Source organism: Ciconia boyciana, chromosome 4 (genome assembly GCF_034638445.1).
Source record: "Ciconia boyciana chromosome 4, ASM3463844v1, whole genome shotgun sequence".
NCBI classification, from domain to species: domain Eukaryota; kingdom Metazoa; phylum Chordata; class Aves; order Ciconiiformes; family Ciconiidae; genus Ciconia; species Ciconia boyciana.
Genome location: NC_132937.1, coordinates 30326439 through 30398527, shown reverse-complemented (window position 1 = coordinate 30398527; position 72089 = coordinate 30326439). Strand labels below are relative to the sequence as shown.

Below are 72089 nucleotides of genomic sequence, written 5' to 3'. Positions count from 1 at the left end.
AATAGTTTCATAGAAATCATGTGGACTAAGCTTAGTCCTCTTAAAGTACAAAGACTGATATTCCTGGTGGTGAACATAAATTTCCTGCTAGTCTTGGCAACGATGGCATCACATAGTGAAAGGAGAGGAAATAGCTTCTGAAAAATACTATCATTCCAGTAGCTGTAAATTTGCTGATAACTTTTTAAAGTATACTTTTATCTGACTCTTTGCACAGCTTTGGTTTTAACTAAATGTAACTATCATCTTTTACTGAGTGTGTAGACTAACGGGTGCCTTCTCTTATCAGATACCAGGTCATCAGTACACCAACTGACATTTTCATGGTGATGGAATATGTTTCAGGAGGAGAACTGTTTGATTATATTTGTAAAAATGGAAGGGTAAGAAGTAGTCCAACTCTACAAATCAATGACTTGCATTCTGTTATTTCTTTTGCAACATTCCTGTGTCACCTGACACTGAGGGGACAGACAGATTCTTTTTGGGGATCCTTGGCAGAATTATATAATTAAAGCTTTATTTTCTTAACAGGATATGATTAGTGTAGCACAGAATTTATGATTAGAGTGGCACAGGATTTCTACAAGCAGAATCAATGTAGTACAATTTATAAGTAGCGTAATACAGAATTTATAATACAACCTTACTTATGATTTCTAATTACCTAGACCCTCTGCAGTTCGGGTCAAATCTTAATACGTGGTTTGCTGTATCAATATAACAATCACAATCTAGACTTGAAAATCATATGAAAGAATAAGAATCACTTGCTCAGTCTTCAGAGGAAGCAGAGGACAGTGGGGGGTCCCTGGCCACCGGCGGGTCACAGGTCTCACTGTACAGCAGTGGTTCTGATCCAGGTTCCCCACTTAGGACTTAACTACTTGATTTTATGGACACTGCTCTGGGTGCTGTTACACTTCCCTGTTCTGTGAGGGGGTCATCAACACCACCTGGTTGGCCGGGTTGCCTGGGATCTTCAAGGCCAGTAAGGAAGGGGGTAATCAGCCTGGCACCCAGGGACCTTGATGCCAGTAGGGAGGGGAAGGAGAAATCTGTTTGGTTTTTCTGCTTGGTTCACAGGACCTTCAGGGCCTGATAATGAGGGAAAGAGCACAAATATGTGACTCGATCACAGAATGGCTGCTTGCCTCATAAAATGGTGTTAGTTATGCTAACCACATTACCAGGGTTCAGGAGCAGGTTTGTTAAATACATTACAAACCTTAAATGAATGTTTGTTTTTATGTACTCAGCATTAATTTTGCTGTGAGCAATTAAAATATACTTTATGACTACATCTTGTTCTGAAAATAAAAATGGTTCTATGTTAACACACTTCAGATCTTTATGTATGACTTTGTCATAGCATTTTTCCTCTCTACTGATACTGATATGTTAATTTACAATTACTGGGTACAAACTGATGGATATGTATCTAGCTAGAATAGCTGAAAACTATTTCTTCAGTGTAACCCGTTATTGGAAAGCTATGATTATGCCCTTATTACCCTCTTCTACTAGTAGAACAGTTTCTGTGAAAGCTCTGAAGTCACTTTTCACACACCATCTAGACAAACCATCTAGATAGCCAGGATGCTTTTAGTTAATTGTTAGCACAAACTTTGACATGGATTAGGGCATGCTCATAGGAAATGCCCAGCTAAGTCTGCTGTTTGGGGCTAGCTGCTAATAGCATAAATTGCATCTAAAATGTATCATTTCTGTACTGAGTGTCAGCAGCTTTTGTCAACTTAAATCTTACACTGTGCTTAAATATCAAAGTTCATTGATATTCTAATTAGACAAAGTTAATGTTTGGGTGCTAATGTTTCTAGTTACTGAGAATGTAATGTCTGCCTAACCAATTTCAAAAGTGTGATTGAGAAATTTCAGTGACACTTGAGTTGGTGGGTATGTTTTGTTTTAGTCATTTTGGAGCTCTGGTACAAACAAAATTATGTAAGCTATGAAGCTTTCTGCTACAAGTTCTGATTATCTGCTGTATAAAGTATTGATCAAAACTATAAATGATAACTTTAGGTCATGGGAAAATTTCCTTTAATTCATATAAATGAAAAACAAGTTATCTTCACTCTCATAATTGTTTAAAACCTTTGTCTGTCTTAGCTTGATGAGAAGGAAAGTAGATGTCTGTTCCAGCAAATCCTTTCTGGTGTGGATTACTGTCACAGGCATATGGTAGTACATAGAGATCTGAAGCCTGAAAATGTGCTGCTTGATGCACACATGAATGCCAAGATAGCTGACTTCGGTAAGCATTGCTATTTTATATCTGATCATGTTTTTGGTTTTATCTAGATGCTGTTAATTACTATGGGAAATAATTAATAAAATGTGTATGCTTGAATATCCTGGTGGTGGGACACAATATAAGAACCTGAAGAGTACGAATATAAAGGGAAATTATGTTCTTGCACATGTGTAGAACTTGTTTTCCTCTCAGGCTTTCTTTTCAGGCATTTCCTGTGACTGCGTGAAATTATGACCTGATTTGTTTGGTTTTGCTTAACAATATTTTCTCTGAAATGCTAAATAGACTTAGTTCCTAATCTTTCCACTTCAAAATTCACTCCTATTGCCTGTTTCACCATATGTAATGGGTAGATCCTTAGCTCTCTTGGAAGTACAGTGCAAGGGCAGTTCCTCATGTCTAAGAACCACATTGCTATAGTAAAATATACTAGTCCTCCTATTGAACTACTCTAAATTCACTTCAAAAACTCTAAAGATGTTGTTGAAAAAACTTAATTAAAGCATAAAAGGTAAAATAAGAACGGTTAATTTTGCAAACTCCTGTGCTTTTTGCTATATAGCTGCCTAACTAATAAGGAAGCTTAATTGTTTATATTAGCTGTTTAACACAGCTGCTGAGAAGACTGGCAGCTAGTTCTTGGAACTACCTGAATCGGGAAACCTCACCATATAAGCATAGTAAGGTATCCATACTGCTTTATCATCATGATGTATCTCTTGCAGGCATAGTGGATAATACTTGCCCTTGTAGAGCACTTTGAGGTCTCTGAAAGGTGCTAGGTAATGCTGAGTATTCTAAGTATATTTTAAAAGTATGGTGTTCAAGTATGTGGGTGCTGGGAATCGTATTGATTTCTTGTGCATAGAAAATGCTTTGGATGAAATGGCTTATGTAGTTAAGAAATTAAGTACAGTAACTTATAACTATATCTTCCTGTAACTTAAGTATCAGCAAAGCTGTAGCACTCAGTTAACCGTGACTAGTGTGTTAAACAAGAGCTTAATAAAAGCTCTTGTGTATTAGAATATGAAAGCTAACCAAGCTGTATTCTTTCATCTCCACACCACTTTTCAACTCTGAGCAACTTTGTTCTCTATCGTGCCTGTGTCATCCAAATTAGACTGGTTTTTGTCTTGGAATGAATATGTTCTCAAATATTTTAGGTTGTGTGCAATAGTGGGTTGGTGTTACTCAAGTTTCTGGTAAACTAAATGGAGGATTATGTGGCATGTTCATATGAAAATTTCAGTAATTCCAAACAATGTTACTTCTTTACTGAGAGAATTTGTTAATTTTCTAATTTTAATTACTAGGTGATTTTTGCAGTGTGAAATAACTTTGCTCTCTGAATCTTTATTAGTTACTCTTATACACTTTCAGGTCTATCAAATATGATGTCAGATGGAGAATTTTTAAGAACAAGCTGTGGTTCCCCGAACTATGCTGCACCAGAAGTAATTTCAGGAAGGTAGTTTCTTTTATGTTGGATACATGTGTGCATGTACTTCAGTCATTTTGCTGCTTGAGTCTAAAGGCTACAAAACTAGTTCAATTGACAAGCTTGATGCTGAGAAACCGTGGCCTGAACTTTTATTTGTTTTGATAATTTTTCATAAGTATTTAAGGCTTTGAACTAGCTTTGAATAGTTCCTGTAAGGTGGAGGTGATGTCTAATACCCCAAATGCAGTGTGTACAGTGTGCCTGAATTGGTTTAAAAATCTCACTTACAGCTGAGATCTTGGAAGTAGAGGTACCGATAGAATTACAGCAAAGTCTGCTCTGAAGTTGAGTAGCAGTGAAATATCTGCTGCAGAGTAGATAGTCAGTCTGAAGGTAATGTCCCCTTTTTTGGTCTTGATTGTCAAATCTGCTGCTTTCAGCTACCCATGCTAGTATTGCCTGTTGCTGATTGGAGGCCAAATGCCTGTTTTGTTCAGGCAGTAGTACAGAGTATGTGACAAGTTCTGCTATATGGGCTTGTCTTAAACTTTTCAGCCTCCCAGATTTGGGGGATAGATGGCTTTGCACAGATTCTGCTGAAACAGGGCTAACAATGTATAACACGGGCTTTCTTAGTAGTAGGTACAACTTTCTTTCAGTTTGCCATTGTCTTAAATTGCATTTGTGGATTACTGTTATACAACAGAGGAAAACTACGTACTTGTGCTCCTGTTATATATTTGAAGGGGAAGGACTTTAAAGTTCAAGGGAGGCATGGCATAGAACTGAAATGTTATAGTACTTGCAGATTAGTTGTTCCAAGTTCACAAACTCTTAATTAATGTGATACAATGTAAGAAAGTAGGAAAAAAATCCATTTAAATGTATTAAGCACAAATTGCTAATAGTTAACTTTTTCCCAGATTATATGCAGGTCCAGAAGTAGATATTTGGAGCAGTGGGGTTATTCTCTATGCTTTGTTATGTGGAACACTTCCATTTGATGATGATCACGTGCCAACCCTTTTTAAGAAGATATGTGATGGTATCTTTTATACTCCTCAGTACCTGAATCCATCTGTAATTAGTCTTCTGAAACACATGCTGCAAGTAGATCCAATGAAGAGAGCAACAATCAGAAACATTAGGTAAAACACTAATGACGTCTGACCACAGGATGCTGGAATGATAATCTCAGTGCAAATACGCAGAACAAAGCAACCATTTATACAAGTTGTCCATGTTTTTATAGACTGAGATGAAAAATTCAACTTCTGGTGGTTTGGCTTTAGCTCTGATGGCTCTGTTCTCCAGTGGCCAATGAATTATCTATTGGAGGTCACAGTAAAACAAATTATATACATTACATATAGAAATACTGAGAAACTCTAGGTTTAAGACTGCTATAGCAAAGCTGTTTACCTGCAGAATGGTTTGCAAAAACTACACTGAATTGACTTTTCTGGGCAAAAAAAGTCTGATGTTAAAAACCACTGTTCTGTACTGTAAATGTCTGACATGAATGTTATGGCTCTTTAATCTGATAACTACTGCTTTTATTAATATTTCTTCAGATTCTGAAAAATCATCTGTTAAGACTGTGAATATTCCACATGCAAGATAGCACTCTATAGCTTCAAAACCCTGGCATGAATTTGTGTATGAGTCATAATTACTGCATCGAATACTGATAAGTTAAAACTTGTAGGTACAGAGAGCCATCATGGGGTCCAGATTCGAAGAGGAGATTCTGGAGAAGGTGACTGCTTTGACAAGTGTGCAGTGGGTTGAATTCAAAAAAAAGGTAGCTGATAGAGCTGTACTTCATGCAGCAGCTTAGTTAGGTTTTCCTGTTTCCTTTGTAAGAAGCTCTAAGGAGAGAGCTCTGATTTACGACCTTAGTGAAAAAGCTTCTTTTAGGGTTGGAAGTTAGGAAGTCAGCAACGTTCATGTTCTTTCAGTAGAAATAAACACATGGTGCTCTTATCCCTTGCTGCTTTATTACAATGAGAAGTACTTTCTTGCAGAAATTAAAGGACTGTGAGAACTAAGCATTGTAAAACTTGAGTGGGTAGGAGCTTAGCTTATCTCAGTCATGTTAAGTAAGTCTGGAAGAGGAGTGGTATGAAAAAGATATTGAAAAATGTTGGTTACAGAGCATGGTCAGATTTTGAACCCTAAACAGTTCTGTCCTATTAGCCATAAAACATGTCACCTCAGAGTTTAAAGGACAAACTGAGTTTAATTGAGTACCTTAGTTCTGTGCATGCAAGGGGAGAGGCCCACTGCAATGAATAGTAACAAAAGATTCCTCTGGGTTCAATCATCTAGCTAGGGCTGTGCTTTGTAGTGGTATAGGAACAGCTTCTGCTTCCAAATTAATGGGTTGCTTCTGATGAAAGTGTATTTTGCTCAACACATTTGTGCTGAGGCATGTTCTTAGTATCACACTGACTAGAGCTTGGTCCATTGTACTGGTTTTGGCTGGGACAGAGTTAAATTTCTTCATAGCAGCTTGTATAGGGCTGTGTCTTGGATTTGTACTGAAAACAGTGTTGATAACACAGGGATGTTTTTGTTACTGCTGAGCAGTGCTTACACACAGTCAAGGCCTTTTCTGCTCCTCACCCCACCCCACCAGTGAGGAGGTTGGGGGTGCACAAGAAGCTGGGAGGGGACACAACTGGGACTGCTGACCCCACCTGACCAAAGGGATATTCTATACCATATGACATCATGCTCAGCAATAAAACTGGTAGGGAGGTTGGTGGGGGTGGGCTGCTGCTTGGGTGCTGGCTGGGCATTGGTCAGTTGCTGATGAGCAATTGTTTTCATTTGGATCACTTATTTTTCTTGGGCTTTATTTTCCTCGCTCTTTGTTTTGTGGGTTTTTTCTTACAAATGTTTTAAAAATGTATTTCCAATTATTAAATGGTTTTTATCTCAACCCACATGTTTCTTTCTCACTTTTACTTTTCTGATTCTCCCCGGCATCCCACCAGGAGGGAGTGAGCAAGCGGCTGTGTGGTACTTAGTTTGCTGACTGGTGTTAGACCACAACATCCGTATAACTGCTCTTAAATCTGTAGCAAGTCTTTACACTATAGGCTAGAATACTTTCAAAATTAGTGTCATGCCATACCCTTTGGCTAGTTAAGCAGCTTACTAAACAGCACACAAAACAATTTATTTTTTCTGTGATCGGACAATGTAAGTATTTGGTTTCTTCTGTATCTTTCCTTTTCCCTCTTATGAATACTAGCCCATGGGTCCAGTAGTAAGGAGGTAGACTGACCCTTCCGTAGCTTCCCTCAACCCTTTTAAGTCTTGAAGAGACAGCTGGAGGTGTTCTGAATGAAAAAATGATGGGCAGCTTGTTTGGGGTGGGGAGCATGTGACTTCAATGTTCAAAAATCTGTGTCCAAACACCTACCAAAAAAATGATTCATCATAACAATACATAACAAAATTAAGAAATGTTTATGTGTGTACTTGGGGAGGGACAAAAGTGGGTAGTATAAGAATTTGTTGAAAATATCTCAACACTAACATAGTGGCAGTAAAAAATCTACCATTTATATAAAAAGCTGGTTGAGTTACACAAAGACATGTTTGGAGGTCAGGTAGTTGAAAAACTTACAGGAAGGAGGATTTTTCTTTTCAGTCTCCTGCAAAATGTCTAGCAAAATCTTGAAGGGTGGTGATATCTTTCCTTAATGTACTATTCTATTGTCTGTGCTGCACAGAAGGGGACTTGGACTGAGAACTGTGATTTGTTTTGTACAGACTAAAAATAATTTTATTTTTTAAAGAATTTAATATTAAAAAGGTTTGCTTTACATAAACTTTTTTATTTTTAAATCTAGGGAACATGAATGGTTTAAGCAGGACCTTCCAAAATACTTGTTTCCTGAAGACCCATCATATAGCTCTACCATGATTGATGATGAAGCCTTAAAAGAAGTGTGTGAGAAGTTTGAATGCACTGAAGAGGAAGTGCTAAGTTGTCTATACAGCCGAAATCATCAGGACCCTTTAGCTGTTGCTTATCACCTCATTATAGATAACAGAAGAATAATGAATGAGGCCAAAGACTTCTACTTGGCTACAAGCCCACCGGATTCTTTTCTTGATGATCACAATCTGTCTCGCCCTCATCCTGAAAGAGTGCCATTTTTAGTAGCTGAAGCACCACGTCCTCGACATACTCTTGATGAGCTGAATCCACAGAAGTCAAAACACCAAGGTGTAAGAAGAGCTAAGTGGCACTTGGGAATAAGGAGTCAGAGTCGACCTAATGATATCATGGCTGAAGTTTGTCGAGCAATTAAACAACTGGATTATGAATGGAAGGTAAAAGAAAAGATCTTTACAGCAGACAACAGTAAATTTTTGTTTGAGCTGTGTAGTTACGTAGTCTAGAAATCGGACAGTATCTTCTGTGCTGGAAAATAATCTCATGTGCCTGTGCTGACTGCTTGTGCTTGCTGTGCAGGAAGGGGTTTTGGGGGAGGCTATTCATGCTGACTGGGAAAAAAAAAGTCTTGCTAACATGTCCAACTTTTCTATTGGGCTGTAGGAATGTTTTTCTGTTGGTTTAAAAAAAAAAACAAACCAAACACAACTCCAACAGGTAAGTCTGAAGTCACTTGATAATACCAGTGAGTTGAAATGACAAAAACAATATATAGTGCTTTTCAAGCAGTTCTGGTAACTAACTCAAATCTCTTTTGTACTAGGTTGTGAATCCATACTATCTGCGTGTTCGAAAGAAGAATCCAGTGACAAGTGCATATTCTAAAATGAGTCTACAGTTGTATCAGGTAGACAGCAGAACATATTTACTGGACTTTCGTAGCATTGATGGTATGTGAAGACTTACATAAGTTGTATGGGAAATGATTCTAAATGCAAACATGTCTTAATGTACTTGTTTAGCAGTGAAGTGTTGGCCTTTATTTGTTTAAGCCAGTCTAGATCTGTATTGATGTTTCTTTATTCCTTCCTGGTCTAGTATTCCTGCGATCAGATGGTTAGCTGCTTCATCCCTTAAATAGTAGCTTTTTAGCTGTATCGACTCCTGAACTGCTCCATTTTGTGTCTGTACCAGCACTAATACCACTAGTGCAAAAGGTGATAGGGCTGTGAGAGGTGAGATTTGGATCAACCTAAACTGCCTTTGGAGCCCACTCTCAAATTTAAACATTAATTTAGATCTGAAGTAAGCATGTGAATAACGCTTCCTCATGAAGATAAAGCTTGGTGTCTAGGCATTTAAATTTGACTTGGACTGGACATTGCTGTGCTGGGTCTGCCTGAGATGGAGTTCATTTTCTTCATCGCAGCCTCTATGGTGCTGTGTTTTGGATCTGTGACTAAAACAGTGTTGATAATACACCAGTGTTCTGGCTGTTGCTGAGCAATACTTGCATAGTATCTAGTCTTTCTTTTTCCCCACTCTCTCGCACTCAATGAGTAGGCCAGGGATTGAGCAAGAAGCTGAGAGGGGATGCAACCTGGAGAGCTGAGCCAGATTGACCGAAGGGATATTCCATGCCATATCATGTTATGTTTAGCAAAGAAACTGAGGGGATGGGAGTTTGGGGAAGGTAGCCTTGAGACTGGCTGGCTGTCAGACTGCTTTGGAGAGGTGGTGAGTGGTTGCCTTTTGCATCACTTTTTTTTCCCCCTTTTTTCCTTTCTTCCTCTTACTAAACTATGTTTATTTCTACCCATGAGTTTTCTCACTTCTGCCCTTCCAATTTTCTTCCCCATTGCACTGAGGGATTAGCTGCCAGGCAGAGTCCACCCACCAATGCTAGTAGTACACAAAATTTGAGATGGGAGTTGTATGCTTGCAGTAGCTGAAGTCTTGAAAGCAGTTGGTCTAACCTGTAGAAAGATACATTTTATAGTGACAGTAACACAGCATACAAATCCCAGTTGGATACCTTCCTGAAAATGAATGGAAGAGCTAATAGAGACTGCCCATGATGCTTGTTTATGGGCATAGTAGACTAAAGCAGACTTGCCTACAGGCAATGGTGTAGATGACATGCCTAGGAAAACATGTGACATGGAAAAAGGATTTACTGGAGTGTGGCTGGATTACAGTATAGGGTAGTTAAATCTGTGTCTCGTGACAATTTAATCTGATGTGGTTTGGCAGTGCAGTTCTTGCCTCATTCCTTCCAACAATACAGGTGCTTGCTTAGATCCAGTGGTACTTGATACAGGGGACTTATATAGATCCTACTGCGGTATAGGACAAATGCCATTCCTGTTGGAGGGGAGGTGGCTGCTTAGAGCCATGCAGCTGGGGGAGGGCAGCCTGCTGCAGGCCTGGCTTCAGCTCTTGAGGAAGTACAACCCAAGGTCATGGATTTGCCATCTCTCTTCCAACAGTGAAGCTCATTTGACTTTCCTTTCTCTCTGCCACAGTTAACTGTTCTCTGTTCCTCTTACCAAACTGTAGTTTCAAATAGCTTTGATGTGAAAAGGCAGTCCCTCCTGTGTTCACTGATTTCTCCTGAAAATAACTTTTCTGGGCCAGGTGAGAGTCAAACTAATGTTCAGTATCTAAAGTAAGAATAGAGATACTTTCATCTTCGAAGTAATGTTCTGCTGAAGTTATTTTCTCCTCATACTGAAGGTAAACTTAAGCTGCTGCAGCCCAGATGTACAACATACTATGGGGAAAAACTTCCAAAAGTGAAGGATAAATTAATGTAGGTGCTAGCAAGTAATGTATCAATGAATTATAATAAAAATACAACTAATAACAAAGTGTAAATAACCAAATACAAAGAAAACAAAAATAGAATAAAAATAAAGTAGATGCTAGCAAAAAGCATCTACAAAATGTTTGCGCTGTTATTGGACTTAACCTTATGATGCTATCCTGTTTTTGTTTTAAGTAACCTAAATTGAACTATTAGCTGCTGAAATCAGTTCATGAAAAATATGGCGAGTGCTGGTCTAAACTAGATTTAAAGGGTTGTGGAGCACAGTTCAGAGTACAGGAATAATTTGCATAAGTACACTTGTTTCTGTGTTACTATATATAAGCTTTTATTTTGTATCAAATATATACAGTTTGCAAAAGCTGTTTATGTATTAATCAAGATTTTTAAAAAGTTTTAGAAGAGTGAGAAGGGGAAGATGATTGCTGTTCCTATAACTGATTTGATACTGATACCTAGTTTTCCTCCTCTCTCCCCTTGCCCTCCAGATGAAATTACTGAAGCAAAATCTGGGACTGCAACTCCACAGAGATCAGGTTCTGTGAGCAACTGTAGATCCTGTCAAAAAGATTCAGATGCTGATGCGCAAGGGAAATCTGCAGATACATCCCTTACCTCATCAGTGAGCTCTTCGCTTGACTCTTCTAAAGCTGACTTAACTCCAAGACCAGGGAGTCATACAATAGAATTCTTTGAGATGTGTGCACATCTTATTAAAATACTTGCGCAATAATTTTGAAGATGAGCTTATTTTTTTTACAGCAATAAGTATGCCTAAATCATAATCAGATGCTTCCAATTATAATCAAGTTAAATTAACTAAGGCGCTGAAAAAGCTAGCCACAGAATGCAGTTTGCACAGGGATTTAAATGATTATGGGCAGTTAATGCATATTATTTTGAAGCTGGAGTGAATTCTGATTGCTTGCTGTCCAATAGTATAATACAGGTACAGAAAATCACATGCCCTTGGGGCAGCGTTCATAACATTTTACATTGAGTGCGCATTAGGCTGCATATAACATTTAAGTTAGACGGACCTTCTTGGTTTTTTCACTGGTAATACATAGATCTGATGCACTGTAAGTAAATGTACACTTACTAGTTCAGTGACCTAAGTACGACTTGTTGGTCACCATCTACAGTTGTGCCTCAGTTGGTCAGAACTATCAACGTCTTCTAACAGTAATGTGTTAAAACTGCTGTGTTTCTTCTCCCTTATTTGACAGTAAATGATAAAGAACAGTTTAATGCATTATAATGTACTACTCTTAACAACTGATAAATTTTATTAAATGAATGCAACTCCAACCAGTTGGAAATGCATGTAAGTGCTCTGTAATGCACTAAGTGAAATTCTGTGGGCTGTGAGTAGAACAATTGAGTCCACAAGCAATGGTGAGAGACTTAATGCTGAGAACACTTGGCACCCCATGGGCTAAAATAAAATGTTGCTCTGTGAAGGAGAACTGTCAGCAGGTTCCTGATCTGTGCAGATTCGCTGGCTTGTACCTTAGTGTGGTAGCAGCACAGCAGCTCTCCACTGCTACTGCAGGCTGAGAATCCTTTTCCTTAGAAACATGTGCATGTAGTTAAGAGCACAGCCTAAGGGCTGTTGCATGCTATTGCAGAATCTGAAGTTGACTGTTTTTTAAAATATATGTTAATACTTTGATACAGCTGTTTATCAAATGTTAACTTAGTATATACTGTATAAAATTCACTTTGCAGTTGAAACTACATATATAGATGAGGTTTTCCCAGGCCACCTTTATAGCAAACTTTGCTATTTAAATTAATTGTGAAATTAAATAGTCCAACTTCGTTGAACATTCAAAACTGATCATGACAACTTGAGTGCTAATATTAAAAAAGTTTTCAACAGTAGATTGCAATTACCAATAACATAAATCCTTCTGCATTCATGGTTTTTGCAATGTTTGGGAAGAAAATTGAACCTTAAATGTTAAAATCACAGCTAGTACTTCCACAAAAACATTTAGTCTCTGTAAATTGGATATAATTAGCCACAGTTCCATTTTCATCTAGCACTAACAGACATAAACAGTAAACTACGTCATAAAATGTTTTTAGTTTTGCATTCAAGAATTAATGTTCTCTTCAAAATAAACTTCATGACCTACTCAGTTTCAAAGGTTGCTCTCCCTGGGAGAGGCTGGAAATCAAGGCATTACTATGAACAGTGAAACCTGGACTCTTAAAATGGATGGGGATTCTTGCCAATTCTTGCAGGTTTCATCTGTGGAAAACTGCTAGCTACAGATACAAGAACAGTTTAATCCAAGCCAACTGGCTTAAGCAGAAATTCATCTGTTAAGAACATGCACAGAACCTGAAGAAACAAAGCTGCTTTAAGCCCTGGAACTGCTGTAACTGTGTTCTGAACTGGGTAATTGTGTGGTCTGTCTAGTATGTAGGTACAAGTTACAACTTCAGTTCTTTATCCTCAAGTGTCACACATGGTTCCTGTAATGTGAAGCTGTCTTACTGTATCTCAGAGTAGAAGACTTTCCTTAGCTAAAGCTTTGGGTTTAAACTCCTGAGGTTGAGATGTCAACAGGAGGGACCAGCTGCAAATCCTACTTTTAAGTCCTGTTTTTAGCCTTGTAAGAATTGGTTCTGATGTACTGAATAAATCAGTGTACTCATTTTTGTTACCCTTTTATTTTGAAATTGGTAAATATTGCACTTGTACAAATATAACAAACGCACAGGTTTTTTAATTGTAGTAATTCCTCATCTGGAATTGGTTTGGGATCACTCTTGCATATGTTAAACTACATGTTTGTAAATGGTATCTGCTCCTTGTAATGCTGGCCACAAATGCAAGGTGTCAAGGTGCAAATAGCTTCTAATTTTTATATACTTTTTTGGCGCTCTTGTGCATTAAGACAACCATGGCTTTCCCTTTGTCTTGGTATCTGGAGGTTAAAGTTTCTGGCGGAAGTGTACTGTATATGTAGTTTTAAATAAAGTAAATTTTATTGGTATGATAAACCAGTTTTGATGGCCAAAAGTTTTCTGATTGAACTGAGATTTTTATAGGGGATGGGGGAGGGAGAAAGGGGGACTGACAGCCTAGTTGAACAGAGAACAGTTGTCTGTTGCGTGACTTTCCTATGCTTTGTAGATCTTGCTATTGAAACTGCTTTCTTCACATGTTCCTACTGATCTTGCAGACTTTTTTTAGCATCGCACTAGTATCTGCCAATAGGCTGTGAAACAAAACTTTGCTAAGAAAGCTGCCAAGGGTGTAAGGAGGCAGCTTATGCAAATACACAAGTTGGTCAAGTATGTTACTCTGTATTCCCAAGCTGACTCCTGTTGGAGTACATTGAATTATCTTGCCTTTGTATTGTAATTTTTTCAAAAACATGGATGAACCTGATTGTCCATGTGCAATGTAGCTCATTAGGTAATGGATAAAAATTCATCTTGGTGGTGCAATATTAAAAAAAACTTTCCTGTTTGTCTTGATATGAGTGTTTAATACAAACTTGGAAATAAATTTTATTTTACCAGTTGATTACCATTGTAAGACATGGAGTCCTGTTCTTTAACAAAGATGTGCCTACTTCCTATGTTAACTTCTTTTGACAAAGCTGAATGGCAAAAATGCTTCTTTGTAACTGTAACTTTTTAAACTTCAATAACTTAAAACTAAGTAAACATGAAATACTGAACCATTTTGTTTGAGACTGTGTGCATGCTGTCTTCTAGTGTTACGTATGTTAGACATTAACAGGCAAGGACTGTTACACTTGTTTTAAAAACAACAGCGATTACCATTTTGGAATAAGCAGCACCATGACAACAAGGTACTGCAGAATTCCCAGCTAGGCAGGCCGGGCCACCCCCTGTGCTAGCCTGGCCCCTGACTGACCGTTTTCCCCTAGATCCTGTCAGCTCTCTTGCTGCAAAAAGGAATTTGAGATGGAAGGAGCACTGAACACCCCGTGTAGGAGTCCCCTTTTGCCCTGCCCTGGCGTGACTCGCCTTATCTCGCCTCTTCCACGCTGCGCTTTGCATGCACCGTGCAGGGTTCTTTTGTCTTGCTATTTGCCCCTGTAACTAGGGAGCAGTTTTAAACACAGTAGCTTCTTATATTTTTCTTCCTTTTAGGGAAAAAAACCCCGCCTTTTCAGCCTTGGTCATTTTTCCTTTCCTTTTCCCCAGCATTTCCCGCGCGGGGCGGTGACGGCTCTAGGGAGGAGCAGCCGGTGCTGTCAGGTGGGCGACGGGCGAGTCAGTCGGTGTCGGGGGAGCCGTGGGCGGCGGGCAGGTGCCGTTCCCGCCTGTCCCGCTGTGGGACTTGAGCAGCACCGGCGGCTGGTAACCAGAGCTGTCACCCCTTCGCCCTCACGCCAGCAGCACTTCCGTACTTAATTAACTACGTGATGCCCTTCGTGATGCTCATTACTAAAATCCTCAAGGCCGCAACACCCGTCCTGCGCCTCCGGCCGCGCAGCGGGGAACAGGGCAGCCGGGCTCGCCCCCAGCGCGCTCCTTTGCCGAGCTGCCGCTCCCCTGCGGTGCCCGGGCGCCTCCCGCTCGGCTCATGAAAGCCGGATTTCACGGCACCTACACGCGGCCTCCCGGCCCTCCCCGAGCCGGGGCCTCCAGGGCGGGAGCCGGTTCCCGGGGGAACTACAGCTCCCGGCGTGCCCAGCGGCGCCCCGGGACTACAGCTCCCGGCATGCCCCGCGGGGCCGGCGGCCCTGCTTGTCCCTGGCGCCGCGAGGGGCGGCGGTCGCTGCCGGTTGCCCTTCCTTCCCTTCCCGCGGCTGCCGCCCCGCCCTTCCGCTTCCTGTCGGCTGAGGGTCAAGGGTCGCGCGGGTCTTCCAGCCGGAAGAGAAGAGCCCGGAGGGGGGCGGCAGGTAACGGTCTCCAGCCGCAGGCCCCTGCCCGGGGCTCGAACCGTGGGGGGATGTGGGGCGGTGCCGACGCAGGACGCGGTCTCCCTCAGCCCCGCCGGCTGCTCGGCTCCTGCCGCCTCCCCGTCCGTTTTGCTGGGCCTCGCTCCCGGCTGGGGTGAGCGGCGGGCCGCGCCCCGCCGGAGACGCCCGTCCCAGGGGTGCCTGGCTGGCTGAGGAGCGGCCGTGCCGGGCAGCTTCCCCGCAGGCGGCCGGGCCGAAGGCTTCTCGGGCTGTGCAGCGGGTGGTCTGCATGGCCGGTGCAGCTGGTAGCGGTCCGGGGCAGTGGCCGGGCTGTGATGCGTCGCTCACCTCGGGCCGAGTCGTTTCCTCTCTGCTCTTGTCTGGTTTCTGGTGTGTTGGCGTCGGCGTTTTAAGGCTCTCCGGTGTGTCAGAGCTCTGGCTTTTAAAAATTTTTTCTTTTTCCTTTTTTTCCTGCTAGAGTCCAGCTGGGCTCAAAATTGTAGTTGCCTGACTAACATCTCTGGTGAAGCCGAGGGGCAGAATTTCTGTGGGGGAGTGGCACTCTGTTACATATTATTGTTCTGGAATTCAGATGAGCAAGGTGTGTTTTTTCTTCTGTGCACTTTAAAGCTAAATTACCTAACTACTGAAAATACATTTTTCTCTAGTTCTCCAAATGGCTTCTTTTGGGTGGAAGAGAAAGATTGGTGAGAAAGTTTCAAAGGCTACTTCTCAGCAATTTGAAGCAGAAGCTGCGGATGACAAGGATCTGGCTGATGATGATGATGCTAACTGGGTGCATGCAACTAAGAGAAGAAAGGAAATTCTCTTAGAAGACTGTGTAAAGAAGAGTAAGGAGCTGAAGGATGAAGGTGCAAACTTGGCTGAAAAGAGGAGGTACTAATGTTATCTTACTCATTTTCTATCTCCCTGCCCTAAACTCCCTGTTTAGGGCAGGGAGATACAGACTGCTGCATATTTATTTTGAGCAGCAGGTAGTCTCTGATGCTTTTAATGTCTTAAGTTGGTCTCTTGGAGACTGAGTTTTCCTTTATCTGTCAGTTAGAAAACAATACAAAAGCTTAACCCATCCATAAGTAGCAACATAAGGGGTTTTTGTGAATTTAGTGAGAACTACATCTCATCAGAGGTACTTATGAGAGCTACTGAGAAACACTGAATGGCTTATAACAGGTATGAGAAACAAGTAACAAGAAATTAAAATGCAGCTTTTGGGAGGCTTATCACACTTTTTCGTGTTAACACTCATATCTGAGCCTTAGCGGAAGTTCTAACTTGAAATTGTAGTTTCCATCAGTTACTCTAGCACACTCTGTACAGTTTGGGCAATTATGGTAGTATGGTGCTGTCAGGGTACATTCAGGCAGATCTTGCTCTTAAAAAAAAAAAAGATTTCATATAGATTAGAGGCTAAACTCACAGTGGGAGTCTTTTATTACTTAAACAGGTGGAATAGTTGACATACCATTGCGGGGAACTTGAGGAAGCAGACTGAAAGGAATGTTTATTCTCTCTGATGGAAAGTGGTTGCTGTAATTGTTTCAGACTTATATGACCTATTTCTTGAATATACATTAGTACAACATAAGCAGACTCATGTGAAGAATGAAATACTTAATGTAGATTGTTTCCTGGAATATCAAAGCATAATAACAGTTAAAGAAAGATTTGATGTGGATGGTGTAGCATTCAGGTAAAAGGATGGTATTTGTTCCATTGAAGAAACTCAGAAGAAAACCAAAGACTGAGCACTAGAGGGAAACCAAGGTGATGTCTTAGTTGGTGTTACTTGTGGAGCGGAGAGAAGAAGGGGATCCTGGAAGGAAATGGACTTGGGAAGAAGCAAGAGGCTAAATAAAGGAAAGAACAGAAAGTAATAAATTCAACTTCACTTCTTATGGAAAAGAGACTCCAAGGTAATGTGCATGGCAGAATTAATATAATGAAAGATGAATTTTACAAGTGGCTTCACTATTACTTAGCTAGAATAGTGATTACCACCTTTATGCTTGGTTAGTCCATTAGCTTTTTTTCTGGTAAGGGAAGGCAGCGATGGTGTTACATCCCCACCATGGTTTTGTTAGTCTCTGTGTATGCAGTAAGTCTGTTTCTGTGGATGAGTGAGATCTGGCTTGTGCTTGTAAAGTGAGTCTCAGTACTTCCTGCAGGGAAGGAATAAAGAATGGCCTCTTGGGGGTTGGAATTTGTACAGCCTGCTTTCTTTGCCCGCTGGTGAACTCAGGAGTAGCATGGGTGAATTGTTTTGGAGGTGGCAGCCCTCTATGGGTTTTCAGCTTTTGTGGGAGCTGCTTGAGGAGTATTTGTACTTGCTGTAATGCGTCTGCATGAACCTGTTAAGCTGAGACTGAAACACACAAGAAAAATTGGTGCTGAGAACAGTTTCTGATATGTATTTTAGTCTTTTTGTGGGATAGGAAGGAAGATGGGGAGACTGCCCGAAACAGATGTTGAACTAGGTTGATTATCCCAGTGGGTCTAATATTGTGGAAGACATGGTTTAGGAAATTCTGACCTAGAAGCTTGATCAATAGGCACTTTTTAAGATGACTTGTGAATGAGTGATCTTGCTGTCAGAACAGAAAGAAAAGGCAGATATGTGGAAGAAGTGTCACATTTGTGTGCTCTTGGGATGTGTAGGAAGAAGCAATTAAACAAACATATACAAACATACACACTCTTTTGGGAAACAGAATATTGTCTGTCGGTGGAAAGAATGGAGAATATTCCAGAGGATAAATTGTTTTTGCTTATATGAAACTTATAATTCTGGTGGATTATCCAGCTTGAGACACCAGTATGGATGTGCCCACATACACTGGAATTAAAAAACAAACACACAAAAAAAACCAAAAGAAAAACCCCCAAACCAACGACCATTATGCAGGTTAGGTTTTTTGTGTTGATAGTCCTACACTGTTTTAAATCTAGCATCATCCAAAAGCATAGAAGTTCATGTGCTCAGCCTCAGTATTTTGAACACAGCAGTTTGCAATTAGTGTATTTTGACTGGTAGGTAGGTAGCCTTTGTCTGTTTAAGAATGGGTTTAGGCGAGATTAAACAATGGAGTATAATGTCCTCAAATATATGGCATGTAGAGAGCTAACAGAAAGGAGAAGTATGAATATATGCATATGATGGCTTTGAAAACAGCACAGGGAGATTGCAAACTACAAACATTTTTCTAGCTGGTCCAGTAGGTGGAGATAGAGTTCTCTTCAATATACCCTGAAGATGTGCAAAAAATGCTCATCTAAATACTTCATGTTCTTTTTGCAAATAGACACTATTGGTTTTAAGTTCTTATTGATTTGCATTTAGTTTTTCAATTTTGCTAAATAAAAGTTAATACTGCTCTCACTTCTGATGATACTTATTTATTATTCCATATTGCACTAAAAATCTCCATCTCTAAAGCTGGTACTTGTTTGGGAAGATCATAGCTTCAACTGGAACGCTCTGTTTTGGTTGAGCTTAGAGATTCACCTATGTTAAAATAAGTAGTGGTGTCCCTTTGTCACTTGGTGTCCCTTTGTTAATTGGTGCATAAATTAAATATATTGGTGCATAAATTAGACTAATTTCAATTTGTCAATTGTCACTTGGTATATAAATTAAATATCTTGGTGCATAAATTAGACTAATTTCAATTTGTCAATTGTCACTTGGTGCATAAATTAAATATCTTGGTGCGTAAATTAGACTGATTAATAAGGTTTTACTCTTTATTTCCTTTAGCTTTTGCAGCAGCACATTAAATAAGGACATGTCAAAGTGCTACGAGTGAACAGATAATAGGTCAATTTTAATGAAACTTTATTTTTCTAGAGGAATTAATCTTTGAGCATTACTTAATTTTCTAATCTATTTTTTAAAAAATTGGACCTCTGTGAAGTGCTACTTAGTACACATTTTAGCAGTTGAGGCTTTTTTCCTCTGATGCTAATATGCCAGCATCACTTCAATGTGTGTAGTTTAAAGGAGGCACACTCCTGTAAAAAGTGTGTTTAGTGTAGTGGTAAGTTAAGTGTTAGCAAAAAAAAATATATTCAGCAGATGGAGCAGAAGAATAATACCTATTTTTAAAAGTTGAAAAGCCTTTCTGTCATGTTTTTATAATGTTTGTATCTGTTCAATTTATTCATGTCTTTCAGGTTTAGATTATAAGCACTTGATTACTAATGAGTTAGGAAAGTGCTAAGGTAATAAAGTTGCTTTCAGATTATCTTGATAATTCATTTTGATGCAACTAATATGGCAAAGGGCAAAGATCATTGTGTCCAAATTGCCTTTCAATTTTCATTCAATAAAACTGATGTTATTTATAGTGTTAATAAAGATGTTTCTCAGAAGATCCAACAGCTGTCTTTGGCAGAAACATTTCAGCAGTTTAATAGGCTTAATTACGTTACACAGTAGATGAGAAGTGGGGTATGTTAGAGAGAAGAGAGGTTCAGGAGAGCTGGTTGCGTATTTTTTCAAGTTATCATCTCCTCCAAGCTCAAGAATGAGGAGGAAATGAAGAAAAGGTGATAGGAGTCCTGCATGGATGCACAGGGAGCTCCTGACAAAATCCAAACATAAAATGGATATGTACAAGAGGTGGAAGCAGGGTCACGTGACCCAGGAGGACTATAGAGACCCTGTCTGAGTTGCAGGGATGGGGTTAGGAAAGCCAAAGCCTACCCGGAGTTGAATCTGGTGAGGGATGTGAAGGGCAACAAGAAGAGCTTCTACAGGTGTATCAGCAGTGAAAGGAAGACTAGGAAAAATGTGAGTCCTCTGCTGAATGCGGTAGAAAATCTAGTGACAAAGGATGCAGAACAGGCTGAGGTACTCTACTCAATGTCTTCTTTGCCTCAGTCTTTACTGGTAAGACTTGCCTTCAGGAACCCCAGGCCCATGAGATCAGAGGGAGCAAGGAAGACTTACCCTTGGTGGGGAGGATCAGACTGTGAAATATTTAGACAAACCTGGCATATACAAGTTTGTGGGACCTGGTGGAGTGCATCTGTGAGTGCTGAGGGAGCTGGTTGATGTCACTGCAAAGACTCTTCAACTGCATTTGAAAGATCATGACAACTGGGGGTGGTTCCTGGGGGCTGCCAGAAAGCAAATGTCACTTCTTATCTTCATGAAGGGTAAGAAGGAGGATTCAGGGACTTACAGGCCCATCAACCTCAAATCTGTTCCTGGGAAGGTGATGGAACAAATAATTCTGGAAACCATTTTGAAACACAGGAAGTACAAAAAGGTTATTGGGAATAGCTGGCATCAATTAGCAAAGGGGAAATCATGCTTGGCCAGCCTGATAGATGACAGGTTGCCTAGAGGGTGGTATGGACTTTCCATCCTTGTTGATACTCGGAACCTGACTGGACAATAACCTGCACAACCTGCTGTAGCTGACCCTACTTTGAGCAGGGTGTTTGGACTAGATGATCTCCAGAGGTTCATTCCAATCTTGGCTGTTCTGTAATTCTATCCCATTAAAACTACAGACGCATTTAGAATACAGAAGGTAGTTCCTCAGGCTTGACTTTGACTGTATAGGTCATTGGTATGGAATCTTTCTCGGTGGGTTGGAGACTTATTTCTGTTTCTTTATTTTTCATTTTGTTTCACAAGTTTTGTCTTTGATGGAATGCTTGGGGTACAGAGAGTGATGCAAAAATGGGCAGTCTTTGCTCTGCCTTCTTCCTATTGCTGTCTGCTGATTGACCTCATTTAAAGCAAAAATGTATTTTAAAAGTTAGAAAGTTAAAAGGACTGATTCAGAGAATCTGGGAGTCTACAAACTTAGCTTTTATTCTTGGCTCCCAGGATAAAGTCTAAAATTCTGTTAGACTGCTGATGTATTGCATCGGGAACGTTGGCTCTTCCGTAAGAGTGATCTGAAAACCTTACACAGTTGGATTTTGTAATTAAGTGTAAGGGAAATCAGTGAAAAATGCTTATGATGAAATGAGGAGAATGTACTAGGCACTCGTTCCTACTATTCCTTGTAGGCTGAAAATAACTGTTTGGTATCAGTCCTGGATGTAATTTGCATGTCAGGTATCATTAGCTATTCCATATAGTGCTTACCTCTTTCAGAGTGAATGACCAATACTGGTATTCACCAAATAAAATGAAAAATTTTAATCTCAGTAATTATTGGCTTTGATTAGGTTGATTGTTTTCTAAGGTCAATCATGCAAAAATGCAGAGAAAATAGGTATGCTTATCACTCTAAGTAAAACTGTATAGTATGAATAGGGGCTTGATTAAAATTGTCATGACTTCTAGTCAAAATACCTGATCACTTTTTAATGGTTTTCAGTGTTTAGCATTACTGTCTATTGTGTGTGTGTATACACATATATATATAAAACTTCCTTGCTGTTAGCTTCCTTGAGAATGCCTTACACAGATACGCTCACTAAAATGAAACTAAAATGTAAACTGTAACTTTTTGAGTGCAGAACACATGACCTGAAACAGAAAAGACTCTGAACAAGTATGGACTTCTTTCCTCCATTTTTCTGGGAGAAGCACATGTTGCAGCTTCTCTCGTTAGTCAGAACATATGGCTTGTTTTGCAGGCATCTTAACCTTTCTACAGAATTAAAAAAAGTGCTGTGAGTGTTTTTACAGTGTTTAACACCCTCTCGTAAACTGCCGTGTGAAGTAACACGTTAATTTTGTCTTGAAGTTAATTTTTATTGCCAGCTTTATTGTTTTTCCTCATTTACTGATAGAGTTGTTGCTTCCTGGTGATGCATCTAGTTGTCTTCTCTCACTGAGGAGGAAGTCCTTTGCAGATTGTTTCAAGTAGTTGCTTTTGTTTAAATTGCATTTTATCTTTAATTTAGCTATTTTCCTTTTGTTCTGGCAAACATTATTTTCCAACAACTGGTTATTATTTGGCAAAGCAGGAGTTCAGTTTTGAAATTGTTACTAATTTAGTGCAGATTTTTCTGAGAGTGTGTGCAAGATGAATTGTAGATTATTTAAACTGTACACAGAGTTTGAATAATTTTGAGTATCTTTTTGTTAGAATTATTGTTACTTGAGAATACTGAATTGTGACATTGTAGCATCCATCTGTATTTGAATGTGTGCATATTTATATAGGTATGTATTTGTAAATAGAAGCAGAAAGCAATATTCATGGAACAACTGTAGACTGCGGAAGCATATATATATTTTTTTTTTTTTCCTGAAGTAGAAAGCATAATTTAATTGATGCCTATATATCATCCTATATAGCTTTAGGCACTTAGTGGAGTCAGCCAAGATATGAATCTGTATTTGTTCCAGGTCTCTTCACAATGTAAGGAGAAAGAGGTATCAACATAATTCAGCTCACTTAAGAGCTTAAATTGCAATTTAGAGGTTCCTGTTGCTCACTGTTAACCCTATAAATACATTATACGTGTACCAGGACCGTTTTGTGGTGCTTTTGCCTTCCTAAATGGGGTGGCTGTGGACAGCCTGTCTGGGAGAGTGCCGGCTGGCCACAGCCATGCCAGGGACCCCTGTGTAAAACTGAGAGTAACGCTGCTCAGGTGCCAGTGCCCAGGAATGTTTCCCGGCACTGTGAGTGTGCTGGTACAGATACAGCCTGCGAGGCTACAGGGTGACTGAAGTCTTTGTGTAAATGCTTGAGGTTAGGTACCTAAACTTAGGTGGGATGAATCAGGCCTACCTGCTAATACCTGTTTGGAGATGAAGAATAATTTGTGTGTTATCTGTCTTTCGATGTAAGTTTAGAGGGTCTGTTCCTTCTATGCATGAAATATAATTTGCAGAACTTTATAAGTGAAAAGCTGTTGTATTCACTGGACATGTGCTACGTAGTGGTTTTTTTAATGAACTCCTCAAAAATGTGTCTGTTTACTTAAAAAAACCCTTATTTAAATATGTAGAATAAGTTACCAGAATTGAAGAAGCATGAAAAAAATTGGATCTTAAGTAAAAGTTTCATCAGTATATATTAATTTTTATGTATATATTAACACCTCTATATAGAGGAGTCATGCCTGACAATTAATTTCTTCTATCCTTCTAATGCCTGTGAAGTTACTGGAAAATAATGAATATGACTTTTACATTTCATTAAGAATTTTGACTTTTTACATTTCATTAAGAATTTTGACTTTTTACATTTCATTAAGAATTTTGACTTTTTACATTTCATTAAGAATTTTGACTTTTTACATTTCATTAAGAATTTTGACTTTTTACATTTCATTAAGAATTTTGACTTTTTACATTTCATTAAGAATTTTGACTTTTTACATTTCATTAAGAATTTTGACTTTTTACATTTCATTAAGAATTTTGACTTTTTACATTTCATTAAGAATTTTGACTTTTTACATTTCATTAAGAATTTTGACTTTTTACATTTCATTAAAAAAAATTGGATTTTCTTCTTAGTAATTAGTAGGGCAGGAACTGATAGTTTCTGAATTCTTACATTGCTAGCTGCTTCGGTTGCTTCTATTTAATTCCTAGCACTTTTTCCATACAGCTTTTTTTATAACCAAATAGAATATTTGCACCTAATCCCAGAATAACTCTGTAGTACTACTCAAGGACTTATATGGAACTACATAATATAATGGACTGTAAATAAATAGTATAAAAATAGAAATATTGTTATTTTATTATTTTTATTTTTGTTACTTATTATGCAATATTTTAAATTTTATTTTTATCACTCATTATCATAGCTGTGCTTTAAAATTTAATTAAATATGTGAAAGCACATGTGCTGGCATATTTCTAGCCTTGTAAATTATACACAAGTAGACTTAATTACTCTTTTTACCTTTTTCTACTTTATTCTTTTGACAGTCTGTGATTTTCTTTGAATCTGATGTGTGTATGCCTTGCAGCCTTTGAGATATTTTTCCTCAGCAACACTTACAACCTTTTGCTGTGTATGAGGGATAATAAGTGTATAAAGAGAGTGCACCTGGTGCATTTTCATTTCCTTCAAGTGTTGTGTTGAGATGAAGTGCTCACTGCAAGTTTCTCTCACAGTTGGCTTGTTTGTTTTCAGAGTTGATCTCTGAAACCGTCTTCATTCCTTTTCTCTTGCTGCATATTACTGTTATAAACTGCCTGGGACAGGGACCATCTTTTAAAGTAGTAGACATGGTGGCAGCAAAACCAGCAGTATTGCCATCCTGCAGAAACCAGTTTCTGCTAGCAGGTCTGTACTGGTAGATGGCAGCTAGAGATTCATGTAAATACTTTAATGCAAAAGTTAAACTGCCTAGCAAGTTAACGAACATGTTTCTGATTTGAGCTAAGAGCTCTTGCCCATAACTTCAGCTAGACATTCTAATAATGCAGCTTTTAAATGTAGAGAATTCTATTATTTATATACATAGTATAATACAATTTAGCAAAATCTAGTAATTTACCTTAATAATCTAAGCAGTTTTTACAGAGAAATACAACCTGGAACCTCTTCCACATCCTTTGCTTGACAGACACTGACAAGAGTTGCTCTGCTGAAGTACTGCTGTCACAGTGTCCAGGATTCCCTATATTAATGACATTATGCATTATGACTTGGATACTGTAAATTATGATTTTATTTAATTTTTTAAAGTTACAGTTCTGTGTTTTTGTTTATTGTCCAGATCTTCTGTTAAATACACCTAGTTGCTTTTACTTGAATAATAAAACCTTTGTATTCAGAAATGATTGTTTCATAACATTATTTCTCTTCACAGGGGAAGCTGCAGGGAAAAAAATAAAGCAGTTTCCTAATTTAATATCTTTGTCCACTTGCTCTTGAACAAAGCCTAGTTACTGTTGCTGACAAAGATAATATTCCCCTCTACCCCCTTTGTTTTAACTCTCTCTATAGTTAATGGAATTTAGTTTTGAAACAGTAATATAGTATCCCTCGCATGATCCTCATTGGACATGATGTGTACCTGCTGTCCATATCTTCTAAGATTAAAATGTCCTGAATTTAAGGGATCATAATTGCCCATCAGCATTTGTTTCAGGAGTTTTCTAAAGAAATAAGGTACAGCAGTGTGTTTTGTTACAAAGATCTTGGTTCCTGTACGTATGTCAACTTGTTTTCTAGTTCCCTAAACGGTGTCCTCCACATCTTATGGCATATCATGAAAGTATCCTTAAACTGGAAAGGATGCTTGGCAGTAAAGGCTAAGAATAAAAACTCTTTAGGAATGTCTTGTTCAGTCAGGTCTCTTGAAAGGTTAGTTCAAATAGTGGGTGGGGAAAATCAGGAGTCATACATTATCTTTTTTCTTTGTGGAAATATTTGATGTTATAGGACTGCTAATTGTTTAAGAGTTGACCTCACAACATAATATACTACCACAAGAAAAATTACTTGTAGGGTCTTGTATGCTAACATGTGGTTATCAAATTAATAAAAATTTAATTTCTTCTTGGTTTTCTCTACTGCTTTTTGTCCTGTTCATTTATTGCATGGGAGTTAACTATTTAGTCATTTTGTAGACAATTGTTAAATTATATCAGGACTGAGTTAATTGAAAGCAAGGGCTGGTATACATGCTACCTAGCTTTGGTTGTTTACAAGTCAAGTGTCTAAGTAAAAGGTTGCAGTTCCATCACTGGTTAAACCTATTTCAGTCAGGGTCAATGTGACCCAACTCTCCTGCCCTCTCATTTCCACCCCTTTGCAATGGTCCCATTTTTTTGTTTTACCCTGGGGGGAGCCAATTCGGAGTACCAGTTTGTCACTGGACTGGAGAAGAAGCCTAGCTGAAAAATAGCCTCTTTCTGGTTGCTGGCTCTGATGTGGTTCACAAATGCTTTTGCCAAAATAGGCAGGAAATCGGGTATTAGAATAAGTGGCCAAACAGCAAGGGAAGTAGAGACAAGTTCTTCCATTTATGTGGTATTGTTATCTAGTTGTTGCCTGTGTGTTATTGTTAGTGTATTGCACTTATAATTTGAAATGTATGTCTGTGAATGTATTTTCACTGGAAGGCCAAACATTTCAGTTTTTACACTTTTAAAATGTTCATCTCCTTCAGAATGAGTCTAATTCTTCTCTCACTTTATCACTGGACCTTGAACAAATTGCTCTTACTTTGCTCATAAGGGACTGTGCTTATGTGTTATGTGCAGAGCAGTTATTTTCTCTAATTTTAGTTGTACGTAACTGAAGTACAATTTTTTAATGGGGGGTAGGTGCAGAGAGAGTCATAACACAACAAAACTGTTAACATACATTGCCAAGTACTTTTGGTACACTGTGTGACATATATGAAATAGGTGATAGACATTGTACATTTTTCTTACTACAGTCATTTGGGTGACCAGTGCATCCATCCCAATCTCAAGAGAAGAATCACAGTATTTATAATATCATGCTCAATTTTTTAATACGGTGTTTAAATAACATGTCAAAGGTTTTTAGACAAAGAACTGTACCCCTCTACCTCTGGATGGTGCCCGGCACACTAATACCATATAGTGACAGAGATAATGCATCCCTCCCCTCTTTCTTACTTGCTGAAAAACAATCACAGAAACTTTGTTTTCATGAAGAACTGAAGTTTGCTCTTTTGAAGCCAGTTCAAACTGATAATTTTTACAGGCTGCCATTCTTAGTGTGTGTTGGACTTGTTTTCATGCAAGTCTCTGGAGTTTTACTGGCTGTAGCAACTAAATGGCAAATCTTAGAAAATGTTGTTTGGTTTGTCTTTGACCTCTCAGCTGGTAATAGAAACCTGATATAGTAGGCTGTGGCTTAAGCTTTTTGTCTTCTGCAAAAATTAAGAAATGACAGTTAAGACAAAATGCAGTTCATAGCTATAGATTTTTTTAAACGAGATTCTTTGGATAAGAGATGTTGGTGATGAATAATGGCTTGTATTCAGCTGGCTCCACAATCCTATTTTACTGTTAAAAATGGAAGACACCTGTTAAATAGCATAGACTTACTGAAAGGAGTTCTATAGCCTAGGTTTCTCTGTAGGAAGCTGTATTTGTCTGGAAGCTTTAATACAAGCTTTCCTTTTCCTGGCAATTGGCTGTTGTGATGATGATAAATTCACCCTCAGTGGGTTTGGATGTTGACATAGATGTTTTTAATTGTCTTTAATGTATTCTGTCAGTGCAACTCTTCTGTTTGTTAGAAGGTTAACTTTCCCTGGCATTGCTCACACAAACTTATTTTCCTGGACATATTATTTGAAGTATTGCATGCTCTAAAATAGAATTGTCATTCAGTGAAGTATTTCAACTTTCAGTCTTCAAAGAGCATTACTGATCTGAATTTGATTAATATTTATTGAGACTTCAAAAAGGACTTAAATAGAGGCTTAATAAAGGTTTGTATAAAGCATTCTGGGGTGTAGGATCACATGTTGAGATTGAAATAAAAATTTTCCAATATAGAAAATAAATTTTGTTTTAGTCAGCCCTTGCTAGACCATCTTTCACTGCCAAATTGAAAAATCTGTTTGTAGAGCTCTCAGTATGAAGGCGGTAGGAAGCTATTTGCTAAAGATGCCATTTTTTTATAATGCATTTGGTTTCATGACTATCACAACTTTGTCTTGTTCAGTAAAGTAAGGACTGTGATTTTCTCCAACATCCAAATATATACTTGAGATGTTAAAGTTTAGCTATCATGTGAAACCATTACAATATAGCAGTGTCATTGCTGCCTAAATAAAGCTCTCTTCTTTGTGTTTGTGTAGCCAAATGGAGAATTACACTGGGGAGCTGCTTGGTGTTTTAAAAGAAACTAATGGTTGGACGGGTCATAACCTAGATTAGACTGTTGACTTGGTTTAAGAAGCAAAAGCTTTTATACTGGTGCAAAGAAGGGGCAGGAAAGTAGACTGAGATGAGGAGAGTGCCAAATGACTTTTGAAAACTCACTTAGAATGACATTACAACTTTATATTAAGACATTTGTATTTGCCTTTCAAAAATGTGGCAGAATTCCAGTATTTCTGTATTGTGGGTGGAATTAAATGAATGAGGGTTCAGAAATTATTTTAGTAGCTGATTTCTTTTGTGGGATTCAAAGTGAGAAAGGAATTCCAAGCAATACTGGAAAAAAATTTAGAGGTGTTGTTGACATACAGAATGAAAGAAATGAATACTAAAATTAGAATAATAAATATTAAAATATCCTAATTAAGTTATAGAATAAATTGCTGTCATAAAACCTAAGGAATTTTTCTGTATAAACAACAATTACATGGAGCATTGTGTAAGTATGGGAGAAATCTTTAACCTGGCTTTTTTTTCTGGGTAATTTATAGTTTTTGAATATATTTTAACTGATTGTGAGGGTGCCCAAGTTATTTAGTTTTGGTCATCACATTCTGATAATAAATTGAGATTGAGAGAGAGAAATTTTAAATATTGAGCAAAACTGGAAAAAACCCACCAAGGTGAGTATATTTGTCAGTCTAAAGAAAATTAATTGACGCTCTTGAAGTTTGTGGATGGTAGCTTTCATTAAATCCAGGAAAAGGATTTGTAGAGTGATAATAAGGCTTTTGCAAGTCACACTTTAATTATGTTTACCTAATCAGTGGGATCAACCTAATGTTTAAAGAGAGAAGGTAGTAAGGAATATATGTTAAAGGGCATATTTTTATTATTGAGACACTGATCCTTTCTCCAGATGCAGTACTGAAGCTATCAAGCTTTGATTGCTTCCCTTTTTTTTTTCCTCCAGAAGAAGGGATCTTCCAGTTCACAGATGTGAACACACAGCACACAGCTGTGTGCATTATTGCAACAAACTGCCTGTTGTGCTGTTTACTTTTCTGAAAGTGTGTTGTAAATCTATGGGTAGTTTAATGGAAAGGGAGTCCTTCCAGAACTCAAAGTATTCTTTGTAGATGTTCCCTGCTAGGTAGAGCATAGGATTGGAGTCATAAAATAAGAGGAAGAGGAAGCATTAACTTTAGAAGCTAGGATTCAGAAGCATAGGATACTGTGGACTAAATGGCTTAAGTATTCCTATCCGGTAATTAATGTAGATAAAACCATCTGAAACATTAATCTTCTGTTGAACCTTAAGAGTTTTATTTTGCTTTGAAGTTTTATTTTCCCATGCTGTGCTATGGGAAAAATTGAAGGACATCAAACAGTTCTTGCTGTTACTCTCTTTTGATAGGCCCTATTATGTGTATGCAAAATCACACTGCCAACAAAAATCATCAGTCTGAATCCATTGGTTCTTGTGAGGTTGCTTATCATTAAAAACATAACATGTAGCACAGCATTGTAAGTGACTAACTAGCTCTGTCATGGGAATTGGAGCACAAACTTGAGCTTGCCTCATCTGTCCCTTTACAGAACATTTTTGCCTAGTGACACTGCGGCTCACCACTCCTTGTCTCTGCAGTGATGGTAGTGAGAGTTCCCGCTCTTCTTGCCACTTTTATGTGTATGACTTGCATGTTAGTCATCTTGGGATTTAGAAGTGTCTGATACATTCCTTTAGTTCTGGATGGTGACATCCAGTCTCTATAGAATCTGTATATGTGTATATTATGTCCTTGTAAGTAGATTGTACTGTTTATTGCACTTCCATATTTCACTTATTCCAGGACATTTGATGGTTTTTGCTGACTAGTATTTGTGTTGGTACTTTATAGTCATTTTACATCAATACTTTCTAGTCATTTCAGCTATGTGGGGAGGTTTATAGGGTACCTACCTACTTAACTTACTGGTACTTTCATGAAAAATGAATTAAAATTGCCCTTTAAGTCTCAAGATGCCATGGAGAATTACATGTTTCCTCTGTCTTTATCTGCTTCTCTCTGTTTTTGTATATAACTTCTGTCATTGTTACTCTGTGATGCCGACATCGGCAAACATTGTAAAGAGGCCAGAAGTAATAGAGGGAAAGAAAATGAAGGGGAATTACATTATTTAGTACAGATAACAAGAACATGTCAACTAGATGAAATGGAACTGCTCAGAATAGAATGTGAGCAGACTATTGCTTTTTGTGTATCATCTCTCACAAAATGTTTTGCCCTGTTAAACCGTACCCTTGAGCATCATATTTTGGTAATAAGTCATTTTGAGAAAGATAGAGAAATACTGATATCTAAATCCCAGAAATCTTTGTGTGCTTTTTTTGGTGCTGTTGACAGCTTTTGACTTCTTGCCCTAGTTTCTGTGACTGATTTCTGAGAACCAGGAGGATCATAACATGAGGTAAGAGAGACAGAGCTGTCAGCCATCTGTGGACAAATAATTAAAAGCTTGAAAGGATTAAATGCCTACTCAACTAAGAAGAAAACAGATGGTACTCATCATTCTAGCTCTACTACTATGTTTCTAAAGGCTATTTGAACAAATAATTCTCAAGACTGGAATACGACCTCAAAATTGCTTCAAATGCAGCATATTAGTTTTTCTTCTACACTTTTCTTTATGCTGCTTTCAGAGGAACTACTGTTGAAACTGTTTTGAGGAACTAAAGCTTTGTATTTAAAACTTCATTTCAGCAATAAAAATACATTACTTCTCTGTGGATACTTAAAATATTATAACTATTGCAATATCTGATACTTTATATTAATTTGCAGGTTTTGTCTAGGATACTAAAATAGTGAATTGATTTTACTGAAACTACACAATTGCTTCTCTTCTGAAGCTTGTAAGGTTACTACAGTCTGTTCTTACTGCTTAAATAATGAAATGGCAGGTTCAGGAGTAATAAAACTTGTATTCCTGTTCTTGATTTGAGTTTCCATGTGTAAACCTCAGTTCTGCTCCTATTTGTCACCGTTTATTTTGCCTTCCTACAGAGCTCTCACCCAGTCAATACCTGATTTTAATTATGTTATGTTAAATTACAAGGCTGGGATTTAACAAAGAACTCCATGTGTTTATAGATGATTGCAAAGCACGTTCTAGACCCTGGAGAGGATTCCTTAGGTGTTTTCTTTTTTACCAGTTGTTGTCTTATCTGACACTAATGTTGAACATAAAAGCATTTGCAAATGGAATTTTTTTGTTATATATGTATAATTCATATTTGTTCTTTTTAATGCTCTTAAATGAACACAGTTGTATGACATACTAAATGTTCTTTTGTGTGAGAATATTTCTCAGTGGTGTGGAAGGTCTTGACAATTTCTGTTCTTAAGCACTCTAATATGATATGTATAGAGTATATGTGAATATAACTTATTTCCTCTGTATCAACAGCTGTGTTGTTAGCACTGCCTTTTTAAATAGAAAAATGATTGTTCTACTATGCGTTTAAGACAAATGGTATGTTATATAACTTGCAACTATAGATACTGGAGAAATACAGGTAAGAGATTTGCCTGCATGTAAAGAAGTTCTCAAATATTGCGCACTGTCTGGTCAATTAAGACGGTGTATTTTTACACACCTCTTTATGTTCTGTTTTGTAATTACTTGACAGTTTCATGTTAATAGAATGCAGGTAAAAATGGCTTATTTCTTTTGACTCCTCCTTAAGGTCAAACACTTATCCATACTGTAGTTTTTAACTTTGACATGGTAAAAATCTAAATATTTCTCACTGCAGTCTATCTGCTAATATTTCTATAGTTAATCAAGTATGCAGTCAGAGACAGTAGGGTCTTGTGGTTTTCATGACAAAACTACACCAGCAAAACCACCACTTAATTGAAGGAAGCACAGTAAATTCTTCCAATTCCGTTTGTCCGCTCTGAATAATACCGTGGTTTCTAAGTTAACAGCTTGTAGAGAGAAGTTGTGCTATTAACCATTCTCACTTAAAAATTACACTACAAAGTTCTCAATACTACCACAAATAATTAAAATTAGCCTGAACTTGTCAGATAAAATTACAGTTATTTGGACTCTTTTGAGCATTTTTGTAGGATCATTTGCAAAGATAAGGAAGTCTTTGTGGTTAGCAGTGTATTTCTTTGAGCTTCTGACGTCTTCATGATGTAATCTTATTGCAGGTAAGTAGATTCCTCTGTGTTATATCATGTAAGTTTTATATGAAATCCATATTTTCAGGGAAAAAATATGAAGTAGCAGTGCCAGGTCCAGGAAGATTTTGCAGCAAGGCCAGAAAAAAACCCATAGAGCACCCAGTTTCTAGAATTTTGCATGTGATTGGCATGTTTAACTAAGGTTTTGTGTAGTAGTCCGCAACTTGTTTGGGTTTGTCCTGAATATAAAGATTTTTTTTAAAGAACAATATGTGCTTTGGTCTTGCTTCAACCAGTGCTTGTCAATCAACTGTATAATTCTATATTAGTCAGAGCTGAAGTAATTATTTCATTTTTGAAGAAGAAACACAAGCATATGCACATATACACTTTCCAAAGCCCTCCTTGAGGACAAAGCCCTGAAATCCTGCACATTGCTAGCGCCAGTGTACAAGGCACAGGAACAAAAGTGGTTGTTCAGTTAGCAGCAAGAGAGGTGTTGCATTTGTGTTGCAAATTTTCTTGTCTCCTTACAGATAAGTGCAGTATCTGAGTTGGGTGAACCATGAATCAGTGATTCACCAGATTGTAAAGAAGGGTATAAAATAAGTCAAAGGCAGTAGGGCCCTCAGCTCACAATTCAATATGAAACGTATTTGTGAAAGACATCTTATGGAAGACTGTCAAGTGTAGGCACTGTTCAGTCCCCATAGTTATCTAGTACTCTTGCATTAACTCCTCTGTCATTTGTCGTTAAAATAATTTACTGCAGTATATTCCATTCCTGGGTCTCAATAAAGTAATTGTGAAGTAGTAGTGAGTGATTTTTTTATGAGATTATTTTTTCATATTGTATGTGAGGAAATTAAATGTTATTCCCACGTGTGAGAGGATGTCGGTGTCAGAGACAGGACCAGAATCCTAAGTTTGTGGTTTTCACTTCTGGGTATTAGTTACGAGATCATCTTTCTCCAATGTTGGATTTCATACCTTTTCTTTAGCAAAGGTAGTTTCAAAACTGTATTTGCCTAATAGATGCAATGACAGAAAGTGTGCATATTTAGATGTGTGGCTGAAATAAAAATTAGGAAAATAGCAAGTGGAACTTGATCTTGTAGTTTAGCATGATGATAGGTGGTAATTGCTTTTGGCATGTGATGAAACGGTATTTCCCATCTGTTCCTCTGTGGACGTTCTTAAGTGAGGTAAGTATCTTTGAAATAATTGTGTAGCTATTTAATTTTGTGGTATATTCAACTGATTTACTTGTAACAGAACTTTGTATTTGTTGCATAGGAAAAGATTCTGCTGTATAAATCCGACTTATTTTCACTATATGCACTACTAGTGTCCAGGTGTCAATGACCTGATATTGAAGGGTCTAATGTGCAAGAATAGTAACTCTGATGAATACTTATGCTTTGAAATTCTGTGCATTAGTTACGTGCATGCTGTTTTACCCCATGGTAAATTCAGTATCGTTTACCTACTCGAAGGGCAATTACAGCAAGTTTGTGTTTGTCTCTCCTTTATTGTGGGGCAAGGACATGTATATGGTCAGGTGCCATTGAAGAATTGTCATGCACCTATTTACCTGTGGTCATTAGTGTGGCCATACTTAAATCACCCTGTTAAATTAAAATATTGTATTGGAAGTTTTAGTAGATAGTAAAGCAGTCAGTTTTAACTTTCTCCCTCCATAATCAGAAGTAACCTATGACACTTTATTTACCATAAAATAGCTGTGCTTTTGAGCTGCAGTAATGATGATTCATCAACAGTGTCAGAATTGTCTGCAATAAAAAAAAATTGTAGAGTTGCTAAGACTTCAAAAGAACATTTACTGTTGTACTTCATGTGTAAAGACCTACCAATCTTGTGAAGGTTACCAGTGAGGTTAAATGTGCTATATGGCACTAACTATGGACAAGGATTTTCTGTGCTTGCTTGAGCAAACAATTTCCTTTCGCCTGTTCTGCACACTGTTCTTCTCTAGTTGTTTCTATAAAGTGCCATACACCTCCCTCCCCACCCCCAGCAGAGGAAGTATGTTACTATAAAAATGTAGCTGGGTTGCAGGACTCTGAAGTTGTTAAACACAAAAAAGCCATGTTTTACGTTTGTTCTCCTTTATTCTTTTTAGTTTCCTACTTCACCTGTTCTTTGAATCTTTTCTCCCACAGTCCAGTTCTGCATCATCTCCCAGCTTAAAAAGGGAAGTCTCTTCCTGTAATCAACTTCTGCTTTGCTTTTCATTTCTCTTTTCTTTTTATGCACTCTGCATAATTACTGACTAGTGTTCTTTTTCCTCTAGCTTCCACCAAAGTCTGAATTTGACCCTACACTAGATTAAAATTGTTCTAGCTGGTGTTTCTGGTGGTCACAAACTATTCATGTTCATCCTCTATGATATGATATGAGTATTTGACAATTAGCCACATTCTTTTTAGAATGTTATTTTTCCACTTCCTCTCCTTAGCTCTAACTGGTTTTCCTCATCCTCCTGTAACATCAGATTGTAGAGGTGTCCCTCCAAGTCTCTAAGAATTCCCAGGAGTTATGTTGCCTCATGCCTTCTCTTGTCACTGTACTCCTGTGATAGGTCTCTCTTCTGCAGGCCTGTCTCATTTTGTCTGAATTTGATACTATCTCATCACTTCAATATATGTCCAGATATTTTCAGTGTCACTCAGCATGCCCTGTCTCAATCTGTTCTTGAAGCATCAACTGTGGCAAGCCTGTTGGAGTAAAGCTCCAGGACTCTAGATCCTGTGTGATCTGCAGTGATGATTTTTAGCATTATATATAAGTTATTCAGAAACTGATCTCTGTGTAACTTGAATGGGGTTTGGTATTTTATTTACCCAGAAGCCTCTGATTAATTTTCTTAATGGAAATATGTATTTGTTTTAATGATTTTGTTCAAGAGTTCAAGAGATCCTGTTTTCCCAGAAGTAGTGTTGAAAAAGTGAAGTGTAAGCATGGGATGTTTGTTTCAAAAGTTTAGCAAGCTGTAGTAAAACATGCCAAGTCTGTATAGCTCCCAGATGGTCAGTAGCACATTTGAAGAGAGCAGTTTTAGTACTTTAGGGGAGCTATGGGATTTCATATGCTGTTAAATAAAAACTGGCAAGATCCATCAAATATTCTACACTGAAGCCATCCCAGATGTATCCAGTTCTCACTAATTTATTCCTTTTTATGGCATTGCAATAAAGAGAAAATGGTAATTAATTTCTGGTTATAACTGTATAATTTTTGTAGTGAGGTGTACTATTTTACTAAAATCACTGTGGATAGATAAGTATACTTTATCTCTATACTCACATAAATAGTAATTCAATACTTCAAAATATGATAGTATTTTCTTTAAAATTCTTTATATTACTGGAGTTTAGATGCTTAGTTACAATGTAGATACAAATTAGGGTTTTACTTTTGCTGGAAATATTAACTTGATATTCTATAAAATCAAGATATACCCATTATCAAGAGTCTGTGACTTCTTTACTGCTACATTAGATAAGTTTTTATAGTAATCCCAGACATCTAAAAATTAATGAGTCTGTTTGTTGCAAGATTATATTTTGCTTAAAATTTTAATTTAGCCAAGAGATAATCATATTTCATCTTAAATAATGTATCACTGAGATTGCTGATTTCTTAGTATCTCATAATCCTAAGGAACCCTAGGAGACTTTCTATTCCAACTCCTGCTCAAAGCAAGGTCAACTAGAGCAAGTTGCTCAGGACATTGTCCAGTTGGGTTCTGGATATCTCCAGTGGTAGAGATATGTTTAAACAGAATTTCCTGTGCTTCAATTTGTGCCTGTTGCTTCTTGTCCTGTCGCTGGGCACAACTGAGAAGAGTCTGTTTCCATCTTCTTTACTCCTTGCACCCCTTCCAAATTGAGTATTTTTATGCTTTGATAAGATCCCTCTTGAGCCTTCCCTTCTCCAGGCTGTATAGTCCCATCTGTCTCAGCCTCTCCTTATATGACAGATGCTCCAAGCCCTTAATCTTCTTTGAGGTCCATTGCTGGACTGACTCCAGTGTGTCCATGTCTCTGTTGCACTGGGCAGCCCAGAACTGGACCCAGCACTCCAGATACGGTATCACCATAGCTGAGGTAGATCACCTCTCTGTCTGCTGGTGATGCTAAGGCAGCCGAGGATTCTGTTGGGTTTCTTTGCCACAAGGGTACATTACTGGCTCGTACTCAACTTTTTGTCCCCCAGGACCCCCAGGTCTTCTATCTGCAAAGCTGCTTTCCAGTCAATAGGTCCCCAGCCAACTGTTGCTTGGGATTAATCACATTATCACAGAATCGTATAGGTTGGAAAAGACCTTTAAGATCGAGTCCAACCGTAACCTACCACTACCAAGACCACCACTATACCATGTCCCTAAGCACCTCATCCAAGCATCTTTTAAGTACCTCCGGCGTGGTGACTCAACCACTTCCCTGGGCAGCCTGGTCCAATGCTTGATAATCCTTTCAATGAAGTAAAATTTCCTAATATCCACTCTAAACCTCCCCGGTGCAACTTGAGGCCACTTCCTCTTGTCCTATCACTAGTTATTTGGGAGAAGAGACCGACCCCCACCTCTCTACAACCTCCTTTCAGGTAGCTGTAGAGAGCCATAAGGTCTCCCCTCAGCCTCCTTTTCTCCAGGCTAAACAACCCCAGTTCCCTCAGCCGCTCCTCATCAGACTTGTGCTCCAGACCCTTCACCAGCTTCGTTGCCCTTCTCTGGACACGCTCCAGCAACTCAATGTCTTTCTTGTAGGGACGGGCCCAAAACCAAACACAGTATTCGAGGTGCGGCCTCAGCAGTGCCTAGTACAGGGGGACGATCACTGCCCTAGTCCTGCTGGCCACGCTATTTTTGATACAAGCCAGGATGCCATTGGCCTTCTTGGCCACCTGGGCACACTGCTGGCTCATATTCAGCTGGCTGTCAACCAGCACCCCCAGGTCCTTCTCTGCCAGGCAGCTTTCCAGCCGCTCTTCCCCAAGCCTGTAGCATTGCGTGGGGTTGTTGTGACCCAAGTGCAGGACCTGGCACTTGGCCTTGTTGAACCTCATACAAATGGCCTTGGCCCATCGATCCAGCCTGTACAGGTCCCTCTGCAGAGCCTTCCTACCCTCAAGCAGATCCACACTCCCGCACAACTTGGTGTCATCTGCAAACTTACTGAGGGTGCACTCGATCCCCTTGTCCAGATCATTGATAAAGATATTAAACAAGACTGGCCCCAAAACTGAGCCCTGGGGAACACCACTTGTGACTGGCCGCCAACTGGAGTAAACTCCATTCACCACCACTCTTCGGGCCTGGCCATCCAGCCAGTTTTTTACCCAGTGAAGGGTACACCCGTCCAAGCCATGAGCAGCCAGTTTCTCCAGGAGAATGCTGTGGGAAACAGTGTCAAAGGCTTTACTGAAGTCTAGATAGACAACATCCACAGCCTTTCCCTCATCCATTAGGGAGGTCACCTTGTTGTAGAAGGAGATCAGGTTGGTCAAGCAGGACCTGCCTTTCCTGAACCCATGCTGGCTGGGCTTGATCCCTTGGTTATCCTCTACATGCCGTGTTATGGCACTCAGGATGATCTGCTCCGTCAGCTTCCCTGGTACTCAGGTCAGGCTGACAGGGTTCCCCAGGTCCTCCTTCCGGCCCTTGTAGATGGGCATCACATTTGCTAATCTCCACTCAGCTGGAACCTCCCCAGTTAGCCAGGACTGCTTGTAAATGATGGAAAGGGGCTTGGTGAGCACATCTGCCAGTTCCTCCAGTACTCTCGGGTGCATCTCATCAGGCCCCATAGACTTGTGAATGTCTAAGTGGTGCAGCAGGTCACAAACCATTTCCCTCTGGATTATGGGGGCTCCATTCTGGTCCCCGTCCCTATCTTCCAACTCAGGGGGCTGGGTACCCAGAGAACAATTGGCCTTGCTATTAAAGACTGAGGCAAATAAGGCATTAAGTACCTCAGCCTTTTCCTCATCCTTGGTCACTGTGTTCCCTCCCCCATCTGCTAGGGGCTGGAGATTTTCCTTAGCTCTCCTTTTGCTGCTAATGTATTTGAAGAAGTATTTTTTGTTGTCTTTTACAGCAGCAGCCAGATTGAGCTCTAGCTCGGCTTTGGCCCTTCTAATTTTCTCCCTGCACAACCTCTCTACACCTTTGTAGTCCTCCTGAGTTGCCTGCCCCTTCTTCCAGAGGTCGTAGACTCTCTTCTTTTTTCTGAGTTCCAGCCAAAGCTCTCTCTTCAGCCAGGTCGGTCTTCTTCCCCATGGGCTTGTCTTTCGGCACCTGGGGACAGCCTGCTCTTGTGCCTTTAGGACTTCCTCCTTGAAGAATGTCCAGCCTTCCTGCACTCCTTTGCCCTTTAGGGCTGCCTCCCAGGGGACTCTGTCGACCTGTCTCCTAAACAGGCCGAAGTCTGCCCTCCAGAAGTCTAAGGTGGCAGTTCTGCTGACCCCCCTTGCCGCTTCTCCAAGAAGCAAAAACTCTATCATTTCATGATCACTCTGCCCAAGACGGCCTCCAACCATCACATTGCTCACAAGTCCTTCTCTGTTCATGAACAAGAGGTCCAGCGGGGCACCTTCCCTAGTTGGCTCACTCACCAGCTGTGTCAGGAAGTTCTCTGCCACACACTCCAGGAACCTCCTAGACTGTTTCCTCTCTGCTGTATTGTATTTCCAGCAGATATCCAGTAGGTTGAAGTCCCCCACAAGAACAAGGGCTAGTGATCGTGAGGCTTCTCCCAGCTGCTTATAAAATAGTTTGTCAGTCTCCTCATCCTGGTTGAGTGGTCTGTAACAGACTCCCACCAGGATATCTGCCTTGTTGGCCTTCCCCCTGATTCTTACCCATAGACACAACCCCTATTGTCACCATCATTAATCTCCACTTTGATAAATGTCAGAGGTTTCTGAAGAAGGTTTATAGCATCACCAGTGGATGGATCTGCTATTTTTGAGTCTCGTTGTTTGAGGTGTTATTTTTTATACAAGTTATTTTAATTTTTGAAGTGCTAGGTTACATATCCCTTTTTCTGAAGGGATGTAAGATTCAAACGCATGTTACTGTGTATTAAGTGTGCCATAGCATGTGTTCTGGTCATGTGTGCTCTCTTTCCATATCAGGCATAAGGGAAGAAGTTCAGGTAGATCTCATTGGAACAGCATTAAGCTAAAATTTGTTACTACACTTTTGCTAGCTATGTCATGGTGGTTTTTGCAGCTCAGCTGATGCATATGCACTTGTTACCAGCTAGTCACTTAACTGTGTGTGAGCTTATCTACTTGTTAAGAAAAGGGAATAGCAAATGGAATACTCATTAAATTTGTGTTAATTAAACCCAAAGCAGATATCGTATTTATATTGAAGTTTTCCTTTTCAAAATTACTTCTCTCTCCTTATAATGATAAAGGTTCTGTACAGTTCAGCTCAAAGAGATGCTGAGAGACAGTAAAATGATGTATTTTTTAATTATTTATTTTAAGACACTACCCTTGTGTTAGCTCACTTCTTATTTTAGCGAAGGTTTGTGGTTTTCATAAAACGTTTACTGGAACACTGACTTTACAACTGTATCTCATATCCCCAGGCTACTTTTTCAGTAGGGTGCTTTATATTTAATACAGCATATAATCTTTCCTTCAAAAGAATGAGGTAGGAAATTCTTTGATTAAAAGACTGTGTTTATAGAAAGGAATTTTTTCCCAAGTTTGCATTATTAGAGCAAGCAACATGGCTCACTTTCTTTTGATAAGAAAAGCATCCTTAGTTTTTCCTGGAACAACAATGAAAACATCTTTTTTCCTGAGAATTTGTAAAAGAATAGAACAGTCATGTTTTATCAGACTTTCTTCTTAAGGAAATATATGCACTGCAAAGATCAGTTTTTTCACAGCAGTGTGGATATGTCCACGCTGTAAACTGGTAGTCAGCAATCAGTCTTTGAGCAGGCAGTTCAGCATGTACCTGCAGACAAATCTTTCTTCTCCAGCCCTCTTCTTTTGTGTTCTCAGTCCTGGGAAGTGATTCCGGCATTCTGTTGTCAATTCTCTTGGATCACACTTTCTGAGGCTCACAGGTGGAGTTGAGTAACTTACTGTTCATACAGCGAACACACATAGCACAGCATTTCTATCAATGGACAGCCTCTTTTCCCTTGCCCATCTTTAGTTTGTTGGCAGACTGTTGACAAAGTGGCAGCAAAACCCAACAGGATCTGGGGGAATATTTGCCTGTATTTGGTGCTCCCTTCAGAGGTAGCATGTTCTTGCTATGAGTTTTTATCCCATTCAGATTGACACTTTGAGCAGTGATGTCCCCTCCACAGAAGTAAAAATGGAGCTTCTTGAAATGCAACTTTTATCTTACATCTATTTCCAGAATGCCAGTGTTGTTCCTTCCTTTCTGGTTACTGATGTTGTTACTGCATTTGCTCTGTTTTCCAAAATCATCTGTTTCTAAACTTTTTTACTACACTAAAAATATTGTACCTCACTGCATGGCCAGAATAGCACCTAACTGAGCTGAGGACTTCCCTTACTCATGTAGGGTTTTATTGTGCTATGTCTGTGCTAGGTCTTGAACAAAACTATAATCTTATACTCAAAAAGTAGTTCTTGCTGACTAAATACAGCCTAAGGCTTCTACTGACATACGTAGAAAATGTGGTGATGATTCCTTTAGTGTGAACACTTGCCCATGTGGAATGAACTGACATGACAAATGCACAGCTGGTGGCTAAACTTTGGGGAAATGTGAAAATTTATTGAAACATCCTTTGATGTTTAATTTGAGTGCTAAATGTACTTACCAGTGTCACTTACAAACTAATAATACCTGAATCAGAATGAGAGTCTGATTTCAGTTGCATTGCTTTTCCAATCTATTCTTCTATTCCCAATTGGTTCAGAACTTTCTGAAGTCTTCATGTGACTGCTCTGGAAAACCTGGGGGCATAATACAAGCTGGAGGACTAAAAAATGAGGAAGGGAAGGAGAAGGAAGAATGGGGAGTAGGAGAAGATAAAAACTGTTTCCATATGAATTGCGTGTGAAAATTGCTTTAGTTTTATCTATACTATATTAGAACTGCAAGTGTGTGTATCTATCAAGAGTAACCTCTGAAATTAATATAAATATAGGAGTTCCTATGCAGTTCCATAATAAAGGTGGATTTTGAAACAGATTCAGAGAACTTGTGGCACCCCACAGACTCGTTAATGTTAATCTGAGGCCACCTTTACGGATTAAAGACTGCATCCCTGTAACTGCATCTTCTTATGCTGTTACAGTTTTTCAGTATGGTTCAAAACCCTAGTATGCATTTTTCCAAGTTTCACCTCTTTGTTCAAGACCAAGACTGACTTTTTATTGGTTTTGGTCAATGCTTCTGTTTTCTTCAGTTTTCTAGGGAAGGGCAATATATTATGAAGCTACTGTATACCTTCCCAAAGTTGAGTTATTTCAGTATAGCTGTTTACTTTCAACTTCCTTCTTATATTTATATACCAAAGTTACTCAGATGTCTTTAGTATCTTACAGTATGGAAATGAGGGAGGGCAACTCCTATGTTTCAGCCTTTTTAGGCTGAAAAGAAATTTTAAATGATGACTGTAGCAAGGCATGTTGGGTTCAGATTATATTTCTTTATGGCTGACTAAGGATCATTTTGACAATGAGGGGAATTGAACTCAGTTCAAGATTTCTAGTTTTAAGTCATTGCTTTACCACAGGTTTCCTATATTGACTTGTAAATTCACTTGAGCCCAGTTTTAGAGTAGTAGTTCACATCCGTTTGGTCAGAAGAACAGATAGACAGTTCCTGAAAACAGTTCAGCATATCTTACAGGGAAGTGGTTAGAAAAATCATTAATACTAATGAGATGCCATGGCATTTTATTTAGGATGATGTCAGGATATAAATAGAAATATCTAATATCTTTAAATATAGTGAGACTGTAATATTGTTTTAACTACAGGTACCGAGAGGCTATTCACAAGTGGGATGAAGCACTTCAATTAACTCCAGAGGATGCTACACTTTATGAAATGAAATCGCAGGTAAAACATAACAATTTTTTATCAGTTTAGAAATGAAAAAATAAAACATCGTGCTTGTGAACAGATACCGTGCAACATTGTGTAGTTGTGCGTGTGAACTACAGCACAATTTAGGTTTTTCGTTTTTCCCAACACAACAGGGTATCTTTTAACAGGAATTAAAATAATGCTGTTATCTCAGCCAATCACAATAAACATCTTTGTTAGGACATGACTTAGGATGTTACAATGTGGAAAAAGCAACTGAAATATTTAAAAATTGTATTGGGAGGAGCAGGGAGAGCCCTTACTGTGATAGATTAGCAAATTTGTTAAAAATCTGCCTGCTCTTTGTAAAGAGTTGGCTTAAAACTATCAACATTAAACAGGGATACTGTATGCAAAAGATATGCGCCAGTCTGTTTTCATATTATGTATTACATAGATAAATTAGTCTTCGAAAAGAGCATTAAACAGAGTATACTTATGATGTGATTTCATCTAAACCTTTTATTTTAAAGCTGTTTTGAGGAAAAAGACTTGTAGCCATCAATACCTCACTGAAGTTATGAGATCAGTTTGTAATTTCACTGTGTCTTTGCGTGGCTTAGATGGCAAAAGTGCCAGGATCCACTATTTTGTTTAGATTGGGAAGCTTCTATCTCCATCTGTATGCAAAGGTACAAAAATACATTTTTTTTTTCCCCCTCTATTAAAGAAAAATGTTCTGAAAAAATTATTTTAATTTGGATTGAGGATGAGAACAAGAAATGCATGGCTTCTTTCAACCAGCTGCACAGATTAGAATGGGAAAAACTATTTTCAGGAAAGTAGCTACTCAAAACATGTCTGAAAAATACATTGTTTAAAGTTAGGGGAAAGGAAAAGAGAAAGTAAAATCATGGTACTTCAGTGAATGTGTTACATAAGTTTTAGGAAGCTTGATATATTGTTTAGTTTTAAAATCTTTGTTTTTATTGTAATTCTTTTCTTGTATAAAAAATAAAATACCCCCATGCCCCCCAAAAACCCCCCAAACCAACACCCCGCAAAAAAACCCCAACAAGACCCAAGAAGCAAAGCAGGCTATTTTCCAAGTTGTGTTGACTACTCTTTTTCTTCCTGGATGCTATCACATCTCCTCCTCACAGTCATGTTGTCTGTGAAGAAAGTTTGATTCTGCAAAATACTTAATTGAATAATCATAAGCTCATTTCAATACAGTAATGCTGAAGGAGGCTTTTGTTTTATATAGCTGTAGAAGGTTCAGATCCTACTTGGTTTTGCATTTGGTTTGAGAAATACTTTATGGCTTTAAAGGTTTTTCTTCTTGAATTATATTGGGAGAAGTGTATTGTTGGATTGCTTTGTCAACATATCATGGGGATCAGGTAGACTGTGTTAGGAAAAACTCGAGGAGAGGTGTGTATGAAGGGTTGATTTCTGACTTGGTTCGTTAATTTGAATGGTGTGGGTAATAAGATGCAGTAATTGGTTTTAGTTTAAATCGCTGAATTTTTCTAGTGCAATTCTCTCATTCTGTATCCTACACGATGCTGAAAAGTGGGCGTTTGTTCTCCTCACTTTCTCATCAGGCTAGATTTTTAGTCAATTATTTCTTTGTAATTTCGGAAACAGGAGGCATATATCTTTTTAGGGAAAAAAAAAAAATCTTCATGCATGTTGTGCAAACCTTAATGGAAATTCTGCAGTGGTACTTTCTCTTAACTTGGGCATGCTTAGGATCAGATCTGTATGTTATTTAGATAGCGTATTAGCATTTACAGATCTCCTGTATGATTTAGGTGCTTGTCTCCTACATAATTCTAGAGTTCTGTGGTAACAAAACATCTTAAACATGCAAACCTCCATTGAATATTTACTTGTATTTGGATGCCTTTACATCAGTGCTAGTTTAAATGAAAGATCTGTCTAGCCTAGTACCCCGACAACGTCCAACAGTGGATGACTGGGAAAGAGTCATACAAATGGTACAAGCACGTAGCAGTACTTCCCTCAAGATACTTTTCCCAGCCTCCAGCAAGCTTTGGCCCTGGGCCTTCTCTGTGTTTAGAAGTGCTTGAAAGACTTTTCTTTAACAAATTTGTCTCATTGCTTTCTGCTCTTGCGTAAACTTTAAGCATCTGCAGAGCTACGTGCCAACGAGTTCCGAATCTTAATTATGCACTATTGGAAGAGACAGAATAATATAATTCTGCTTTAATTAGCAGCTTTCGAGGTTGGTGTAAAGGTTGTTAACTTATGTAGCTGTTTATTTGTGCATTTAATTTTTAACTCCACTAGAAGATAAATTCTGTTAAGATGTAAAAATGGTATAGTCCTATATTTTTTTTTTTTACTATAGTTTAAAGATTTAACTCTGTTTTGAATAAAACAGACCACCTAGTAGGATTTCTTGTAGGTTGGAAAGAAACGGTTCATGTGCTCTGATGCTGGCTGCTTAACACAGGGTGTTTTTGAAGTAGCCTTTATTTTGCAGTTAGAATTTCTTTTTTTGACTTAAAGTCAAGAGAAAGCTGTTGAAAAGGACAGTTATGCTCAGTGGGACAAATTAGTGAGTAGCTCTCTTGTAACAGTTATTATAATCTTATGTGAATGCAGGAATTAAGCTAGCTCTTCAAAAGTACTCTATTTAATTGATATTATACTAAAATGAAATATTTTCACAGTGGAAATAACAGGAGAACAGGGAATTATGTTAGCTTACCAGGATCCGAACTATGATGCAGTAACTTATGCAAACGGATGTTTACTACAATATCCTTCAATCGGTGCTCCAGCTGCAATACCTAATACTGAGGGGTGGTTGCTTACTCGGCACCTCAGTCCCTGTATTTCAGCTAGATGGAATAAGGCACATAACTTTCCTGCTGACCAAGAGGAGCTGAGAAAACAGCAGTGTGACTTTGATTTGTCTTGTAAAATGTCTTTGCCTGTCTTATGAAACCATTGGAGAGTAATGAAAGCTGAAAGAATAAAGGAACCCAGGACGGTGCTTCCACCATGCCTTTGCTTCCTTTCCTGAAGAGGAGAGCAGCTCTGGGCAGTTGCACTGTTTCTCTTTGGTTTCACTTTCTGATATTGCATAACACTTCCGTTGTACTGTGAATGAGAACACAAGAAAAGTTTATGTACAAAATATGCATTTATAAAATTATTTCTTGAATCTTTTTAACAAAACCTCTAATCTTTAAATTGGTAACATCTCTTTAGTACACGCAAATAATTATTACAGATGTTTTTTGTGGTATGACTTATGCTTACTGGAAGTTGATTAGTATAATGTGTAATTTGATACCTTTCTACTTTTAAAAGCACTAATGTGAGCTGTAAAAATCCATTTTTGCCAAAATGGGAATACATGATTCATTAAAAAAAAAATTGCGGTTAATATTTAAATTATACTGTCTTAGTGCTGACTGTGTTATTCCAATCCAGCGTACCAGCACAACTACTGCAGCTATTACTGTGTAGCTAAATTAGAAAGTTTTGGTAGCTCCAGATTTGGAAGAACTGTACACCAACTTTAGCAAGGGCTTGACCAGCATTTGGCCTATAAAAATCTGCCTGTCTTAGTATGAGAGTCACATACTAGAGGAGGTGATTCATGTTAAGGTGATTCATTCACTTTGTGCGGTATGCAAAGACTCTGTATGGTATATACTAATTTTCTTTCAGTGAGGAAAAGTCTACTCATGAAGTAATTTTTTTTTTGAGAATTAACATTGGATGGAGTGTTTTGCATGGGCTTGAATATCTGTGTAGCCACAGATAATAAAATAAAATACATTTATTAAGATTACCTTATGTTGGGTTATATAGCAGCTTCCTAGTTAATTAGTATTTTCTTTCTCAGCAGCAAACTTAACATTTTAAATACCCTGTTGTTTGATATGCAGCTCAGATAAATATGCTAATGACACAGTAGGAATCTTTAAATATTTATGGTAAATTCTTAAAGTTCTGTATTTTAAGAGATGTAAGACAAATGTCTTCCAGTATTTCTGAAGAGCGGAAATAGTGTTTCAATTTCCCAATTGTCAATGACACTTGCAGTAAGTGTGTTTCCAGAAAAACATACGGCAATTGTGGAATTGCTCAATTGCTTCAAAAACCCATAAAAGTTGCTGAGATTTTTTTTTCATTGCTCTCGGCTACTCTTTGATCCATTGAAAACCAGATTATTATGGTGTGTGGAGAGGTTAGACGTGCACTTAAACTGTTCTTTGCCTGCAAGATCTTTCAGCATATATACTTGATATTCTGTTAACAGCCTAAACTGCTCCTCCATTGCAAGAACAATGAGTGGCAAGTAAGTATTTGTGCAAGCAGTTAATTTCTATATTTTTGTTTCGAAAAAAGAAAATCCTTAAAAAAACCCAACAGCCTAGTGTTGATTCTAGTCTTAGGTAAGTAGTATCATAAGTATATTCAAAGGAGTGTATGAAGACTACCTATATTAATGCAGTCACTAAGACTGCTTAAAATTCATTGTGGGCTAAGTTTCTTAAACATTGACTGGATTATTGCTACTTCGAATTACAAAGATGAAGGAACAGGCTTTAAAAAATTCTTTGAATTTGGGTCTGAATGTTTGTATGCTGGACCGCGTGGGACTCTTTCTTGGGTGAAGAGAGATATCAAGGGACATATTACATTATGATATATATAACAAACTCTTGGGAATCAGGCATTCTGCTATTCGACACCACTCCTGAGAATTTACCTCGTTCATGTTGCTCATCCAGTGATAATTCTACCTCAGATCTCAGATGACATTGTCAAACACACTATATGACTGTGACAGGATTCCTAAAGTACACAATACAAATTTTTATAGATATTTATAGAAACAAGTAAATACAAATGTAAACAGTCGGGTTTATGTCCATTTAATAAGCTTTTTGGATGTTTGTCGTCAGCTGTCTGAGGATCTAGTTTCTGTACAACCTTGCGTCCTTGCATTACAGCCAGGCAAGAGACCAGCATGGGTGAGTCGAGAGGGAACTGCACAGGCAGTGGAAGCAGGGACAGGTATCCTGGGAAGAGTATAGGGACGCTGCCCGGTTGTGTAGGGATGGAGTCAGGAAGGCCAAGGCACAGCTGGAGCTGAATTTGGCAAGGGATGCAAAGAATAATAAGAAGGGCTTCTACAGGTATGTCAGCCAGAAAAGGAAAGTTAAAGAAAGCGTACCTCCACTGATGAACAAGCATGGTGACCTAGAATCAACAGACGAGGAGAAGGCTGAGGTACTCAACAACTTTTCTGCTTCAGTCTTCTCTGGCAATCGCTCTCCTCACCCCTCCTGAGTCAATGGATAACATGTTGGGGACCAGGGGGGTAAAGTCCCTCCCACGGTAAGGGAAGATCAGGTTTGTGACCACCTGAGGAACCTGAATATATGTCTGTGGGACCTGATGAGATGCATCCCAGAGTCCTGGGGGAATTGGCTGATGTAGCTGCCAAGTCACTCTCCATGCTATTTGAAAAGTCATGGCAGTCAGGGGAAGTCGCTGGTGACTGGAAAAAGGGAAACATTGTGATCCTTTCTATCCTTTTTAAAGATGAGCACCCTGGGAACTACCGACCTGTGAGCCTCACCTCTGTGCCTGTGAAAATCATGGAACAGATCCTCCTAGAAGCTATGCTAGAGCACATGGAGGACAGGGAGGTGATTCGAAAGAGCCAACATGGCTTCACCAAGGGCAAGTCCTGCCTGACCAACCTAGTGGCTTTCTGTGATGGAGTTATCACATCAGTGAACAAGGGAAAAGCAATGGATGTCATCTATCTGGACTTCTTGTACGGCCTTTGACACAGTCCCCCACAACATCCTTCTCGATAAATTGGAGAGAGATGGATTTGATGGGTGGACTGTTTGGTGGATGAGGAATTGGCTGGATGGTCGCATCCAGAGGGTAGCAGTCAACAGCTCAATGTCCAGATGGAGGTCAGTGATGAGTGGTGTCCCGCAGGGGTCTGTGTTGGGACCAGTGCTGTTCAGTATCTTCATCAGTGACATAGACAGCGAGATCGAGTGGTGAGTGGTGCAGTTGACAGGCCAGAAGGATGGGATGTCATCCAGAGGGATCTGGACAAGCTGGACAAGTGGGCCCATGTGAACCTCATGAGGTTCAACAAGGCCAAGTGCAAGGTCCTACACCTGGGTTGGGGCAATCCTCGGTTTCAATCCAGGCTGGGGGATGGTGTGATCGAGAGCAGCCCTGCGGAAAAGGACTTGGGGTACTGATGGACGAAAAGCTGGACATGAGGCAGCAATGTGTGCTTGCAGCCCAGAAGGCCAACCATACCCTGGGCTGCATCAAAAGAAGCATGGCCAGCAGGTCGAGGGGGGTGATTCTGCCCCTCTACTCTGCTCTGGTGAGACCCCACCTGCAGTACTGCGTCCAGCTCTGGAGCCCTCAGCACAGGAAGGACATGGAGCTGTTGGAGCGGGTCCAGAGGAGGGCCACAAAAATGGTCAGGGGGCTGGAGCACCTCTCCTACAAGGACAGGCTGAGAGAGTTGGGGTTGTTCAGCCTGGAGAAGAGGAGGCTGCGGGGAGACCTTATAGCAGCCTTCCAGTACTTAAAGGGGGCGTATTAAGAAAGATGGGGACAGACTTTTTAGCAGGGTCTGTTGTGACAGGACAAGGAGCAATGGTTTTAAACTAAGGGAGGGCAGATTTAGACTGGATTTAAGAAAGACATTTTTTACAATGAGGGTGGTGAAGCACTGGAACAGGTTGCCCAGAGAGGTTGTGGAGGCCCCATCCCTGGAAACATTCAAGGTCAGGTTGGACGGGGCTCTGAGCAACCTGATCTGGTTGAAGATGTCCCTGCTCTTGCAGGGACCTGTAAAGGTCCCTTCCAATCCCAAGCATTCTATGATTCTGTGATCCTCAATTTACATTCATTGAACAGGACCAGGATTTCAGATGTATGTGTCTCTTCATTTTTTTTCTTTTTTAAATAGGCCAAACCCATCATACTCATATTCAAATTATTCCATTTCATCTCTTCTAAAGGTTTTCTTAATCTTGAACTCAATGAAGGAATAATATCAACTTCCACCTACCCCTCTTCCTGCTTAAGAAATGACAAGGTTACTAAGACATGACCAACTCACAATCCCAAGTTTAGGTTATAAGAAATCAGCTAATAATTTCTGATTATTTTTAATTTATTTTTTTTAACTGGGATGTAGTGAGAAGAGTTTACCATCAAAACATTGATGTAAACTCCAGAAAGCTAAGTAGCAAAAAGCATTGCTGTGTGGTGCAACAGTAATTGCTTTACAGCATGGATAAATGTAAACTGCTTATAGGTAGGAAGAATTTTATTCATCAGTGTTTTGAAATGGGTTTCTGGATACAAGAAGGAATTGGGTCAGTTTCACTGGACATGGAATGTATCTATATATAGTGATTCAGCTTCAAGCCAGTGAGCTCATCTAAAACCAGGACTTACTCACACTTCCAAAATACTGTGGGTAGAACAGGATGGGTCATTCTGCTGCCTGGATTTTTAATACTTGGTCAGTCTTCCGATGACAGTTGCTATGTTTAATTGGTTTTTTGCCACTGAGTTCTTCTAATTCTTCTAATCTGTGTCTTTTTTTTTTTTTTAAAGCTAGATATATTAAACTAAGTCATTGTAGTGACATGGATGTTCTTTGTTTTAATGCATGTGATAATGGTAAGTCTGTGTTGGAATAAAGTAAGTTCTGAAGATCCACCTACTGAACATCTTTATAAGACATTTCCCTCTAGTCGTTTTTAATATATATGTGCATGAAAGTCTTGAGATGTTTTTTCTGTTTTGTAAGATTTTTCTTCTAATTGTTTGATTAGTTTTAAGAATGTTTTCTAATTAAGTGTTATCACTATCATTGGAAAATAAATCAAATATGTAATGAGATTACTTAACTGTGAAACTTGAGTGCCATCCTGCTAATGAAGTTTGCAAAAGAAAATTCACCTGAGAAATTAATTTGAGAGCAACATGAAAGGAATAGAGTCTTAGTGTGTCAGCTCTTAAAAGGGTGTTCAGAAGCAAACACACACATCCTCATCTTCACCTTAGGTGATTCTGGCAAAATAGCCCTTTTCTGTCATAGCTTGCTTCAAAATACATTAAAGACCTATTTTGCTGGTAGGATTGTCTCTTACGAAGGTTTTCTCCAGCATAATTTTGATAAGTAGAAGCTTAATATCTTCATATTCTCAAATGACAAGGTTATATTTGTGCATTTTTCTGAATGCATGGCCATCTAAAGGCTCTAAGTTGATGCTAAAACATTGAGGAAGAGGGATTTAAATGGAGTTGTCAGTGATACATAGTTCCTCTGTGAAGCATCACGCTATTTGTCTGGTTGTTGAAAAATACCCTAATGCAACTGAGTTAGTTTCTCTAAATGTAAACATCTGTTTAAAAAAGAAATATTATGTCCGAGTACTCTATATAACGGAGTATAATAAATAATATAGTGGTTTGTGACCTTTTTAGAATAATGCTTCCTTGTTCCTATTTTACTAGTAATCTGAATGTTTTGCAGGAAGTAACTAGAAGAGGGTAAGAAATTATCTCTGCTGTCCAAAAAGACCCACCAAAACCACATTGAAATTGATGTGAATGTAACTTGAATCAAAAGAGATTGCACAGTTACTAATGAAGTAATGTAATTGTATGCAGGTCTAGATTGATGCTGATGATGGCTTGCAGTTTAGAGTCAATTGTACTGAAGTAGTCCATAAAGGATTAAAAGAGGGTCAACAGTTTGTTGTATTAAGTACAATAGAGCTCCCAACAAGAAAAGCTCCCCACACAGAAGAGTTCATTTTACTCTTCTGAAAGTAATTCAACCAAATCAAAGAACATGCTTATTTTGGAGGGAGCCCTTGGGGGTGTGTTGTATTTATTCTATTTTTACAGAATAACTATTTCAAAACAGTTAGTGAAGTTAAATGTTTAAGTGTAAACAAACTTATAAAGAAAGTAAATGATTATGCCAATGAGATAAAATTGAGCAAAGGTAAGAGCAGCAGCAAGCATTCTGCTCAAATTGGGTGTAGGGACTACTACTGGCTTCCAGATTCATGTTTCAGTCACACACCTGAATGAAAAGATAACAGTTTTCCGATCAGCTCAAATATTTCAAGCATATGGGCTGAAATGAAAGAAGACCTGGGGGCATTTTTGTAAGAAGCAGAAAAATAGACCATTATGCTGATGCCATGTTGGAGCAAATAAAATAAGAGTAGCTTATTCAAAAAGAGGTAAATAAAAGGAAACAAATAATATAGATTCTTAAAACCAGAGGAGAAAATCAAGTTGTATACAGTAGAAAGTGTATACAGTAGAAAGTAGAAATTGTATTCAGTAGCAAGACTTTGAACAAGACATTCATTGAGTGTCTAATTTTTTGTTACTTCAAATGGACTTTGGTCCATTGTGGTGTAATATGTAGGGATAAATGAAACCAACAATAAAGAGAACATAATCAAGACAGTGAAAAGAGTTTTGCAGATAGCAACATATCCTTGCTTTTATACAAGGCATAAATGTAGACTAAATTTATGTGAAGGAAGGGAAAATTAAAAATTATACTGTCATGGTAATGACAGCACTACAGATAAAAGAAAGAAAGATGATTTGGGAGGGAGGCAAGGAGTTCAGTTCTAGCTGTGTTTAAACTAGCGATGAGTTATGCAAGAAGATCTGAAATGCAGTGAAAGCAGTATTTCAGAGTAGCTGCATCCTTGAAAATAATCTCACATCTTGTATTGTCATGCAGAACTCAGGATTATTATATTATTCAAGTATGTATAAGCACCAAAGTATATGTTGTGCATGAAATGCTATCTATGGAATTAGAAGTATGAGTGTGGGTTTTTGTTAGACTGGTATGTTAAGCTAGTTCAGGATGAGAAATCTATGTTTCAACGAAGGCCACCAGTATAATTCCCATGTTCTACTACCTGGCTTCCCACCTTTTGGACACACCCTGTCTAAGGGGCACACGTGTAAGGAGTGACAATAACCCTTTAGGTACTCACCATATTGGTGAAATGGAGACCACCCTAGTCTGTGTGTTATCGGGGGATGATGTGTATACACATAGATTTGGTGCTTGACGTGGCTGCGTGTTGAGCATGCAACAGGCACACTGTACGACAAAGGTGGCTACAGCACACGTGGTTCCTGTCTGGCTTTGTCTTGTCCATGTGGTCTGCTCCAGTAAAAGGACTGAGTATCTCTTTCTTGTCAAATCTGTGCAGAAGAAAACTTTATGCTAGTGGTGTTTTTTATTCCTTTTCCAGCATGACTTTCCAGATGTAGAATAACTAAGTGTTGCTGGTTCAGTTTTCAAGTAGAAGTAGTATCTAGCATGCAGAGGTATTTTATTAAAGTGATAATAATATCACAGGTAGAGTAACCCAAGACAAGGTTGCACACATTCAGGTCTGCAATCGTATGTTCACTTTGATCTTTTTACCTGAAAACAAAATTGTAAGAAAATAGTGTGCATTAATAAGGTTTTTCACTTATAATGACTGATAAGTATAGCTAAGTCATTAATAACTAAAAAAAACCCCTGTGCTGGACAAAATGCATATACATTCAAATCTGTATTTTTTGAATGTACCTTGAGAAACTGATGCCATAGTTACTAGGGGCACAGTAACTACCACCATGATCTGGAAGAGCATTTTTAAAGCAGCTGTCTAAATTAGTACACACAACAGTCATAAATAGACAAAAGTGGAATAATTGCCTTGTATTAGTGAGGTCACAGTTCAGTAGATGAAGCAGTAAAATTCATTAAAAACTGCAAAAGATTTCCTAAATACTTATCTAGATGTTTTGGAATTGTGTTGCAGTAGAAAGTACTGGTAGGAAATACGGAATACTCGGGGTGCATAAAAATGTTCAGGTGAGTATATACTTGGATTTGTTTTCTCTTATGAGAACAAACACATTAAGAGATTAATGTAAAAGGTAGCTGATAGGTGCAGAATCACTTAATCTTGGTAGGATGTACACCTATCCACTAATAACAGTTTGATTCAATTTACAGATCTGCTGCAGATAAGAGAAACTGCACACTAAAATGCAGTTGAACTGAACATTTTGGAAAAAATACATAGTATTCATTACAAACTTTGCTTACAAAGCACAGTCATTGGGAACTGATGAGGAAAAAAGGGAAAATGACATGACATACAGCTGTGGGTTGTTTTTAAAAGATTTTTAGGTACTTCTAAATTCCAGTGTACAGCCTATTAAATGGAATTAAAGAGAAGCCATAGGACTAGTCTTTAGAAAAAATTAGTCTCATTAAAACAGCAGGAGTATGGATCGAAAGGGTTTATTGGAAGTTATGCTTCCTGTGTTTCTTGGGTACAGAATTACTTTCTGTAGTAAAGCTTTTTTTTTTTTTTACTGTACTTACCCCAGTGCTGTGCAAGTACTTTATGTTAATTAAAGTAAATATTCAAGACTATTGCATTTGAATACTCTTCTACTACACACTCATATTTATCTATTTAATATATCGTAGAACAGTAAGGTTAAATAAATGCTTTTTGCACTTCAGCAATAGTCCTAATGTGTTCTAATATTATTCATCATTCTTGTGGGTCATTTGGGATGAAAGTGGTTGCCCACATGAGTCTTACTTGTGTGGTTGACATTCTTATACTGTAGGAATGCAGTTGTCATTTGTTTCTTATACTGGTATCTATCACCATAGCACGTAGATGTCTGAAATCATGATCTCAGAGTGATGCAGGTCTTCAGGTAATGTGCCAATCTCATGGTGGTCTTCGAAAAATAAGGCAAGCTTTGAGCCATGTTATGTGTCATTAACTATGGTTTATAGGCTTAGTTATGGAGATTCAATGCAAGGAATAGAATACTATGGTAACAGGCTCACACTAACATGTACTGCTGAGTAAAAGAGATTTCCACATTCAGAAACCACTTTTTTTTTTTTTTTTTTTTAATGTAGGTGACTTCATGTCTAAGTTAGGCTTTGCTATTGCAGAATGCTTACTCTCTAGATACAACAGTCATTGTTAAGGGCTGTTTCCATGCTGAATTACAGGGATTGTTTCTATAATTGTATCATGTGCACTGCAACTGAATTTGGTAGATTCCAGTCTTCTATTAAAAAGAAAAAATACAACCCCATTTCAACAATACTTGCTTATTTATTGTGTTTAATTCTCAATGTGTTTGTCCTTCAGTGTAATAATGCAATTCTGTTATTCTTTTACAGAGTGTGGGGTTTGTATGGGGTTTGGAGGGAGGGAGAGAGGGAGGGAGGGACACCCTCAGAAGCAATTCATTTATTTCTGAGAGAGTTGCTTTAATAGTTCAGATGAATCATCCTTTAGCATGCCTGTTTCTTTCCATGGGCAATGAAAGGAGTCTGGGTGACTATCTGAGATTAGACAACTGACTTTTAAACTAGAAAAAGCTAGGTGAGATGAGCCTGTCCTTAGTTATTGAAACAATGGTGGTTGCCTGGGTAATCCCAGAAAACTTAAGTCTCTTTTCAATTCTGCTTATTCTTACTGCTCTTACTCTTATTTTTGTCATAGGTCCTGATGTCTTTACATGAAATGTTCCCAGCAGTGCATGCATCAGAAATTGCTGTCCAGAGAAACCCATGTTCCTGGGATGTCTGCAGACTTGGGACGTGCCCAGCTTGGATTAGGAGAAATAGCACTGGTAGGAAAAATGGACAACATTAATATGCTAAAACTGTAAACTGTATCCTCTGAATTGTGTGTGAGAGGATGAAAGTACAGAAATATCAAGGTAGTTGAATATCCTTATGTAACCTGAAAGTTGGCAAGGAAAAAGGTGGTGGTGGTTGTTTATCTCCAGTATTCCCTCTACTTTATTGTTTTTCACAAATGCTTCCTGTGTGGTTTTGTTGCTGGGCTTATGGAAGACCTGCCTAGCTCAAAGCCTTTAGTATTATATGCTGTATTTACGTGTTGGCTTTATGCAACAGAATGATTATGTTGACATAACTGCACATACTACATTTTGGGTACTGTATTGCTACAGTGAAGCTCACCATGGTTTAAAGCTGAAGGTACTGTGAAGTCCCAGTTGATATTCAGGCTCAGTTTCATACATGACTGCTAAGAGAATTCTAGTATCTTGTTTTCCCTGTCTCCTACTCTCCTGCTTTAGGTGCAGCAAATCGTATGTACTCATTCATGCTTTCCTCTGTCTCTTTGACCCCAAATGATAAGTGAAGTTGGTTCTCTTGCTAATAAGAGAGCAAAAAGGCTGGGATGCTCTGCAGTAGCTGGAGTGCATCTTTTCTCTAGCTGCAGCTGCATACCATGGTACTGTCTTGGCTACATGATGTGTTGCAAAGGGAGACTCTCCCCCCATGTCAGATCAGCCTCCACCAATAGGCTATACACCTGTAAATAACGTAACATACATAGTGTAATAGTTTTTGCCTAGGTAGTGTGGAAACATAGTGAGTGAACTTTTTAATTCAGACACATTTGGAAATGTCCATTAGAAAAATAATTCATCATGAGCTCTCAGGTAAAAAATTATACTGTTTTTATTTTATTTCTAATATAAGTAGCTGTGTGCTGGTTTGATACAAATAATTTTGTCATTAATTTAGAGTATTTTTGTAAAGTTACAATGTTTGGACTGAACATTTTCAAGAATAAAAAATAATTATGATATTTTTTGAGTGAGGCTAACAGATAATGCAAAACCAGTTTCTTTTTAAATGTACTAAGGAGCAATATTAAAAAACAAACAAACGAAAGAAACCCCAAGCGATGAGAATAACAGAAGACAAAAGCTGTGTGTTGCAGATGTTTAGTGTGCTACCTTATGTTGTCACAGTATCATAATATGAAATATTTAATATAAATGCATACATAGCTGTATCACGTCACATCAAATAACTGGTAACATTCCATGGCTTTTGTGATGTAGAAGGTAAGAGTAGATGGTCTGTCCTGTCTGGATTTACAGTCTATAAATTTTTTTTCCTTAAGGGCCTGAAATAGTTGCTGTAAATTATTTGAGATTTTTAAATGCATTAGTCTCAGGAAATTCAAAGTTTTATTTCCTGAAAGAATCCTAGGTAACTGATGCTGCTTATTCTATTAAAAATGTTACAGTTACAATAATGTAAATTATAGATATTGATATACCCATACTAGTTATACCACCAGGTTTGCTCACCGGATCCTATAAGCTTCATCTACATTAGCAAGCCACATCACACCAATAGGAGTGGATATCTCGAGTTAATAGTGCTGGGGACCCAATATCCACATTATATTCATTTTGTTTTACTTCAGAGTAGCACTGTTGTTTGGAGCGCTTCAGGTGCTCTCTTGGAGTACATAGTAGAGTTTAATCAGAAAGGAATCTAGTTTATGTAGTCTGAGACTATTCCATGATGCAAACCAAAGAGTTTTAAGTGGGAACAGTCAGAGATTTGCATCAAAGCACATTATTCATCTGAAACAAAACACTACTATTGGTGCTCCTGTTATTGTTACATTGACCTTACTGTTTGTGAAGAGAGAGGGAGGAGGAGTTATCACCAGGTAGTTTGCTCTCTGAATGTTTTTGTGTCTCTGTTCTCTGAGTAGGGAGCCCAGGGGTGGGAAAGCTCCTGTTGGCATCTCCAGTGCTTTAGTACTGGGTTTTTTGCCTTTCTGTCTTTAAGGCATATTGAACTGCCTTCTGATGAATATGTTCTCACATACAAAGAAGAACTTGGAGTTATTCTAAAATGCAGATAATGTTCAGTATTTATTTTTAAGCCAAGCAATTTTTAAGGAAGTTTAAAAGGTTAAGAGTGGAGAAGGTGAAAGGTTAAATGATTTTGTAATTATTGAACCTGTGGAGGCTTTTTGACCAGGTGATCTAAGTCATAATTATACTCTTCCCATTAGGCTTTCATTACCATTTCTTCACTATGAGGGTGGTGAGGCACTGGAACAGGTTGCCCAGAGAAGTTGTGGATGCCCCCTCCCTGGAAGTGTTCAAGGCCAGGTTGGATGGGGCTTTGAGCAACCTGGTCTAGTGGAAGGTGTCCCTGCCCATGGCAGGGGGGTTGGAACTAGATGATCTTTAAGGTCCCTTCCAACCCAAACCATTCTATGATTTTCTAATTTTTCAAGGCATTATATTTTTAACAAAGTTAATAAAGCATAAATGTCAGGGGTTTTAGTAATGTTTGAGATTTGGGAATTACTACCCTTCACAAGAGCAGCTTCTTCTGTTTCTTTGTTTCATTTCTCCCCCACCAGTGTCTGTCTTCTCTACCCACATCCTGCCAAATGGTCTGTTGTAAATATTTTTATTACTTCACAATGAACGATGCACTTTTTCTAAGGAAAAATCAGTTTACTGTATTTTAATTTCAAGTTTCCCAGGTCTAAAATACAGCTTCCAAAAAAATCTAATCTATATTATATGAGCTGCATAATATATTAATTTCTTGCAAACAAAAAGAAAGATTTGGTTTGGTTTGGTTTTGTCAAACTTGTGACAGAAAGTGAGATAAATTAGCCCCTTTTTCTTTAGCTTTTACAAAAGCTGTTTGCTCTTTTTTCTGAATTTAGTAAATAGGGTACATTAACAGTAATACTTAAATGTAAGCAGGCAGAACTTTATTTCTGTGCCCCAAGAGGCAGAAATTCCTTAATTTCTAGAAATTGACTTGCAAGAGCACACCTGAGTAAACTCTGCAATGTGAGTGTAGAAACTGTAGAAATATTGCAAGCCTGACTATAAATTTCTCTCAATTTCAAATGTTTGTTTTTACAAATGAGACTTACTGTATTGGTGATGACAACTTAAGCAGTAACAATTTCACACTGATATCTTCATTAGAACAGTTCTTCCCATGAGACAGAGTGAGCCCCACACTTCCATTAAACAAGCAACAAAAAAACCAAAAGCAGCATTAAAAAAAACCAAACAACTGAAAGTGACTGAGTCTCCCACCTTGGAGAAGTTCATCTTGACATGGTCATGGGCAACCAGCTCCTGCTTGAACAGGGAGTTGGCCCAGATGACCTCCGGAAGTCCCTGCTAACCTCAACCATTCTGTGATTCTGTGACTTAGGTTTACCCCATTATGGGCTGTGGCCTCCATGTCAAATCTGAAGTATTGAAGATTACATCTGCCCAGTTAACTTTGTAGAAATATGAACCAATTGTGCATGCTTTTTGTTTGATATTTTGAAGAATGCGGTTTGCTGTATTGTTACTAAGTAGTTAATGGTTTAGCAATCTATAAGCATGATACTACATTTTGTAAAAGGAATCAAGCCTTGACAATATGAATCCTCAGATCAGCCCTTTCCTTTTATTTCTCTCAAAAGAAATAGTGTCAGCTCTTTTACGTAATGATGGGAGTTATGTATTAGCAAAGAGAGGAATTACTGCATTTTATTGGAATCCAGCTAACGTAACTAATTCTGAATTTGAGATAATTTTTCAAAATGATACTAATGTAAGTGTATAGAAACATAAAGATTTTGGTAATCAAAAGGAACGTTAAAAGATGTAGTGGCATTTTATAGCCTTTGTAAACTGATGGTTGGCTTTCCATTGAAAAGCAATCAAGTCTGTGCTTCAGATTGTGTTCCTGTCAACTTGAGGGGGTAAATAACTCAGATTTTATTTTTATAGATTTATGAGATGAAAATATTTAATTGCACTGCTGTGATAATCTTCCTTCGAAGCACAACAGTGTGGATTATTTTATAGTCAATTACTTAAGCACGGCGATGGAATATTTAACTTTATCATTATATTAATATAGTTGATACTTATTCTTCTTATGTGCATAAATGAAAATAAAAAGAAGCAATGCAATTTTAAAAATAGCTATTTGTTTTATAATTTTGGCTTAGAATTTCTTGTTATTCCATTTGCAGTTTTTCTTTCACACTTTAAATGGTACTTTCCTTATCAGGATTTGATAAGACATTTCTTTTAAAAATAAAACATGTGACAGGGCATATTTCTGTCCTGCTGACTCCATCCTGAACTACATGCCAGCCACATACTCACTCTAGCATATATTATTTGGGAAGTATTAAGTTAGAGTGAAAATAAAATGCTGTATCAGTTAAAGTGGGGTTCTGTTAAATTCCTTTCAACATCTTTAAACAATCCTACCCTGTTATAGGTAATACCTGGTAATACTAGCTTCCCCAGAGGTCCTGTCAGTCCTGTAGTCCCCAGCTACTATAGTGTAATCCTTTTTTTTTTTTTTTTAACCACAGTTGGAAGTTATAAATATATTTTGATAACCCACCTAATGATTTTTTTAATGCATGAAAATATCTTCTACTCAGAGGTGATTTTTATTTTCAGTGAAGAAAGCAGAAGGGCAAGCAAAGTCACCAAAAGTTTAAATACCCTCTCTGCTACATTTCTAGGAGGGGTACTTGGTTCTTGAGAGCATTCCCCACTGACTTAGCTGGTGCCTCCTGTTAGTTACTCTTGTCAGATGCTCAGAACTTCTGAGGCTTTAACCATGATGGTGAAGTCCATCTTTGCAACATTTAGACCTTGTAATTAAAAGCATTGGCTAAAACAGATGCAGGGTTTATGACAAACTGGGCTTGGGGAGAAAGTTGTTTTTACCATTATTTTAAAAATCCTTGTAATAACTTTAACGGTATAATTTGGTAATAGAGAAGTACATGTCTTCCATCCTCCTGGATTTTCCTGACTTACAAGTTAAGAGCACTTATATTGATCAGGCTTTATTTTGCTGGGCTAAATACATCAAGTTCTAGGATGGGATAGATTTTTTTTTTTTTTTGTTCCCTCAGTCATCCTGGATTATGTATGTGCATGTAGTAGAGCATAATGTACAGGTCTCTATGGTAGAGGCAGCCTGAAGCAGTGACTTCTGCAGAGCATGCTGCAGTGTCTTGGAGGGATGCTTACTAAGGTGTAAAGGCAGACAGGCAGTAAGTGTGGTGAGGAAAGAGGGCTGGGAAGAAATGAGTTGGTGCAAAGGAGATCTGGGAAATGGGAATACATCAATGAAGCAAAAGGAAGTACAAGAGGAGAATAGAAAGTTCTTCACCTTCTTCAAAAGAAGAGGAAGAAGGAAGCTGCAGGAGTGAGGAAGATAGACCTTGAAGAGAAACTTGAAGTGGACACAGTGGCTGATGGAAATTTTCTGAAACTCTAGTCTGTACAGAGATGTGTGACTGGGTCCAAAGAAACCGAAGTGATCTTTTTCTATCAGTTGCTGCAGGCCATTATGTTTCTGTTCTCTTCTTATGCCTCCAGGCTCAGGCACACGTCCTCTGGCCTCTTGTGCCAGCCATCAGGCACTGCACCGCAGGGAGGATGTGTGCTGAGTCACCCCTGGGGGTGATGCATCTTCATCTGCGCTGCATAAAGTCTCTGCAGTGGAGAACCTCCAGCATAGGACAATTAAGGTAGCATTGTCTCACAGACGTCTACCAAATGGGAACAAAGACTTTTATGGGTTTATAACCTGACTGAATTCCAGTAGGTGTAAGGCAAAAACAGCCTTTCACATCTGGAAAATTGCCTACTATATTTCAAGTCCTTTCTCCAAAACATGAAAGCACCAGAGCCTTTGAATAAAATGGTTTTGTAAACGTAAGAACTGCAAAACATTAAGTGTTCACCTCATTCTTGAAGGCAGAAGAATTATTTTTGCTGAAAAGAAATTTTCAGTGAGAAAATTTTTATTGAAAAGAAGAAATAATCTGAACAGAAATCTTTTATAGAAGAGTTCAGCCCAACAGTTTAAAGTTAAAATAGATTAAGACACTTACTATTCAGATTAAACCATATAAACTATTTGTGGGATAATAGCTGGAGGTGACTTAGAAATTTTTTAGGTTAAGGTACAGCATTGAAGAAGATTCCTGGGTGGAATGGGGCAGAATCACCTCCCTCAACCTGCTGGCCATGCTTCTTCTGATGCAGCCCAGGATACAGTTGGCTTTCTGAGCTGGCAGTGTCACTCATACTCTTGGTATTTGCACGTGCTTTGCAGACAGTAAATTTATCACCGGTAATCCAAAGAATCTGTGTATCTGTTGCTCTAATAAACTGCACTCTTTATTAATGTGGCCGTGATAGTTCATGCAACACGACTAGACTGGGGGGTGCAGCGCATTTGAATTAACGCTGTCGCCTTTACTCTGATGAATGGCTGCATATACAGTCCTTAGAAAATAACCGTTGACCAAGTCTGAGACTAGGACTGGACTTAGCCACCCCTAGACTCCTCTCGGAGAAGGAGTTTAGAAAGCAAGGGGGTCCTGTCTGAACCTCATGACTCAACGGGAGGGTTCCCCCCCCCCCTCAGCCACTCCTCAGACTCCTACATGACAGTAACTCTTAACGCAACACTATTAAACTAGAGTGAAAATATCTGAAAGAATTGGATTTTTTTTTTAAGGAAGAGAAATGTAATGAGGAGTCTTTAAATATACTAAATTCCATAATGAGTGTCTCTAAATATACTAAAAGTTTCTGTAAAAATGAGTTATTTGTATTCACTGTGTGTAGTACAAGAAATAAGACTTAAATTGCAATAAAATGTTCGATGCTGGAAAAAATTCCATATGTAAGGATCATTAAACACCGAAAAAGATTACTTACAGATGTATATATGTCTTTGCTGATGGACATCCTTTAAAATAGGTCAGATGATAGTGTCTGTCAGATGTAACATAAAGGCCTAATACAAGCCTTGGGGGTAAATATGACCTGCATAACCTCTTAAAATGCTCCCTTACCTTTTTTAGAGGGTCACTGTATAGTGACAATTACTAGGTCCATGTGTTATAAAAACATGTTATATAAAGCGTATTCTGATCGAAACTGCTCTTCACATTGAAAGGCTCTGCAAACCAGCAGAAGAGATTCTGCTCATGGGACAAATGAAAGAGGATGATTGTTTGCTACAGAATACCCTATAGTGAGACGCAATGTAAAATTTTTTAAAAATACAGATTCTTCAAATATTGTAATTCAGCAGGCGAGAACGTCTTGCAGTAGATTTGATAGTACTCTTACCTGCTTTTGCTTCTGTAGGGATGTGAACACGTACTGATTTAAAATGCCATAGTCCTTACATGCAGGGTCTCTGAGACCACAGCTGCCCATTAAAATGAGGCTAGAACTATCAAGGTTATCTAGTGCCACCACATTCTCCTGTAAGGCCAGACAGGCAGTTGGAGTAAGAGAAGGAGATTTACATCTCCATCAGCAGGAGAATTAAAAAGTAGCACTGTTCTTTTCTTTTCTTTTGTCTTAATAGAAATTAATGACTGTGGGAGCAGTTACAGAGGCAACATGAAATTTTATGTGGATAACAATTCTGCATTTTTCAGTATTACATTGCTGCTTTAAAATGAATCCCTCTGATCTTTTGCACCACTTAAAATTTATTTTATTATTTTATTTTTTTATTTATAATAGTCACATGCAAAATCTTTTTTCTAATAGATTTACAAAGATGATTGTTTTATGCTGTATTGTATGAATCATCAAGGCATCTTCTAAGCTTATTAAATGCTACCTTCTATTTGATTACTGTGTTTAATGTTGTTTAATGTGCATTAACATAACTATATAGAGAGGTTTTAATTAGAGGGCCTCTTTCATGGAAAGCCTAAAAGCAGGTGGTGTTTATATTTTGTTTTCAACAGAAATACAAAAAAGAGCATTTAGTGTTACTTGTAGCTTATCTATCCCTGGAAATTAAAAGCTAGCAAAGTTGAATAAAATTACACTGTTTTGCAAGAATTAAACTGCACTCCTCCTTCTGTTTAAAGTTCAGCATGCTCCTATACTTCAGAGCTGGCTGGGGACCAATAATAAAGTTTGTTTGTTTGTTTGTTTTCCTGGAGCTGAAAGGCTGCCTATTACAACAGCAGTAATACTGATAGCATAATCAGCATTTCTTAAATCTGATTTGTATCTCTTTTCTGCTGAGTTCACGTCATATGGAGTTCGTATATTAATCTGTGCCAGTAGAAGGATGAATTGGCAGTTTCTGTCAATGCAGATGAAAAGTTGTGATTTTTCAAATTAATTTGTATGCTTTGAGTTTTTATAAATTACAGTAGAATATGGTATTCGATGGTTGTTCATGTCTTTAAAGTCTTTATATGCAAGTTGCTAGAACTCTTCCCAAATATAATCCAAATCTGTATCATCACTGATTTTTCACCCCACAGGAAGGCTTCTGTACATTATCACGTAAGAGTTTGGTCACTCAGGTGGCTACTTCCATAACTGACCATAAATGTGAAATACACACATGCCTGTGTGCACATACACATAAGTCTGAGTAGATAAGGTTTGTCTTGACCTTTTTGCTGTTAATATAACTATAAATCCCACACAGTTATAATTTTTGGGCTAGCATTTTTCCAGTATTGTAGCAATTTCTTCTTATTGCCGAATATCACATCTACTGGATTAGATGGTCACATTTTTTTATATTTAACAACTTCTGTTTTGAATATTTGTACTTATGGAACTTTTCCCAGTTCAGCTGAAAGACAGGTGAAACAGTATCGACTATACTTAATTGTATTAGTATTACATGGTTTATAAGATTATAGGAGTTCTTTCTTAGAGCACCTCTCCAAGTTGGGAGTTTATTTGTGTGCTGTTGCCTGAACTGGTGTGTTTGCAACCACAAACCTGTTACAGAAACTGCTTATCATGGGGCTAGGATTACTGTGTTATTAGGTCTGTATATGAAATGACTACAAGCTAATTTAAAAGGAGCAGTATTAGTGATACTTTAAATCCCAGTCATCCCTTTTCTGTATTTCTTTAAAACATATCTGTCTACTCTTGCCTTCCCATACGTCTGATGATAGGAGAAAAGTGGGAGAGAAAACCATCAAAAAAAAATTTATTTTGGCTTTTACCCTTTTAATTACAATATTATTTTTGACATGTGGAATCTTATTTGTGCCTTTGTAGCCAGGTACCCAATTTGTTCATGCATTCTTGGTACTTTCAGACACTTGTATGCACAGTTCTTTGGGGGTAATGCTGCTATTGAACTTACAGCTGAGGGAGGATTGTTCCACTAAAGACAGATTGGAGTAAAATCACTTTTGTCTTTGCTTGAATGATGTACACAATTTTTTGTTGTTGTTAATTTCTATGATGGAATATGTAGGCTTTAAAGTTTCCAGTCCTTGTTTTTTCCCTGTTCTGTTTCTAGGCAATCCGAAGTTTCCAGGCGTCCTTACACATCTTTCCAATGAACCCTGAAGTATGGAAAGAGGACCTTTCCTGGGCAAGAAAACTACATGAAGAGCAGAAGGCAACAAAGACTGAGGCAGTGCAAGCACTGGCAAAAGAAAAAGCTTGCACAAGAATCAGTTCCAGACTATGACTTTGAAACAGTGATGAAATTGTGGCAGTCTGTGCTGCCATCGCAGAGAAGGAGAAAGCTCTTTCAGCAGCTAAAATGGTAGTGATTGTGTCTGCTTCAGGCACAGTAGACACTGTTACTGAGAAGGAGAATTGTCCTACAACTCCTGATAAAACCCTTTTTATCAGAGCCTGATAGGGCAGCCTTATGGGTTGCCATACTGTTTTAAGAACTAGTGTTATTTATTGTGTTTGGTTTGCTTTGGTTTTGTTTTTTAAGCAGTGAGGGAGCCTACAAAAGAAAAAGAATTGAAGTTATTTTTCTTTTGTAAATTGAAAAAGCAATGACCTGAGTTGTTCTTTCATCCATATTTTTGGAGAAAAAAGCCAAGAGTTGATTTTAAAAAAATGTATGAACAAATGTAATGTTAACATGCTTAACTACATTCTAACAACCGCTTTCATGTTACTGTATTTCATAATTTTACAAGTCAATGTCTAAATTTTCCCAGTAATTAATGAGCTTTTATTTTAACTGTAAAAGAAAAAGGGATTTTAAAAAAAATCTATTTCAATCCTTATTCATTAACATTATTTATCTTCCAGTTAGTGTGAACTGTTCTCTGTTATCAGAAGTCTTTATTTTCATTAAGATTACTTTTTCTATGAGGAAGTTTCCTATGAAGCAGAAATGGATTATTATTTTGCATTTGTGTGATAGACCTGGCATCTGATTTGTAGTCAAATGAAATAAGTAGAAACTTTCATGTTGCTTTCATAGGTGAATGGGTTAAACACTTTCTGGTTAGATGAAAGGAAATGCTATACCAAACAAGCCCCTGAATGCTTAGTTATTATTAAATGTTTTACCAGAAGAAAGAACATTCAGCTGAGACTGAAACTGGCCTTTGCTTATCTCAAGTGCTGTACTACAGACACCACCGAAAGTAAAATGGTGGGAGTTGAAAATAGGTATGTCTCAAGTGTATTACATTTAGCCTTTTCTTTCCTAGTAAGGCTAATCTGATAAAGGGAATAAATTTGTTTTTCCTAATTATTATGACCTGCCATTTAAAGTACGTTCTTAGCAAAACAATTTTTCAGGACAGCATTGCCTGAGTCTCCCTATTTATTCTTTTTGGATTTTAGATGCTGTGGTGGGTATTCACACTGTGTTAACTTAGGGGCATAATGCAGATTTGTTTAATGTTCATCTTTCTTTAGGGGAAAATGGCTGTTGATTCCTCACATAGGCAATTCAGAGAAACAAAGTGAGGCTGTTTCTTTGATGTGCTCTGTGCTGAGACTGCTCTCTTTTCATTGTCTTGGAGACATAGTAAAGATGGTCGCCTCCTAACTGGACTGGAAAAAATGGTCAACTGAGGAATTCCCAGAGAATTCAGGATTGGTAACACATAATTTCTACTTGATTTTGATAACATTTTACATGAAAAAAACATATTGAATAATAGGTTTGTAGACAAGTGAAACCTTTTGAAATCAGTCATCTTTGCATTTTTCATATCTGATTTCTATTTTCAAAATAACACATTTTTAAAGGACATAATGTTGTTCGAGAAGCATAGTGATTTTTGAAATAGAAAGTGTACTGTAGAAAAACTACTTAGCTCAGATCATACTTTCAGTTGGATATTTTTATTTCTTAAGAGGACACTTACAGTCTTTGCAGAAATTAATTGTCCCTTTCAAAAACTTAATTACTATGTTGTACTTATATTACTGAGTTTTCATTAATTTTTGCAAGATTCTTCCCGAATATATTTTTGTATATATGTGAATTTTTAGACCTGTGCGTGCACGCACACACAAAAATTACACTTTTTAACATCGCCTGAGTATTCAAAAGAATTATAATTACAGTAACTAAAATATATTAAAAAATGCAAAACATCACCGTGCTACATTTTTATTTGATCATTCAATTCAGAAATAGATCTTAAATGCTTATTGAATAGTCATTTGATTAAGATATGGTTTGATAGACGGTTTAAATTGTCCCTGTTGAAGAATTTCTTAATCTTACTTTTCCTAACAACTTAAATGATACAATCTATTCAGCCATAGGAAGAGTTAGTATGAGCAGGATTTGGACAGATTTCTTCAAAGAAGAGACATTCTCTGGCTAGAAAAGGAAATGTGCGAGAAGCTGTAAGGCATATTTTCATTTTGGAGGAGCTCAGCTATAATCCAACACATCTTTTCTTTCTTTGCGCTTTATACTTGTGTCAGTGTTATGTATTTACTCACACAGGAAGGACTTCCTCCCTCCTTTCAGAGGTCCGTGTTATCACAGAATCTGTTTCCACTGAAATGATTTTTCTGAAATGATTCTGTTTTCACAGAATTCCTATTGACTTCAGCACTGCTGAGCCAAACGAATGGAGGGGTGTGCATCTACACCATGAAGCAGAATGGCCATGCGGCGTTTGAGGGGTGGTTGTTTCCATCCCCTGTACTAAGTGTGTTTTCCTTCTGATTATATTAGGTTATGAATTCTAGGTATTGTCAGGACTGTAGTGTCTTGTAGAGCACTTGTAGAGCAGATTAAGTTCTTGTGACACTGTATTCTCAAACTGGGAAGAAGTTCAAAAATTGATGATTCCAACATTGTTTTTTGTACAGCATGACATGTTTTGCATGTATGGGATTTTTTGGGGTATGTTTGAATAAAATACTGACTTTGCTGCTTAGTGATGCCTGTTTATTCTTTTGGTTATAACAAGAATAAGGGTTACCATTGACCATTTTACAGCATTACTCATTTAATCAGTTGGCTTTTTCTGTCTCTGCTAAACATGTTAATGTGTTATAGTAAAAAAAAAAAAAAAAAAGACATCTCAGGAAAAATGTTTAATAAAGGGTAGTGCTCAGTGCTTTTAAACCTCTCAGGGGTATCCAAATGAGAGGGACCCAAAGGAGAAAGCCTTTGTTATAAAAAATAGGATATCTGTGAAGCACACTCCCACTTTTCCAGCAGGAATTTATTTTTATTGTTCTCATCACTAGTGGCAATGGCTACAGTAGCTTCCATGTGTTTGCCTTCCATATGAATCATATATTAAAATGCTGAAGCGTTGCAACGTAGTTAAAGAGGAAATCTCAATGGCAACAGTAGTTTAGGTGGATTAATTTTGCTTAATTTAAAATCTACAATTAAACATTTAAATATAATTCTTTTCCTTTATATCCATTGGAAAGAAATACACAGCCTCAGAGGGCCATTCATATGCCTTATGTTAGATAAGTATCTTAGAATAAGTTGAATCAGCCTCCCAAGGTGCCTAATTATTTCCACTGACTACAAAAGAAGCTGAAGGTGACTGACTGGCAGTTAACTTCAAATGCTGAAACAGGGCAGATGAATTCCACCCTTATAGATGGAGATAAGTATCTTCAAAAAACTAAACATAGATTATGAGAGTGAATAAATCCTTTCTAACAATACTAGAGGGTAAAAAAAGTATGGATCAGATAACACAACAGTGACTCTAATTTGATAATACCATAAGAGATTGGATTTCAAAAGTAGTTATGGAGAAGGGAAAAAAGCAAATGAAACAGTTTCCTCTACTCTTCTAGTTCCTGAAAGTTGTCTTTGAATATGTGTTGGTGTTGGGGATCAAGATGAGAGAGGTAGCATTGGAAACTTACCTGGCCATACAAGGTAAGTGCCCCCCAGCTCCTAAAACCAAGGGGAAGGAGGTAAAAACTAATGTTGGGGGGAGGTGCTCTCTTAATTTATTTTGAGGTCATATAATAGCTATCAAACTATAATAAGCGTAGTTAGGAGTGGGACACAGAAAGCAGAAGCATGTGGGCTTGGTTTATTGGCAGGTTGCAGACAGCACGTGTTTATTGCAGGTTGGTATCATGTTAACATCATGTTCTCGAATGCATTGGAGTCCTTGGCCTGTGGTATCTCCAGGGAGGGATAGTTGAGAAGCGGGAGGAGCTTATGAGCATGGGTGATAGCTGGATCCTCCCAAATGTGCTGGCCTGGGTTTGAGGGCTGGTTTTCCAAGAGCAGCAACTCTAGGAGCTCTATGGGTTGTAGAGGGTAGATGATCAAGGGAAAAGATTAGAGGTGGGGAATGAATTGACTATTTGAGTTCAAAAAGCAGGTGATTTAGACTTAAGTTGTTTTCCAGATCTGGTAAAGCTGGCAGGTCTAGAACAAGGCCTAGGGGTGGAAAGGTCTGGTGGCATTTAGTAGCTCTAATAGTAAATCTGCCTTAAGTAAATTAGATTTGCAGTTGTGTCTAGGAGCAGAACAGGGAGTAAAAAACTTTGTAGAGGGCTTCTTGGTTAGGATGATGGCTGGTGCCATTTGAAGATAGTGGATTACATTGATTTCCTTAGTGCTTTGGCATTGTGCCTATAGCACCAATTTGGGTCAGGCAGCACTAGTCTTGCAGACAGCAGGGATGTATAAGCTTGATTTAAAACAGGATCCTACAGCCCACCCTTATAGTCCAAGCCCTCTTGTCAGTATATCCTACACCCTAAACCCAGGCCCAATCATAATGCTAATTTATATTATTGATCAGAGATTCAAATTAATCTACACATTTTCATAGAAACCTCTGTCTCCTACAGATACTGGCTCTCATCCTTCCTGTAGTGGGTAGATTCTCCAAGCCATGCCACAGGACAGAGGCTTAAATTGAATTAGGTCTGGGGTTTGGGGCATGGTATGGGGGTGAGAGGTCTAGCGGTACCTCTGAAAGGAAAGAGTTCTGGGAAGCCATGGCCTGGGACATGTGGGCAGGACAGACTGCTGGGAGTGAGGGAGCGGGACTGCCAGGCACAGGGCTAGCAGGATGGAGAGAGAGAGATATAATTTTGGTATGAGATATTTTTGAACGGCAAATTAGTGCATTTTCTGTGAACACAAGAGGACTGGGGAAGGTGGATGCAGATGTGGAAGACAGGCTGTTCGGGGGTATATAGCTCTCTGGGGGCTGGGAGTGGAAGGGAGCTGTTGCATGTGGGAAGAGAGGCCCTCTTGAACGTATGGAAACTACTCATAATACCTAGCAGGAAAATAACCTTTTAACTTCCAAGTGGGAAATTAATCTCTACAAACTTGTAGCTTTATTTTACGAGACATGTTATGCTAAGGGAAGCTGAGGAAGAGAATTCAGTAATGTGTTCGTGGTCAGAATGGAGGAGGGTGCCAAAGCTGAGTGGGACTGGCAGGCAGGTGAGAGAGACATAATAGTCTGCCACCCTACACAAAGGCACAGTTGCCCTGTCCTTTTAACCAGGCTACTTCTGAACGTCCATCTGTGTTTGCACCTAGGCAGAAGAGGTGCTCCCTTTTTGGCTTTGTGCACTGCCATTAAGTTGTGGCAGGCAATTCCAGTATTGCTGAGGAGACTTTGTAATCTGCGGGCTGGCTGGGAATCCTTGAGTTCGTTACTGAGGGAGTTAGTGCTGATGATGTGTGCTGTGAGTCCAGTCCACTGCTGACACACCAGCAATGCAGTGGGCAGGAGGAACACCTCAGGCTTGACATATGTGTTTGCTAAGGCAAACTGGAAGGTCAGCTACTTAAGATAGTCTATTCTTGCTTAAAGCTCTTCCAGACCACATGTATTTCTCATCAGTAATATTAATAATAAATAAAAAGCCAATTTAAAATAATAAGCCCTTGCTTATTTAAATACTTATTATACACTGTAGATATTTAATTCTGTCATTGCATACAGTACCAATAACATTGGTGTGCTGCTTTGGGCCAGCTGCAAAGGTGTGATCCAATATTTGTATAGGGGGGGTATCTGCAGGTGGCAGTCCCACCTTCCCACTCTGCCAGGTACTGTCTCCTGTCTTGGGAAGTACAATGCGTGTATTCTATTTATTGGTCACTAGTAAGCAACAGACCATAGTTAAGTGGTTTAATTGCAAAGAATTCAGGCAGATCTTTATCTGTAGCTGCAGTAGGAACTTGAGTAATACTATTCTCCAGCATAACTGGTAGAAAAGTGGCTACTGCTGCAAATACTTGTGTAGAGATTTAACTTCACTTTCGATGTGTATCATCAAGGCAAATATGCTCAACTGCTCCCCATTATTAAAGGAAAATAATGGAGCAGGCCTGAGCTTTAATTGAGTGTAGTTTTCTCTTTTTGTTTGTTTGTTTGCATGAAGAATTTTCATGGCTCTATGTTCGTGCTCCGGGGAACATTTTTGAAGATGGCTGCCTCTTACTGGTGGTGATCATTCTGTGGTGTTTTGGAAACTTACAGAACAAAGTCTGTTTTGACAGCAGCTGAGCACAAAGCATCCCAGATGAGAGGCTTGTTAACGTGAGGAGTTGGCACTGAATGGCAGACTCATAAACTTCTGAGATCAAGCAGAACATTTCCATTTAATTGTGATGTCCAAAATTACTTTGGTCAGTACAACTGCTTAAACATATCAACATAAGGCTCATGATTACAGTAAAGCATTTCACATGAAAACACTTTAAGCAGCATAACATGCTTAGTATTTGACAAAACGTCCTCCAAATATCTGTACAGAATTATTTTGATAAACAGTGTTTCTGGAACAAGATCTAACCCTTACAAAATAAAACACAAAACTCCTTTTTGTCAGTGGTTAACAGCTGGTTTTGGTGATGTGTTTTCCATTAAAACTCTAGGAACAAATGATTTTTAAGGGTTGCAAGACCAGGATATGTTTCTATATAATGTATACTTTTAAATGAAGATTCTGCTTCCATGGTTTTGTACATTTATTTGATGGAGTATCAGATTACACAGTCATAAAATTCTATTTACTATTTAAAGTAAAATGATAAATGTTATGAAAAAATACCTTTACGACATCAGTGATGCTTTAACTAAAGTGAATATTAAGATTTAACCAGGGGTTGAAAGTTTTAGTCCCTGATATTGAAAGCACTTCTACACATCCTTAACTTTACACGTAAGGAGCCTCCCTGGCAGCAGAGGGACTATTCTGATGGGCGATGTTAAGTGTGTGCCTAAGTGTGTGCAGATTGTGGGCCAAAGTACTTGGAGAGGCGCAGATGTGTTATACAGAGAAACATTCTCAGCACATAAATAAAATCTGGCTTTTTAGTATGTACATACACTGAAAATGAATATTCGTAACTGAAAGGATGTGTTTTCTTTTTCTCTCTTAATAGCGCATATATTCCCATTTCACTCAGAAAGTGCTTATGTTTTCTCAGCTAG

General features: G+C 38.3%; 3 protein-coding genes across 3 annotated transcripts in view; 2 read left to right on the top strand and 1 right to left on the bottom strand.

The window, feature by feature from the left end:
- The window catches only part of PRKAA1 (protein kinase AMP-activated catalytic subunit alpha 1), a 23923-nt gene extending 9761 nt beyond the window's left edge, over nucleotides 1-14162 (top strand). Inside the window, exons 3-9 of the mRNA XM_072859115.1 lie at nucleotides 290-383; nucleotides 2134-2278; nucleotides 3662-3749; nucleotides 4646-4870; nucleotides 7589-8075; nucleotides 8462-8588; nucleotides 10954-14162. Of these exons, the coding sequence (XP_072715216.1) occupies nucleotides 290-383; nucleotides 2134-2278; nucleotides 3662-3749; nucleotides 4646-4870; nucleotides 7589-8075; nucleotides 8462-8588; nucleotides 10954-11198 (1411 nt within the window). The 3' untranslated portion in view covers nucleotides 11199-14162. The remainder of the gene's footprint in view (nucleotides 1-289; nucleotides 384-2133; nucleotides 2279-3661; nucleotides 3750-4645; nucleotides 4871-7588; nucleotides 8076-8461; nucleotides 8589-10953) is intronic.
- A 1005-nt stretch (nucleotides 14163-15167) lies between these two features.
- On the top strand, nucleotides 15168-65056 carry TTC33 (tetratricopeptide repeat domain 33). The gene is given in 8 exon segments (XM_072860521.1): nucleotides 15168-15363; nucleotides 16032-16260; nucleotides 42351-42432; nucleotides 55041-55129; nucleotides 55131-55170; nucleotides 64709-64812; nucleotides 64814-64889; nucleotides 64892-65056. Coding segments are annotated over 8 exon segments (966 nt in total). The 5' UTR covers nucleotides 15168-15182.
- Nucleotides 65057-71801: 6745 nt separating this feature from the next.
- PTGER4 (prostaglandin E receptor 4) overlaps nucleotides 71802-72089 on the bottom strand; it is an 11855-nt gene continuing 11567 nt past the window's right edge. The window contains 1 exon segment of the mRNA XM_072859172.1: nucleotides 71802-72089. This exon segment is cut by the window's right edge and continues 1077 nt beyond it. The gene's annotated coding sequence lies outside the window, so the exon portion shown is untranslated.